This window comes from Rhamphochromis longiceps, linkage group LG10, assembly GCF_057381845.1.
Source record: "Rhamphochromis longiceps isolate RC_006_pf linkage group LG10, R_longiceps_female_GT1.1, whole genome shotgun sequence".
NCBI lineage: Eukaryota > Metazoa > Chordata > Actinopteri > Cichliformes > Cichlidae > Rhamphochromis > Rhamphochromis longiceps.
In genome coordinates, this window is record NC_140566.1 from 13,408,488 (window position 1) to 13,469,330 (window position 60,843).

Consider the following 60,843-nt stretch of genomic DNA (forward strand, 5'->3'; position numbering starts at 1 on the left):
GACTTAGGACACTATTTAAAGCAAAAAGCATGTTACCTGCCCTTTAAAAAGATATGACACATTTATTCCAACAATAGTCTTCAACAGGGAGCTACAAAATCTCTGAACAAATCCATATTCAGGGGGATCATAAGCCAATAACAGCTGATCTAAAAGCTCACAGCATGTGACGACACATTTTGAGCTTGTACATCTCAGACAAACGGGTTTAGTGTAGATTGACAAAAAGCAGGTCAGGTGCAGAAAGGCACGGCAAAGTCACATTTACAAAGTATTTCCAAACAATGAGTGCTTACCTTTGCATGAATTCGAGAGTAAAAGCCATCTCCGGTGGGTATTGGACGTTGCAGACATAAAACATGGAGAAGACGTAGCTCAAGGCCACAATGGGAGAGGTGATGTGGTCATTGACAAGTAACCCATCAACAGCAATCTTGAATTGCTGGTCACCTTAAACACAGATAAAAACCATGTACCATTTACAAAAAAAAAAAAAATCCTATATTTTAAGGCAAGCAAAAATTTCTTTAATAAATATGACACAACAACAGCTTATAACAACAGCTAACAACAGCTTGCTGGGATACAAAAAAAGATTTAACTACAAACCTCTGATTAGGATGCATGGGGTCACTGGGAGTTCGACTTCAGGATCTGCAGAGATCTGTTTTGGTGACAGACATGATACATGAATTAATGTTTCCAGTACACACAAACCTGCTGGCAAATTGACTATCTGCTAGTGTCTTCATCAGACAGAGGTAGCCATTATGCAAAAACATTAATGTAAATAGTTTATAGATAGAGAGTTTATAGAGAATATCAGCAGCACAATTAGGGGAATCTATACTTCCTACTGTGGTTGGTTACTTGGTTCACCACTGGATGCAAATAATTATCTTGCACACAGTTTAAAATCTACAACATCTACCTCTTTTTTGTGGAAGAGTTTATAAGAGTCTTCCTTGAAGTATTTTGAAATGCCACAGATGAGCTGTATTGGACCTTCGCCCATCTTCATCCCTTTGGAGTCAAGGAAGTCATTGATCCCCTTTTCTTTTTTGGAAAGTTCCTGTTCAAGGTTCAAGGTGTTAATTTTGTACAAGTACATAAGACTAACACTCATTTTCGTTTGGAGCTATGGAGAGAATTTTGAAAAAAATAAAAATAAAAATGAATTATTTCATTTTCATTTGCAACCTGTTCTGTTTTGATCTCAAATGTCCTGCTTTTTTGGTTGTCACTTCCTGATTTTTGGTCTCAAATCTATTCCATTTGATTGTTCATCCAAGTTATTCTATTTGATTGGTTGCCAGTTTATCTTTTTTGGTCTCAACTCTCTTTTTGGTTGCAAATCTTTTTCTGATTGATTAATAAAGACAAAATTCTCTCCATATGGAGCAGCACAGCACAATCATAATAATAACAATAACAACACACCTGTGCCAGCTTGTTTTGTACAGAGAAGCCAAGGAGTTTAGATGCATGATCAAACAGGTGAGGAACTTCAAACAGGAACGGCCACTCGTCCTTTACAACGGCAATAGTGGTATCATCATCGTTGAGGATTTCACGCTGAATGGGATATGTTTCAGTCATCAATTTTCGAACAGATGACTCCTAAAGATATGAGGCAGTTAGACAAACAGTCGAACAGTTAGTCAAACTAACCAATTAAAATAATAAAACAGGGTATCAATTTCAATTGACTATGGGCATAGTGATCTACAGACGATCTACAATTTCACAATGTGTCCTAAATTGTACTTGGACCCAGACCTTATCGCATTACTCCTGCTATATACTATTGCTGTGTGAATGGTTGTATGTCTAGATGGTGGACTGTAGGAACCGAATTGCCCTTCGAGGATTAATAAAGCTTTCTGTATCTGTAATGGATGATTGCAGACCCACCTGAAGATCCTGGGTTTGAAAGGCACGTTTCAACTCATCTTGTTTAGACAGCAGGTCTTCTCTACACACGGCCCCCTCAATGATTGGATCCCACGCCACACATCCATACAGATCTGAATTCCTGGGCCTTTTCTTTGTTGAATTTTCACCCCCTGCTTGCCTCTTCAGTGAGCTTTGTGGCCTCTTCATATTTTCAATTCTGTGTTCCAGCTGACGAAAGAGAGTTTCAGAACCATCTTTTGCAAAAGGTTTGTTTCCAAACGGCTCTGTCAGCTTGAAGGAGGCAGGATATTGTCCTACAATCATACTGGCGAGTTCCCTCAGCTTTTGTCTACCAGGTCTTCCTGGGTGTTTATGGAGGTAATCTTCAGCGACGATCCGAACCATCTCTCGTCTGTCTTTCCCCATTATGTACTTTTTTTCACGCAACTCATCCATGACTTTTGAGGGAAATTTGTGCCATGGTACAGAATATGCGTCTTGGGATGGGGAGTCGGCTGTCTCAGGTGGTGTTGAGGGCAGCTGAAACCTCTGTGGTTCAGGTGTTGATGAGGGGCCAGGCCGGGTGAACTGCGGTGGAGTTTGTGAATCTATGGATGACATGACAAACATCTCCATAAATTAAACACATCACAATTGTTGCAAATCAATTAATACATTGGTCCTCAATGTCCAGTTTGGGTCAACCAGGAATACAAATGGACCTAATTATGAAAACCAATTATAGAGTAATTATTGCCATGTACAGCTGATGGCAACTTTTTTTTTGCATTTTTGGAATAAACCTTTGTAGTTTCAGAAAACTTGCATTAAAACAGAGGGGCAAAAACTCACCTGCTTCCAATGCTTTGACAGCTCTGACGAATCTTTTGCACTGAATGAATGGCAGAGTGTCTTTAATGTCCTCCGGGTCCATATGTAGTGCCTTTAACCTGCACACTCTCTGTGACAACTGAGTTACTTGAGTTCAAATCAAATTCTCCAACCACTGTCTTTATGTTCTGGTCATAGAGCTCTGGATAGAACCGTGTTGAGTCTGAGACATGAACCTGGGAACGAAACAAGGTACCACAAGACTGATAAGCCTGAAGCAACTGGTGCCGTTCAGCCAGAGACTTGGTTACATTTATGAAGTTCTTACTTGCTCTAATGCACCTTTTAAAATAAGAATGTTTTGATTCAAAGCGCATTGTCCAAGTATATATGAGTGGGCCAAATTGTAAAGTCAAGTGTGCATAGTGAAGCAGATAGTGGTGTTTTGGTCTAAGTTGAACTCTTGGAAACAGCTCTTGCCTCAATTCCACATACAGTTCAATCAGTCCCTTCATGAAAGCAATCTGCAACTCTGAGAGCCGAGGTGCACAGACAAATTCAACAAGCTCCCTCAGAAGTAGTACAAGTCCCCATACTTCATTATCAGCATCTTCAATTGTGTCATGCACCAAAACAGGCAAGAATTTCAAAAGCCACCTGTTTTGGGCTGCATGTCCTCCAAGCCTGGCTCCTGTAGTGGGAATAGTGTTTAGCTTGTCGCTGCTTTCACCAGGAAATGATTTGATTCTTTCATTAAGAACCTCATAACTGAACCACTTTTGTGTTCTGATTAAGAACTGCAAAAACAATGCCAAATCATAATCTACTACCCCCTCAAACAGATCATGAGCTAAACAAGCTGGTAAGCCTGGCTGACACACATGAAAGTTGGACAGTTTGTTGAAAACACTGTCACATTTAACACCGTGATGAGTGTGTACTTCATTGTTACTTTCCAGAAACCGCACAGTCTCATTATGATCAGCTGGATTTCTATGAGTGAAAACTGTGAGAGGGTTCGACTGAAATTCACTTTTTGTTGCCAAACAGTATCTGCAGAAATATTGAGCTGTGCTGAAATTTTCTGTAAAGCCACCAATCATGTGGGAGCCCAGATTATCGCCCATTATGCACGCAACAGTGCCTTTATATATTTTTCCATTGAAAGATATGCCCCTTTCCTCCAGCTCACACAAGTCTGACACTAGCTTATTGAAAATCTTATCCATTCCAAAGTATTTGCAATCTTTCTCTACACAGAGTAATGCCAACTGTATCTGATCAACAGTTGATCGTTGGTGTGGATGAAAATTTCCAAGTGTGAAGTAGACAGCCAATACTTTATGCTTTGTCTTGGCAGATCCGAGTGGATTAGCCACCTCAAAAGCATCCTGAAAGAGCATTACCTTTAAACTGTCTGGGTCTGAGGAAAACATGGCATTGGATTTGATGGCCCACCCATCAGTGACATCACACAGTTCATCATCTTCAGAATTTGAACTAGGACTGTGCTGATCTAAACCTTGCTGTTTCAGAATTACTTTGAGGGTTTCCAGTATTGGGATGTAATGATAGTGCCTCTTCTGGCCACTGCGATTGCGTCCAAGAAAGACTTCAACAGGTTCAACATAGTCATAGTGTGACTTGTAATATTTCAGCCTCTTGTGTTGCGTAGTTAAATGACCCTTTTCATGTAATGCCTTGTGCATAGGGCTCTGCTCGTATATACTATTCCCAAGAGATGTTACAGTCTCCTTTGGAACACCATACTGCCCCAGTTCACAGGCTAGTGCATCCACAGTATATTCCTGTTGAATATCACTTATAGTTCTCATTTCATTTGCTATTTCTGTTATTGTGGAGGCTGGAACCAAATATTTTGCCTGTAAACCCAAGTAAAACTGAGCAAGACTCTCTGTGAAGTTGTCTTTCACTTGATCACTGCAGAAATTATCACTTTGTTCTGCATCAATGTTAAAACTTTCAGGTTCTTCAGGTGATCCTTCACCTTGGAAAGACCGTTCTGTTAGTTCACATATATGAACTGGGGCTATCTTGGTAACATCCCACCCTTTATGGTATCTGGAAATATGCGTTAAAAATGATGACTTTACATTGAATGTCTTAGAACATCCATCAAAGGGACATGTTACAGTCAAACCCTCATCTATGTGACCACTCAAATGACACTTTAAAGTTTTAAGATCATCATATTCACTGCTGCAAAAATTAAACAAGCACCTTAACTGTACAGACACATTACGGTTCCATGTTTGTGTGCTCCTTCTGTCTACATGAGCTCGTGACATATGCACAGCAAGGCTACTGTATGTGTTAAACTTCCTTCTGCAATCCCTATGGCCACATAAAAAAGATACATTATTATTATTTCTGTGTGTTCGGCAGTGTTTCAAGTAATCAGTCGAAGACCGAGCGTTAAAGCCACAAATATTACAAGTCAACATTTTTAAGAGATTGAATTTGCCAATTGAAGGATAGCCAGAATCAGAACAGAATCAATATGAAAACAATAAATTTATATCAGCACAGTGAAGCACATTCACTTTTCAGGTACCTTCAAATAAGTAATCTGCGTTGGGCTGCATGGGCCACTCTCTTTGGGCTGCAATGTTTTCTGCAATGAAATCTGATTCTACTTAACTATCACCCCTTTTAATTATTACCATGTTCAGTTGCATGCTAACGTAACACAGCGAGCTATAACAATACACACATGTGGCTAATTTACACACACACACACACACACACACACACAAGCGCGCGCATCCAACTTATGGGCTAACGTTAACTTTAGTTGGGCAAACCACGCTTCAAAATAACGCAAAACCCACACATTCAAATGTTACCATGAAACACACACGGCTACCAACTGACTATCGAGACCAAATTTCATGTAAGAGGGAGGGAAAAAATGGTTTTTGACGTACTTACGAAGCGCAGGCGGCTGGCTAATGCTAACGCAGCTAGCAGCAAACGTCCACTCACATACACACCACTACCAACTGCCTATCGAGACCAATTTAATGTACAAGGTGGCACTCAATTCTCATTCTCATTCCACACAACCAACCTGTTTCCAACTTTCCTTGTGACTTGCAGAAATTTAGGTAGGCACTGACCGCACTGAAAGTAATGGCGTCGGAATATTCTGGGTGGGGGAGAAAATTCTGCCTTGCGCAACAGCAAACTTTCCGTATTTCGCAAAACGGAGCGAATCCGTAGCAAATCCACGGTAAAGGGACCCCTAAATTTACGGATTTTTTTAACAGTGTGAATGAACCAACAGCTATAAGTATGGTATACATGATCCTCTATTCTTTCTTCCAAGAACCAAACTTTCAGCGTGTTCTGAAAGCACAACTTTGTATACAGCTCTGCATTTAAAAGCAGCACTTGAAAAACTCTGCTGTGTCACAGTCTGCTGCTTTACGTAGGTCGAATGTTCAGGTCAATTCAGTTTTATCTATATAGCGCTAAATCGCAACAACAGTTGCCTCAAGGCGCTTGTTGTGATCTGGACCCAAATGCAGATGCGTGAAGGCAGAGTAAATTCAACAAAAAGCGAGAATTCAGAAAAAAACAAAAACAACAACACTCCTATATTTATATATATGTGTGTGTGTGTTTTAGGTCAGTCGTGTATATCTATCTATCTATCTATCTATATATATATATATATATATATATATATATTTTAGCTTACTATATAATTCCTGAACACAGACTGGAAGCAGTGCCCATCCAAGAATGTGACCCACTATGTCCACATATATAAAGTGCAAAAGTAAACACACACATTCCAATAACAAAAACTGTTAAGAGGAAATTTAAGTTGTTAAAGTGTGAAACCTTCCAGACGCTGAAGTCAAGCGACATAGTGAGAGACACCAGAGAGAAAGAATCGCAGTTATGTAAAATGAACATGTCATGACAGCCAGTTCTCCACAGTTGTAGACGAGAGGACGGGAACAGGTGCTGGTGAGCAAACATAAGAGTCACATGTAATTTTAGGAGGACTCAGCTGATTATCATCCTAATCAGTCAGCACTGACGCACATTTGAAGTAGGGCAAAGGTCTAAACACTGAGGAGTATCTGCATAAAGAGCCTTTCCAGTAGATATCTTTTAAATACTAAGTTGAATTTGTGATATTGTTAAAAAAAAAAAGCTCTCTGGAATACAATATTAGGCAATTTTCCAGACTATTCAAGCATTTTTCATCATGTGCTTTACATGAACTCTTCCTTCCGTATCTTCTCAACAGTGCTTATATTACATTATAATCCCTGTGTTTGCTTTCTAACCCATCAACTCCTTAACAACATGTGTGATCTGATCTTTGCTCACTGATCGAACCTAGTATTAGAAAATATCATCTAGCCAGTGAGAGCCAGAATAAGCACTATGTTTTAAGAAAAATGCAAGCCAAAGCAAAATCCGAACAGTCTGCAAACCCCTGAGTCATCTCTGCTATGCGGGGCCTTTTGCTGTCTTAGTGGAATATCTGTTTTGTGTACGGTGAAAAACTGTAAGTCAGCATAAATGATAAAAGCTGTTGATGAAGTTGGAAAAACATTATAAACTTGAGGTAACTACAGATATTAAAAATAAGCAGTTTTAGTGTCCCTTTATTCTTTTCCTATTTAATTATCCAGTGAAGCAGAACCAGGACAATCCAAGTCTGAGTTGATTTTGTGAATGAAGCAAAGATGCTGAGCCATAAACCTGTGCCCTACTAACCTTTAAGTGATGACCTTATTTATAGAGTACTGATTTAAAGTTCACAGTATTCAGAGCACAGGGGTGATCAGGTCTGGGGGCTCAGTGTCTTTTTAAGGGGAGGTCACTGCAGACTGGTTGAAGCCAGCCCACTGACTTGTTTACTGGCCCGAGCGTGTGCTTAAATGTTTCTCACAGAGTGTTCCCAGGAAACTGTTTTTAGAGAGCAGGTGGTGAAACCACCTCCACCATCTCCTTAACCTTTTCATGGAATACAGTATAAATGGATTATTACCTCTCAAATGTCCTGTAATGTCGTTTGACATCACAGGACCCAGTCTGAATATGTTTGCTAAACGTAAATATGTTCTCACTTTACTAATCTCCTACGAATGCCTTGTTTAATATAGAACCTTTATAGCTGTAAATATGAGGAGTGGAAAATATGCAGGTGTATGGCTTTACTTTGACCCTGTTTACCAAAACTGCTTCAGAGTTTCTGAGTAAGTCGTCACACTGAAGATGAATTATGACACTGTTTTATGTGTACAGGGTAATATTGCTATAAAGCAGCAGTTTATGGGAAAGAAAGATGTTTACAATAATGTGCAAAAGTCTTGAGCTATGGAAATATAGTGTATAAATATAAGAAATACAAGGCAAAGACTGAATTTATACAATTCTAATAAGGTTGAAAGTCAATATCTGGTATGACTACTTTTATTTTTCAACACAGCCGGGCTTTTCTGCATTTATAATTTCAGCAATTTTGATAGGATTTCCAACACCACTGCCTGAAATGAAGCCCCAAACCATGAAAGAGCATCCACCGAGTTTTACAAGTGGCTGTAGATACTCACTGTTGTACGTCCTTCTTGATCTCCTCCCTACACATACTGACAATGATGTGAACCAAACAATTCCAAATTCAGATTCAGATTTTCAGTCCAGTTCTTGTGTAATTTGGATTACCTCAGCCTACCTGTTTTCCTTCCTTGAGAATGATTTCTTGTCAGCCATCCTCCCACTGAGACCATTTCTGATGAGGTTTTAGTGAAGAACAGGTGGATGATGAAGGGTCAAGTCCCCTGTTTTTTCATTTTAAAAAAAATCATACAGTTCTTTTCTGGTTTCTGTATTTAAGGACAACCTTCACACCGTGGGACAAGTTATTATTTTTTTTAAAACACAGTTTTCTGTCTGTCAAACTGTGTTATCTTTGGCATATTTTGTGGATTCAACAAAATAAATGAGAAGAAATTTTTTTGTGACAGGCTTAGCAAAGATCCTAATGATGCAATTCAAAACTGGCTCTTGGCTAAGTTGTCTTAGGTGTTAATTGCTTTAGCTGGGTGTGTTTTCTAATTCATTAACAGGTCAGTGTTAAGTGGCTTAACAAATAAAAAACATTCTTCTAAAAATGGTTAAAAGACTTGAATGAATATAAGCAAAAAAAGCAGCCTGGAGAACTATGGCTCAGTAGCACCAGGTCTTATCTTAAAGAGTTATCTTATCTTATCTGGCTCCTTGGAAGCAAAATATAAAGAAACGAGGGAGGTTCAAGACTTTTGCACAGTACTAGTATGGTTACAAAATTTAGTAGTGTCGTCTTGGGAACAGAACAACTTCCTGACACATGTTGCAGCAGGTGAATCCTTTGATATTTGGAATATGAGGCTGTGCTTTCTGACTTGATTAAAACTTGGCGACCTGTGACCCAGAATGCAATGGAAACTCATATGTAAGGAGGCATGCACTCACAGAGAGCCAACACCCACCTACAAAGAGTGCACCTCCTCCCCCTGACACTTTCCATTTGGCAGCTGCTCCTCTTGTTGGAAGCAGCTTGTGTCCCTGTTACAAATCAACCCAAATGATTGCATTCAGATTCTCTCTGCACCCAACCACACTGACCCATGGTATGGATTGGCTTGCTGGGATGGAGAGGTGGGGGATTCCTAAAGCTTCTAAACTTCTAGAGCTAATTCTGTTCCCTGGGCACAAACAGTAAGAAATAATGCGGTGGAAATATTACCCAGCCAGACAAAAATCCCAGGCAAACATCTCATGAATCCAGACAAGCCTTCCAGTCTGATTGGCTGCATGTAACCAACCAATAGAAAAATACCCTGTGATGTCAGCAGAGTAATGTGAGCTGGTATCTGGGGAAGAAAAGCTGAAATTTCACACAAATATCAAACTCTGGATTCCAAACCTGAAACAATGTTTTTAAAAAAATCCATGAAACTTTCAGCAGTAACTTCTTTACTGTGTAAACGGACTCCAGATAGACCTGAATGTTTACGTGTACTCAGAGATTTCATGCCAGGCTGCCATGATGACGGCATCAGGAAGAGATCAACAAGAGCTCAGATATCTGGCTCAGGCTCACAGACTGATAAACATGATATTCTCATGACAGGTGTACAACGTGTTTGGCTACAGCGCATGTAGTTACGTGGAAAAGCTTCCTATAAATTTGGGGAGGCTTCTTCCATACTGGAACAGTAGGCACACAGGAGACGAGAAAACGTATAGGATTAACTATCAAAGAGGACTGTATACATTTTTCCTGTTAATTGGATTATAATTTACTTGGAAAACTATTAAGGTAAAAAAACAAACAACAACCTTGCATATCAACATAGCTGTGATTTTTTTTAACTCTGTAAATTTTTATTGGCAGTTAATTGAAAATATCAGTTATATTTGCTTCAAGCTGTGGGTCGCTTTCAGCTAAAACTGAGTGAATGATGATTTGCTGAGTTGTGCTATATGGTTGTTTTTGCAGCAAGTGGTGGTATGCTCACTGGCTCATTTCGAGGAGAGTTTATGGCCCGAGGCATTTCCACAACAGAAGCACCTTGAAAGACTAGCTTGTTTCTTGAGAAAACCTGAAACTTGTCATAATCCTTACTCACAGGTTTGTATGACTTTCAGCATGAACAGCATGAAAATATTTCCAGCACATCCAGCGCACTAAATACACCCAGGTTTGTCACAGTTAGTCATTTTAAACAGATCGAACAAAAGTCGTGTAATATAAGAAAATATCAGCAGTTATGCATGTAGTCTATTTTTACTTTACACGCTTATATCCCATATTTGGTTGTCCAGGCAGCGATGTTCTTTGGTGCTTTGTGTTACACAACCAAAGGTCTTTGGATCGTAAGAGCATATCTTTCCATTCATGTCCTCAGCTGAGGCGCAGCAATGGTTGGCATGAAACCCAAAGATGTGATGCCCTCTGTGGCAGTTAAGTTCTTCGGAGCAGGCACGGCAGCCTGCATTGCCGACCTTGTCACCTTTCCACTGGATACCGCCAAAGTCAGACTGCAGGTTAGACAAACAGTGTTAACCCGATGCCTTTAACCTTATGATAGATGTCATATTAAATCCTCTTTTATTTGCATCATGTCGTGCAGCTTCAGGGAGAGTCTCAGATAGCCGAAGGAGTTGGTGCACTGAAGTATCGGGGCGTGTTTGGCACCATCACCACCATGGTGCGCACAGAGGGGGCCAGGAGTCTGTACAATGGACTGGTGGCAGGCCTGCAGAGACAGATGAGCTTCGCTTCTGTCCGTATCGGCCTTTACGACTCCATGAAGCAATTCTACACCCGAGGCACCGAGAGTGAGTATCAGTGAGCGAGCAACAAGTCTGCTTCTATTGCACTGTTTCTTCGTGACCAACATACGTATGGCACACAGGTGCAGGGATCGTTACTCGGCTCATGGCGGGCTGCACCACCGGGGCAATGGCTGTGGCTTTTGCACAGCCAACAGATGTGGTAAAGGTGCGTTTTCAAGCCCAGGTCCGACTGGCTGACGGCGAGAGGAGATACAACGGCACAATAGATGCCTACAAGACGATTGCCCGAGATGAGGGTGTACGTGGCCTGTGGAGAGGTACCTGCTTTACATTCAAGTCATTCATCTTTATATGAAAATGCCCTCGGCTGTTCTGACAGTTACGATCCTCTTTTGTGTTCCAGGATGCATGCCAAACATCACTCGTAACGCCATCGTAAACTGCGCAGAGCTGGTGACCTACGACATGATCAAAGAACTCATCCTGAAGTACAACCTAATGACAGGTGAGGCCATGAATGAAAGATACAGACAAACATCCCTCAAACGTCTGTCTAATTAACGTGAAAGTTGTGACTAAACTTCTGTCCTCCCACAGACAACCTGCCGTGCCACTTCACGGCCGCCTTCAGCGCAGGCTTCTGCACCACAGTTGTGGCTTCTCCTGTGGATGTAGTTAAAACACGTTTCATGAACTCAGGACACGGCCAGTACAGCAGCGCTCTCAACTGTGCCTTCACAATGCTAAGAAACGAAGGATCCACGGCTTTCTATAAAGGGTAAACACACTCTAACATGACCACGAGGCAAGCAGAGATGCTACAAAAGTCCTTTTGAATAATTCTTCACTTGTCTTTTTTTCCTCTTCTTTAGGTTCATGCCTTCTTTCCTGCGACTCGGCTCCTGGAACATTGTGATGTTTGTCACCTATGAGCAAATTAAAAAAGGCATGAGCAGGACACAGCAGTACTGGGAGTCTCCGTTCTGACCGCAACTAGTCAGACTTGTTTTTTTCAACTCAGGACCGCAAAACACAACAGCCTAACGCACACCACAGTGCAGGGGTGACTACTGACGACTCTTGGTTGGAGACCTGAAAATACAGGAGCATGAAAACACAAGAGTTGACATTAGAAAGAGTTTGAGCAGGAAGACTTCAGGGGCATTGTTGCAATATTTAAAATAATTTAAAGGGTAGACCTTACAGAGGCTTCACGCATTTTAATGGTCAGAAATTCCATTACAAGAAGCTCCTTCTGGTGTAAACTTCTATGTTTAAATGAAATAATCATGTGAATAATGTTAGGCTGTAAAGTTAGTTTTTACTTCCTTTAGGCTTTCCATGAAAGCAGAAGACAGTTTATGTCCAACATTACATACCTTAAAATGACCACAATATGTCTTTCTGGATTGTTTACACTGTTTACCTTTTGTAGTTGTAGTTTAATGTATTTGCCACTAGATGTGAAAAGTATGTATGATTTGTTGCTGGTCGATGAGTCATGTGTATTTTGTGAAATAAAGTACTTTAATTAGTGAAAAATTGTAATTTCGCCCATCCTTTTGTATGCTATTGAATGCCAGTGTTGCTTTGTAACTTTATTCTGAATGTCACTTCACATCCCGACTCCCACTCCTAACCTGTTAGATATACAACACTCCTCACAGGGAGAAATTGGGAATGCGGATTTCCTAAAATCTTCTGGAAAAGCCTCAGAATTTTAGGTAAGCAAATGCTGCTGATCTCTTAAAAATATACCTCCTTTTTTAAAATCGAGCATTTATTAGTGCTTCCACTTAATAATAATACTCCTGAAATGTGCCTCCGGAGTTCAGCCACATTTACAGAGATGTACCTACACATGGTAATACGGACCATATGCATGTCTTCTTCATCAGTATCATGTTGGCCTTCTGCTTCTGTTACGTCCCAGAGTTCATATGTTACTATATAATTCTTTTCACTCATGGATTTTTTTGCATGTATGTATTTCTGATGGGTTGCTTATTTGTTTAACATGGAAGTGACCTTGTTTCTTAAAATATTTCTATGCCTGTGAGGCCCTTTGAACATGATATGTGCTACTGGGCGATACAAATAAAAATGAATTGTTACAACAAACAAATCATGAAACAGGCTGTCATAAAACACCTCCCAGCATTTCTTTTGGCACAGAACCACCAGTTTAAACCTAAAATATGTTTTTTTTTTCATTTATGAATTACATTTCCAACTCCATAATTCTTAGAGTGCTGTATCATTTCCATAGGTCTCTGAAAAAGATCTTACCAGGTACGATATCTGTGCAGTTTCTTTGCACAGGCCATCACTCTGAAGAACACTTGGATCACTGACATATTATCTCACACATAGTACAGATATGGGGGTATGGATAAGTTACTATATAATTGATGGACAACTGGTTGATGTATAAAATATATATACTGGGAATCGACAGTATAAATATACTGTTTATATAGTAACCAGTTATCCATCACCTCTTTTTTCCATAATTTGTCCCAGGATAATCATCAGGAAAAATAAACTGCACTTATTATTGAGATCATCTAAGCTAACAATAGCACAAATGAGCATTTAAACCTTTTAGGATAAATGTGAAAAAAAAAATCACTTCACATTTTATATTTTTATGACAGTTCATGATGAATCTCTGTGATCCAAACACCTGGTTCAGCTGCTGCAGTCCCATAACTGGGTCAGTCAGATATGGAAAGATAGCGCCACCATACCACTACATATGGAGGACTGCTTTTGCTGAATAGAGGTGTTAAATGAGCTTATGGCACACACCAGCTGGAGGCATTACTAGCATAGTGAGTAAAAGAAGCCAGGATCAAGCGTGTAAAGCAGATCCATAAAATAAGCAACACTTGTCTTCCTGATGGGATGTAACTCTCATGTGTCAAATTTACAGATGCAGTTTTAAATAAAAAACATTTGTCTCTGAATGCAGTGTGTTTGTGAAATTTGTTTCTGTCAGATTTTGCAGGAACATCTTGTCGTGTTCACGTTCACAAATACAACGCTTGTGTTTTTGAAAAACACTGTGGAAAATGGTTGGACTCAGGCCTGCAGATGTGCCACCTTCGGCAGCTGTAAAGTTTGTGGGAGCAGGAACTGCAGCCTGCATCGCTGACCTGCTCACCTTTCCCTTAGACACAGCCAAAGTGCGACTGCAGGTATTAAAGTATTCTTGTGTAACAAACACAAAGCCAATTCTTGTAACCTTAGTAGCCTGAACTTTCATTGCACAGATCCAAGGAGAGACCAGAGGCTCTGCTGCTACAGGGAGCGGCTCTACGGTGAAGTATCGAGGGGTGTTCGGCACCATCGCCACCATGGTGCGTACTGAGGGTCTTTACAGTGGGCTGGTGGCAGGACTCCAGAGGCAGATGAGCTTTGCGTCTGTCCGAATTGGTCTCTACGACTCTGTTAAACAGTTCTACACTAAAGGCTCTGACCGTGAGCATCTGTGATTGGATTCTGACAGTTGTTTATTTGGTTGAGGGGAAATTTTGACCAGTCTCAACTGACATCTCTCTCTTCCCTGGTTTAGATGTGGGCATTGGGAGTGGGCTGCTGGCTGGATCTACCACAGGTGCCTTGGCGGTTGCCATTGCTCAGCCCACAGACGTGGTGAAAGTTCGCTTCCAGGCACAGGCCAGATGTCTTGGCCGTGCCAGGCGCTACTGTAGCACAGTGGATGCTTACAAGACAATTGCCAAGGAGGAAGGCATTTGTGGTCTGTGGAAAGGTAGCTCAAGCTTCCAAAATGCGTGTTTTTAAAAGGCTGCTGCTTCATTTCTTATGATGCATCTTTGTTTTCGATGTCACACAGGCACAGCTCCAAACATTGCACGTAACGCTATTGTTAACTGCACAGAACTGGTGACCTATGACTTCATCAAGGATATGCTCCTTAGGTCCACGCAGCTGACAGGTAAAACACAGTGGCTTCACAGCAACATCACGCATGTGTATGATATAGCACTCAGCCCTGGGTTCTGTGCACTCCACAGATAATCTGCCCTGCCATTTTGCATCAGCCTTTGGTGCGGGGTTGTGCACAACAGTGATCGCCTCCCCTGTTGATGTGGTCAAGACAAGATACATGAACTCTGCTCTTGGCCAGTACAGCAGCGTTCTCAACTGTGCTGCTGCCATGATGACCAATGAAGGCCCGCGTGCTTTTTACAAAGGGTAACCCAGTGATTCCACATTCATTTGACAACTCTTAATGTGAATGAAACGAAACCAAAAATGTTTTTGCCTCCATTTCCATTTTCTTAAGGTTTATCCCGTCTTTCTTACGCCTGGGGTCCTGGAACGTGGTCATGTTTGTGACGTACGAGCAGCTGAAACGAGCAATGATGGCAGCGAATCACAGCTGCAAAGCTTATCTGTAATCTCTACTGTCTCTCGATGGGCTCGTGTTCGACCACACTCACATTGTCTTTCATTTTTGTTATCTTCCAGCGTGTTTACAGAAATATTCTGACAGAGTGCAAAGTGCAAATAAAAACAGAAAGACACGATTTGCAAATGTATCAGTATTGCTCTCTCCTGACAGACATGTAGCCACATGAACAGTCCAATCAATCATTCTGATTACACATGTATTTGGAATGTGATTAATCTTTAAAAGACAGAGCTTGCTTGATCAGATACTTCCTCTCAGTAGAAAGCGTCTCGGGGAACTTAAGGTCAAAAGTAATTATGAGGTTTCCTCTCTGGGAAGGATTCTTGGACAGCGGCATTCCTTCTCCGGACAAGACTTTTTGGTATCTAGGGCTGATATGACATGACAAACAAATCAGAGAGCGGAAACTTAATGCAGATAATGCACAAAATAAAAACACAATAATCATTAAGTGTTATAGCAGATGGTTATGCTGGACATTTCTTCCTGTTATAAGGGAGTTTTTCATTCCCACTGTCGCCAAGTATTTGCTCATAGGTGATCATATAATTGTTGGAGTTTTCTCTGCTTTTTTTCTTTTGGGGGGGGGGGGGGGGGGGGGGGGGGGTTGTATTTCCTTACAATACGAAGCACTTTGACGCGACTGTTTTTGCACTCTGGCACTACATAAATGTAAAAACAACCAGACTGGGAAAAACTGTTTTTCAAGACAGTGACTGAAAGCACTTACTGGACAATGTCATTGATAAGAACAGAGAGCAGCCTGCCATCTAGTGTCTGCACGTCCACAGAGAAGCCAGTTAAAGCCTGCGAACAAGGGAATCAGCTTACAGCTTCAAAGAAACCTTTTTGCATGGCCAATAATCAATCCATGACATGACTCACCATCTCCAGAGTAATCTTTGCTTTGTAGATGAGGTCATTGTTATGTCTCACAAACAGAGGATGAGTCTTCTGTCGCACAATAAACACAATATCTGCGGGAATGCTGTTTGGTCCCTGAAGGTAAAACAGCAAAACAAAATAAAAAGATTACCATGCAGCAGTCTTTACAGACAGTTCTTTATACATTCCCTCCCTGGGTAAAGGAAAGAATATACACAAACAAGGCAGTGGTACAGTCAGTACACATCATCATAATAAAAAAACAGAGTAATAAGAAGAATAGCTTTGAGCGCATAATTTCTTTTGGCTAAAATTGCCCAGAGTACAATAAGCAAAATGCCTTTTGCTTATTGTAATTGGGTGTTAAAACCGAACATGCTTACTTTTGGTAGTAAGCGTGTTCCATTTCAGTGAACCTATAAAAGATCTGCAGGAACAACGTACTTGTGTGCAGTCTATGCAAAGTGCCAATTTTAGGAGAACCTTCACAAGTAGTTAGTCATCAGTTATACTTGCAATAGCAGAAAAAGGAGTACAATAAATTATAATTTGTTAAAAATTCCCCTCTCCTTTGTCGCATTCAGCCTTTTTAATGCTTACCTCTACTATCTTTTCACTAATTGCTGCACTGCAGTAATGTATATACCACAATAACAATGGCAACCTGCTAAATTTCCCTTTAAAGCTAACTGCACACTGAAGCCTAGGATTGATTACAGCAAAAAATACATTTCTGGGTTATAGCAGCCATATAGCTCGGAAATGGCATCGGAGCCACGAACCCAACTCAGGCTGTAGGAAATATTTATGTATAAAAGGATAAAAATAATACACTATACCAACTCATGAGCTCACTTTCAAACCCCCCATTTTAAAATGATGTGTAGGCTGGTTAATTACCTGATCTCCCTCTTTGGGGAAAGTAATTCTTGTGCCTTCGTTCCATCCAGGCTTGACATCTATACTCAGAATCTTGTCTTTGATACTGGATGTGCATCCATCGTCATTCATGACCTGTAAAATAAATAAAGCATCGCACAATATATGAGGCAAAATCAGTGCTGTAGTATGTCTTTGTGATGGCGTTTTTTATTTTATTTTTTAATGCTGTTGTTTAGTTAGCTCTAAACCCCATGAGGAGCTTGCAGTCTTATAGATGAGTGAATCCAACAAAAGCCACGGGAGGGAGAAAATATAAACATGTCTTACTCTGCGAGATATCTTGATCTTTTTTGTGCATCCATGGAAGAGATCGTCCAGGCACAAATGAAGGTCTCTCTCTATTGGGGAATCTTGCGTTTTCGCCACTTGTGGCTGCAGGCCACCGAACTGAAGCGGCACATCATTTGTGTAGAAGTCTAGTAAAAAAAAAGAAAAAAAAGAAGGGGGATTAAAGGATTAAAATCGAAAACGCACATTCACTGTCGGGCTTTGATTATGTTTTTTTCTCACCTGCAAATGGGTTGTCACCCCCAAAAAACTGTTTGAATGTCTGGTCAGGATTCCCATGGTAGACGTATTTTGATGACCAAGTTCCATTGCTGGCAAACTCAAGTGGAATACCACCTCTCAGGCCATCCTCTCCAAACTTGTCGTAAGTTGCCTTTTTTCGAGCTTTCACACAGAAAATTGGCTTTGATTCACACACATATGGTACATTCTGCATACAATAAATACAGCCTTTCCTCAGACCAAAATACACTTCACTGTATATAAGCCTGTATTACTATTTTAATATTAACTGGTATTTAAAAAAAGCTTTCTATTTCTGATCCTTATAACAGTTTCCTGCTAAATGTTTTTTTTAAACAAAAAGCTTTAAATACAAATCTGCAGTTATTTCCACTTCTCCTTTTACAAAAATGTTAGTATTGCTTATAATATAACCAATTTTAAACTGAGTTGTAGCTGTGCGTTCATCTATTGCATTGTTTGAAACCGTGAGTGGGAGGGTAGATACAATACATTACGATACTTTGCGTGGTGATATTGTATCGATAGAGAGTCACCAAATATCAATATTTTATAAAGAAATACAAATACTCAGGGAGTACTATGAACAGTAGGACTCATCTTATATTGAGATGATTTTATGTATCTCATTGTCTTTTATCCTGTCTTCCTTCTCTCACCCCAACTGGTCGCAGCAGATGGCCCCGCCCCTCCCTGAGCCTGGTTCTGCCGGAGGTTTCTTCCTTTTAAAAGGGAGTTTTTCCTTCCCACTGTCGCCAAAATGCTTGCTCATAGGGGGTCATGTTATTGTTGGGTTTTTCTCTGTATGTATTATTGTAGGTCTACCTTACAATATAAAGCGCCTTGAGGCGACTGTTGTTGTGATTTGGCCCTGTATAAATTCAATTGAATTGAATTGAATGTAAAATCAGCTCCACTGACAAACCACCCAGGACTGGACACACTTAGCTTGACAAAGTTACATGCTAATTAAGAGCGAGCTTATGGCTCATAAGTAAAAACAGGACAGCAACCTCCTTGCAGCTACAAAATATTTTTTTAAGAATCAGTGACTGCCTGCTCATAGAATTGAATTTTTTCACATTCTGCAACTGACGAAACAGTTGCCCAGAACGTGAGGGTCTCGAACACAAATGGTCAATTTTGATTGGATGGCAGTTGCAGAGGTCACCTGAGAGGAGGCAACTTTTCAGCAAACAATCTCAGTCTGACTTAGACTGACTGCAATCACTCTCTGAGAGAATGTCAAATAACTGACTCAACCGGCTCCCAGGTGGCTATATTCTGGTTTTATTTACATAGAACAGGAAGGTTGCTGGTTGCAACCGAATGCAAAATCACTTATCGCGGGAATGTTGTACACCTTCCTTTGATAATTCAATTGATTTGTGCTGCTTAAAAAAAGAATAATAATAGATCATCACAGTATATCAGTTAAACTTCAGAGATATCAGTCTGTTCAGTTGGGAAACATGAACCCGTCTGAATCCGTTTCGCTTACTTTGGTTCAAATGAAAGTAACGCTGGAGAGGCATCAACGAGACAACCCCACCCAAAAACCTGACTGTTTTTGCTGTTTGTCAGTGAGACATACATGCAGCCCATGCAGGTTGCACAGGTAGTCGAGCTCAGTTCTCTTCACACAGGAGAGACACACACAAGCAGTGAGGACATGTGACACACATGAAAGGGTCTTGAGACACTGGTGAATGTTAGGCTGTCTGCCTGATCCTTCCGCATGACAGATTTGGAGGGTTCCACAGACCTCCTCGTGCTGTTAGGTAGGTGATAAAAGAGTTTGCCAAGAAACAGACACATCTGTTGCCTTCTTGAGGTAATTTTCGAGAGCACTGGAAATGTTCCTCCTGTCCCTTTTTATACAAAGGAACAGACATGGGTACTGATGCTGTGGTGATGCCCCTAACTGCCCAGCTCTTAGCAGCTCCACACTCTTGACACTGCTGACAGATACACCTTCTTACATCGGCTCTTCCTGATTTGCAGTCCTGGAGCAGCTGTGCACTGACTATCTTTGCAACGTGAATAGGCTGCAGGTACCATGTCATTCCACCAGAATTGAAAAGTAAAGTCACAAAAAGCAAAGCTAGAATGAACTGAATCACGAGGGATAAGGAACGACCACTTTCATTTGCACCAAAGCAGCTGAAATGGATTCAGTACGATTAACTGACTTTTCCTTAGACTGTGATCATCGAGTGTCCCCTTATTGTTTTTATCCGTGCGGTTTCCAAAATAAAACACACTTCAGTCTCGATATTCTTCCACTTACGGTCGCTTAAAACATCATAGGCTTCACCCAACTGGGTAAATTTCTGGGAGCTTCCAGGCTCTCTGTTTCTTTTCGGATGAAACTTCAGTGCAAGGCGTCGATATCTAAGAAAGAGAAAGAAATAACTGAGGAATAACAGAACAAGCCTCATTATTAAGCATGTGAGTTTCATATGTATTAAATGACTTACGCCTTTTTGATGTCTGCATCTGTTGCGTTTCTATTTATTTCCAAAGTCTCGTAGTAATCATTACTCATTGTGAAACTAAGTATTTAAAACCACATTTAAACATCAAAGAAATATCCAGCTAAAACACAGAGTGCGGGTGCGTGAATTGGTTTCCACGGAAACGGCTGCTGGGAGACTCTCGCGAGAATTGCAAACACTCGCGGACATTAATTTAAAATGAATGAAAGAATGAAAGAAACAATGAATGAATGAATGGCAACATGAATGAAAGAACAAGAAACAGACTGCAGTCCAGAGAAGACTGCTCGTCTTCAAATAAATAAGAAGAAATTTAGAAGTAATAAACGTTGACGGGAGTTGCTACTTCGCAGTGAAGTAATTATTACTGACCTCTTTCGAAAGCTTTTATAGTGTGTCATTATTTAATGTCTCCGCGTAGTAGTTATTGTCTGCTTTGTAATATAGCCTAGAATCATATGCAGATGACCACGATATTAATGAATAGCTGTGCAACAATCTGATAATCACTCAATGCTAGATCCCAACTAGGTCAGGTAGATAGGGTCACTTGACATTTTGCATAGCGGATTGCTGGAATGTGTATACTCATTGTTTGTTAAATAAAGTTTAAAAAAAAAAAGAAAAAAAAGATTGCTGGCATGTCTCGTGTTTGGGGGCCACCACTGCATTATTTCTTCTGTGGACTTGCAGAACAAACAGTAGGTAATGAGTCAGGCCAGTTACTGTAGCTTCAGCATACCGTGATCTTGTCTATTTGTAAATTTTTGAAGCACCTTGGTTATTTTGTACCTCGACAGTCATTTTGAGATTTTATGTAAATTAACTGTAATATTATTGGACATCAAACCTGTATGTATAAAATCAAAAAGTTAAATGTGATTTGAACACTGAATGTCTCTGACTATAATCACTTTTTCAGTACACAGCTAAACATCTACATTTCTGTAACTTTCATTATCTTGTAGTAATTGCTGCCAGAAATTATACAGAAACAGATCCAACATCTCAGCACTTAAAAAATAAAAATATTGAACTGATTTATCCAAAACACATGTCAGAAACACAGATCAATACCAGCAGCGTTGACAAGTTTACTTTTATTCTTTCATTTGAATCCATTCCAGAAACGTTAAGGACTACAACGCTATACAAACTGAACTCTCGCCTGTAGTTTTACACAAAAATTGCACAATATTTTCAGTATGATCAAAGTGCCACTTCGAGGCAGCACGTGAAACAGCAGTTGCTCGCTGCTGAGTGTCAAAGGTGGTCCAGTTTGGATGCATATTTTATTAGCGACTCATACCCAAAGTGAAGATATTAACAGCCATACAAAAGAAACAGGAATCTGATAGAAATAAATATTACAAGTCATTGTGGATTAAATACATATGTAGAATCATCACTAACAAGAAATCAATGCCAAAAAATAAAAACAAGGAAGTGTTGATAAAACGGCATACCAAACCTAATTAGATAAATCCAAAGCCAAGGAAGCCCTCTACAATTCAACTCCAAAAGGCATATAGCTCCACATCTAATGTCTATTGTCGGATTTATGAGAAAATCTACAAACACTATCTAAGAAAGTTTTAGTCTATGTCAGCTAGTCTTTAGGGAAAAAAATCTATCCAAATAAAAAGTAATAGAAAATGGAAGCCAAGGTAAAAATAATCCATCTCAATAGACGTGTGGGCAGAGGAGGAAGGACGGTAATGTGTTTGATGCAGTCATGTTATGCATTTGTGCTGGTTTCCATGGTGTGTAGGTAGAGACTGCGTGACTGTGCAGGTCGTGTTGGGAGAACTGTAACCCAAGTTTAAAATAAGCTCCTAGCTCACACTTCATGGGTGTGTAGTACACATGTCTACACCCAGCACTCCAAATAATGATTTACTTTGAAGCAATCCTACAACCTTTTCCTCATTTTATCCCAAAATGTTAAAAACAAAATAGTTTGAAGAAAACACCTAAATTAACTTCGGCCAATCAAATACAAAAGCGCTTATTGTGTTAACTGAAAAATGCACACAACACATTCACATTGTGCTTATTAAGCTTAAAGCAATATTTACTTATTTTTTCTTTTTTTAAGGATTCTCACTCTTAGACAAATACATTGATTTGATGACTTTGACACACATCGTCTTTCAGTTTGGTTCAAAATCATCTTTGCCCACAAACTATTCTCATCTTTCTTGTACTACCATCTCTGCTGAAATGACAGAAGGCTTAGTTCAAGCATAAATATGCAATGTTTCAATATGTTTCAATGCATGTGTGTTACAGTGCAAATATTCAATTTAAGTACAACTGAAGTGACTTTCAGAGCAGCCCGATGGGCTACCAGACTTCCATGATGGCGAGGATAACGGATGTAGTGTTCTCTTTCAGGCTGGGGGACAGTGGAGGGTGTAGTGAAGGATATGGGCGCAGAAAAACTGAATGTATTAGATAGAAACATTAGCAGGAACAGCCTCCTTCACTGGTAGGTTGCTCTGGTGGTTTCTCCAGCTTAATGTCAATCACTGAAAGGTTTAGGAGTTAAGAAACAATATTGAAAAGGAACTCTGAAATGCATTGGCATTGATTAAACAAATAAATAAATTAATAGCTCTAGATTTCTGCTCAAGGAAAGACAGTCACACTTTTTTGGCACAATGGTCCAAAATGTCCCATTGGTGTTCAATTAGCCTGAGATGACCGTGATTGTAAATGCCAGAACGTTTTACATTATTTTCATGATCATTAAAGTAGTCAGTGACCACATGTGCTGTACAGGTAGAGGCCATTTTCACACTACAGCAGTGGTATTGCCCAATTCACATGTATTGGTTTATGACACATTCACAATAAATTACAAAGGGACTCTCCTATAATGGAGCACTTGTTGATGGTGGGAAGGAAGAAATAGCTTAACAGAAAGAGATCTCTGGCAAAACCAGGCACCAAAAGGGTTGAGGTTTTTAAGTTTTAAAATAAAGTTCTTAGTTTCAAAAATGAACTTGTTAATTTTTAAAGACCCTCCCCCAACTAAATATTTTTCTATTTGCTGAGTCATTAAGCAAGACAATTTAAAACTAATACTGTTAACATATACTGCATTCTCTCTCTGCATGAGACAGAATGCAAAGCTGGTCTTCCACCAGAAAAGCTTCTAGTTGTTGGGCTGCTGGGGAGTTAAGAGTGCTATCCACCCACTGTACTGTGTATATGGCGTGCCAAAGTTGGAAAGTCTTTCAGCTCTACATGAACTTCTGTGGGTGTTAGCTGAAGTTTTTACCTTTTAATGGCAGGAATAAATTATCATCGTTCAGATATTTTACAAGATCAGATGCTTCAACTCAATGTGACGACTCATACTGGTCTCCATTTAACTGAGGTCAGTATTTCACCACTTATTGCTAGACAGAATATTAAAGTAATCTTAAATATTCTTATGGACACATGATGGCTTATGCTATAGTTACATGGCAAACTTATCAAAGCTGAAGTCAGTAGAAATCATAACAACATCTTTATAACTCAGTCTGAGTTCAGACTTAGGCACGTTTCTAGGAGCATGACTGACTAATGTGAATTCACTGTCTGCTCTGATCTGTATCAGGACAAACTTCAAAACCTTTCAAGTCTGTTTCATACCCTCCAAAAATAGACCATCAGTGCAGAGTGTCTTTGATATTATACTCATTAAAACAGGCATCCAGCTGAATCTCAATAGGTGTCCTCACTGGTAAAACAAATCTAGAACGACATGTGGGTTAAGCAACAATAGTGAGATGTCACAATTCTGCACTTGATTCTCCCTGTGGCCGTGCTTATCCATATGACAGACATAAGAGGGCAAAGAGACCTCTGACTCTGCTCTGTCATGTCAGATGCAGACACTGACATGTACACAAAAGGATACTGTCCTCTCTACTCTTGTCCTGTGTGGTGTCCATGCCAGGGAGGGCAGCTGCCACACGACGGAAAAGCTAGAGGGAAAGAGAACCACATGTATTCTTTCAGACAAGGAATATAGCGAGGGCATGATAAAAAATACAAAATGAAATTGGCACAGCATGTTGTGTATAATCCTAATATTAACTGATCAAGCATAAGGTCCACTTGAAACTCACACAGAGAAAGACACCCAAGAGAGATTTATCAAATTTGATCTCAGTTTAGCAGCTTGTGTCTCTGACACTGTAAACCAATTTCTGTGCTGCATCGGTGATTTGAAAAGAGGATGGAGCTGAGCTTTAGTGACATCTTCCATTGACAAAGCTTGGAGGATTTTAAGCGATGAATGGATCCATTCATAAAATTCAAGAGAAATGTATGATGATGCTCAGCATCCCCTGCCCCCACCAAAGAGCGTTGTGGAAGCAGACTTATGACATGCAGAGTTCACAGCAGCAGTAACACTATTGCTGTGGTGATCAGTGCTGTGCAGGTTGTTGATTTGCAAACTCTGGTCCCCATCTCTAAGACTTTGTGATAAAAGGTTGGCCAATACAAATCATTACAGGGGGGAGAGAGCTTGAAAAACAACCAGTTCTCTTCACTAGTGACCAGTGGAAACTGATGTTTAAAGCACACCTTTTGCACACATGCGTGTGAAATAGAAGCCAATCAGAAGAGAGGACTATGAGAACACATACACATGTAGGTGCACACGCTCTACCTGTTTGACATTGTAGCCTGTCTTTGCACTTGTTTCAATAAACAGAACATTCATCTCTTTCGCTCTCTGTTCTCCCTCCTCTGTGGTTATCTGTCTGTGATGAGCCACCGCGAACAACACACAAACACCCACCAGGACACGCACATACCCCCACAAACATCAACACAGAGACAGGGGAAAAGAAACACAGACACTGTGATTATGTTGAAGAGCATTAACAAGCCGTGCCCTTCCTACTGCGGCTGCCACCACTGCCCAGCACCAAAGGTTTCCCAGTAAACTTCCTGGAAAAACAGGAAGAGAAGTGAAACTTCCAACATCTCAACCATAAATGTTATATTTTCTGTGTTTGACTGAAAAAAAACAGGGTTTTGGAGATCCAAGGCATTGCTAGGCCAAGACGAGTAAAAGGTTTGTAAATAAGCTTTTAGAGGAGCTTGCAGGTAACAGGGAAAAGCCATACACGAGACTGACACCCACACACTCTCATCACCTTTAGCAAGAAAGTGATGAATACTTGTTTTATTTAAAGAAATACGCACAAACAAGAGCAATTTAGACTAAGAAGCCCTTTTCAGACATGCACTCAATTCTGTTAATTAGATGGCATCTAAACGCAGAGGTTACAAACGCACATCACTTCTCCACCTTTGAGTTGCTCAGCTCACTAAAAGACATGATTGTTGTGGATAATCCCCTAAACTATAATAATGTGAGGGGAGGAAAAAATAAAGTTTTGGCATGAGACATCAGCTTTCAGCTTTTGTCCATGGTCTCACTGCCAGAAATACTGCAGAAGCCACAAAGCCACTCCTTTGATACATATGTTAAACAGGCTTTTTTATTCCACACGGGACAAAGTCCAGCATCTACACTGGTCCATAAAAATCACAACCTACAGTGTAGATTTAGTGGTTCACTTAGTGGTCACTTATAAGCTTGGGGCAACCATGGCTCAGGGGGTTGGGAAGCTAATCTGTAACCAGACGGTCGCCTGTTCGATCCCCTGCTCTCTGTCCTGGTCGTTGCGTCCTTGGGCAAGGCACTTTACCCTACCGCCTACTGGTGTTGGCCAGAGGGGCCGATGGCACGACATGGCAGCCTCACTTCTGTCAGTCTGCCCCAGGACAGCTGTGGCTACAACTGTAGCTTGCCTCCACCAGTGTGTGAATGTGAGAGTGAATGAATAGTGTGCCTAGAAAAAGCGCTATATAAATGCAATCCATTATAATTATTATAAAATTGACCTAAGTGTTTATGGTTGCAATTGCATATATACAGAATGTGGCGTAATAACCCCCCAGAATAATTTGGGACACTATATCCTACTTACTATAGTGTGAAATTTGGCGCATAGCACACAATAAAATCATGATTACTGTAGCTTGTTCTGTCAGAGTGGGGATGTTTGAAAGAAGCGTTGATGAGTATTAATGTAAAAGAAAAGCTCCATGCCCAAATACCAGATCAAAAATTTTATGCAATCCATGTCTGAAAAGGGGCAACTTCAGGAACCTAGCCTGACTTTTATTTTCAGTGGGAGACCTTTGGAGGTGAAACCCAGGAGGCAGCATCTACAGCAGGGCGTCAGAGCACGGCTCACACACACACTCTTACCTGCTTTACGTTGTAGCCCGCTTTCGCACTAGTCTCAATAAACATTACATTTAGTTCTTTGGCTTTCCGCTCACCCTCTTCAATAGATACTTGCCTGTGGTAGATAAAACGGTTAAAAGACTCACAGCAAGAGACAATACAAATTCAAAAAAAGGCTTAAAAACAAACAAAAAAAAAACCCAAAACAGGACACTTTCAGGTATAATGCATGAAAGAAAAAAAATCAGTGAGGCCACCAGTAACAATCAATAACTTCACTTCTATGCTCTTCATGGAGTGCCTACTTTAACAAAGGCAGAAGGAGGGAAACACAGATTACCTTTTATCTGCAAGGTCTGTCTTGTTTCCCACCAACATAATGATGACGTCACTTCCTCTTTCTGTTCTCACGTCATCAATCCATTTTGTGGTTTGCTGGAAAGAGTTGACATCTGGAAGACAGATGGAGATAAAAGGCCTCAGGTGAGAAAACACAGTGGTTAGTGACAGCAAGGCAATAAGCAAAGAGAGTTACAAGCTGAAAAATGTGCAACTTTTTTTTTTAAATTAAAAAGAAAAATATGCTTCGGTCATACTAGTGTATTTAAATGGAATCAATGCATTCCTCAGCATCAACGATGTGAATAACCTAGGGCACTCCCAGTGGACAGGTGAGCCACATACTTGTAATGTCGTAAACTACGACTGCAGCTGCAGAGTCTCTGATGTAACTTGGGATGAGGCTACGAAATCGCTCTTGCCCCGCTGTGTCCCACAGCTGCAACCTAATCTGTGGGGCAGGAAGGGAACGGGGATGGAAAAAAAAAAAAAAAAAAAAAAACAAGAAAAAAAAAAAAAAAGAACAAGATGAAAATGAAACAAGAAAAACAAATAGACAAATGGGGTAAGTTTATGGGACAAAAAAAATTAATAAAAGGAAATAAAGTTGGACTAATGGGAAAAGATAAAAAGAGAGAAAGGTGAGCACGTAGTTCATGCAGGCAGTGAATAAGCACCAGAGAGAGCTAGCTTCCTGGGCCTTTGGGAGGGAAGAAAGAAGTAATCACCCTTCACTTGTCATCAGCCCTCCTCACTGGATCAAGTAAGGTGTTTAATTTCAAAACGGTGATGAGAAAGTAGATGAAAGGGTAGGAAGGAGAGGAAGAAAACTCGTGTTGAGGGAGGTATGAACAGAGAAAAGAAGGATTGTCCAGGGGGATACAACACTCCTGATCACAGTAGCAACGTACAAATGCTGTCTCTGTGTGTGTTAGAAAGAGCATAATTCAGTGGCTAAAGAAAAGCAACTGGACAAGAAGAAGAAGAACAAAAACGGAGGTACTGGTTGTGCCAAAAATAAACTTACTGTTCTGTCTTCAAGATACATAGTTTTCGACAGGAAATCAATTCCTATTGTGGCCTGAAAAAAAAAAGAATCAACCAAATATTCACAGTCATTTCCAATGAGTATTGCTGTTGATATTAGGCATCATCAATGATTATTAAAGTTAAAAGTGGAGGTGTTAAGTCTCACTTGGTAGGTGTTGTCGAAGCTGTCGTACATGAACCTGGTGATCAATGAAGTCTTTCCCACTGCACAAACACAAACAAGAAACTCTTAAAGAGTGCAATGACCACACGATCACTTTGATTTTGGAGAAGAATTAGGTACACCTTTTCCCCCGGAAAAAAGAACTGCATTTATAACTGAATCTATTCTACATTTTCCCCCAATTAGAACAAAATTTAAAAACTGAAAATGCTTTTTACACTTTCTGAGCACCCAAAGTCTTCAAACAGATTATTTTATCTGAACAACTGTCTAAAACCTAAACACATCTAATTTACAATAACATAAAGCTAGCCAGCCGCTTTTAACTGGTTCACTAATAATTTCAGCTGTAATCAAAATAATTATTTCGGGGCTAAATAAAAGCTACGCAGATCTCTGAAAGCTTGCAGAAATGAAATGTGTTTAAAGTTATTCAACCCAAAGCAGCTGCTGTGGCCCTTTTCCACAGATGATGACCACTAATAACAGAGTAAACCAAGCAGCTTCATGTCACACAACTCCCACTGCCCTCTTGTCCACTAAGCGTGTAGTGCACAGCTGTTCAAAGTAATTCAGGAGTCAGAGGGTTGAGCAAGGCACAGAGAGAAAAAGGGCTGTAAGCAAAGTTTGCCATTTATGTCTGAACTCCCCCCACCCGTGTATCCAGGGTGCTGATTTGATCCACAATGGAGGGTTTGTGTCCATATGTAATATAAAACTCTGTAATGTTGTTTAACACACAAAACTACGCTTTACAAACTTTGCAGCTGTAAAATGCTTCAATTTTTTTCTAATCTCATAGAAAAACCATTTATGAACACCTTTAACACATCAGGGACAGTCACACAGTAGCTCTGAGTACTCGCACAGTGCTGCCAGTTCTCAGACTGTTTTTGCTGAGCTCGAGTTACATTATCAGTTACAATGTCCATCAAGGGATGGTGACAGGGCTACAGACAACACTGCTGTTTACAAGGCTTAAAGGAGCCACAGCTTATCACACACTGTCCGATAAACGCAGTGTGTCTGTCCCATCTTGGTGGGACTTACAGGTCATATTACAGCAAAAACATTTATTACAGTTTTGTCAATAATGTCATCAAGTTTTGGCTTCCTTAATTCTTTCCTAGTTTCATTTATTACAGCAGCTTCTGAACTCACATCTTTTCCAAAGAGATCTGTATTATTTTATATGCAGTCTATGGCACAGTGCGACTGAAAGACAAGTTTTATATTTTGGGAAAAAGGTGTGCAGGGCCTCTTTCTACATTTGCATTTTTTAATGTTCTTGGGTATTTTTTATAATAAATATTTGTCCAATGTAATGGTTCTGACATTTCTTGTAAGTAATTTCGTCAGTTTAGATGTTTATTATGCATTTAGCTTCCTTTTTTTATGAGTGATTGGGTTTGCTATTCTTCTCACATCACAGCAGGAGAAGCCATGACTTCTTTGTTTCTTTCTTGCTGGAAAAGAATGAATAAATAGTGCAAAATCTCATCTTGACAATAGCCCCTTTTTTGTCTTCCCTATTGTCCTTTGGTGGCTATCTGAGTTCACGTTTGATCCAAGTTTCTCTTTACCGAGAATTCCAACTTCATACTGTTTTAATAAAGCAACATGAAACAGCTAGTTCAAATATGTTGCAAGTAGATTCCAAAGAAAGAGACAACGCTGGACCAATAACCCAAATTCTACTTTAAACCCTAAAATCTGTGGACACCGCGGACGACACAACGAACAGCCACACAGCTTTACCTAAGACATGAAAAACAGCCAACACGAACCCTCTGTGTGGACACTGAAGGAGTGTAAATTAGTAGGGAGATCGCAGGAATGTTGCATGGCAAGATCGGCCAATTTGGAAGTTGCTCCAGGGTCGAAATTATGAATTTATGATCACTCTAGTATTATGAACATCTTCTAAACACAGCAGGGTATGCCTGAAGTTCACCTATCCTTCAATAACGAAGAGATACCAAAAAATAATGCTGGTGCTTCATAATTTAACATCCTGTTAAATGACACTTGGTAATTTCCGATGCCTCCGTTAATGATGTGTTATCACAACCCGTCACACAACTGAAGTAAGAGTCCATTTTTACAGACATGATTCATTTTGAAGGAAATGAATCACCTTTTTAGTCGGGCCAAGGCGAAGAAACTGTTCGTAACAAGTTACTGTGTCGTAATACCATCACTGCCAAGTGTTAACGATACGTGGCTAACGTTAGCTAGCTGGTTGACGTTAATCACCCACCAAACTCTGGTGTTAGCTAAATGTCCAACAGAGCAAAAATGTAAATCCTACATCCCACAACACTGAAAATTACCAACAGACTTACCGCTCTGTTCACCAAGAAAGACCAGTTTAAATTTTCTTAAAGGGTTTCCGAAGTCTCCGGCCGAAGACATGACTGAATCAAACCTTGACGTTACTTTTCGGGAGCTTCCTAGCTAGTTAGCTAATGCTAACTAACCAGTTGTTGTCAGTTATCAAATATCCAGAGGCAGCGAAAATGAACAGCCCTACTCGTGGCTGACTTGAGCAAATTTTGTGCTCAAAGCGTATTCCTTCAAAGTCCAAGTCAATATTAAGCACCTCACTAACTACTGCGGCCAAGTTAGCGTTACTCTTCTACTCTGTCAATTACACCCAACCCAACGAGCCACCTCGGGCCGCTCTTCTTCAGAGACAACTTTATGGATAGATGTGTCTTCTTGGCATGTTCATGTGCTGCCCTCTGCTGGTGGAGCAAAAAAAAAAACCACAATGAAAAACCAGACTGCTCCTTTGGCAGAGCAACGCACTAACACATTTGATTCAGTAGATTTTATTTTTTTTCACAAAGTTGGAAGCATTATGAGAGGAAAAAAACTACCGTGCTAAGGACAGAGAAGAACAGAAGGAAAAGGCACGGTGTGTTTTTTTTAAAGCCCACTAGAGGGGGCACTTTCATCACAGGTAAGATTTCACTACTAAGCAACTTTAATGGGAATCCCAGTAATGTTTAAAGAATTAGACGGTGACTTTTACCGATGGTTAAATTAAATGGAAAGATTTTTTTAACATCCATCCATCCATTCATTCGCTTATCCTGTTCAGGGTTGCGGGGGTGGGAGGTGGGAGTGGGGGCTATCCCAGCTGTCTCAGGGCAAGAGGCCGGGTACACCCTGGACAGGTCGCCAGTCTGTCGCAACCTATCCCCACTAACTGCATGTCTTTGAACTGTGGGAGGGGTCGCACTCATGATGAAATCCCTCAGAAGCAGAAGATTAAGAAAGAAAACAGGCACTAATACATGAATATTTCTATTAAAAACAGTCCCCAGTAGTGAGTAAAATTTCTTTCTTTGTTACTCAGAGTTTTTAGGTAAACTTTATTTCTTTTTTTTTCCAATGTAGAATAAACGTTGTTTAAAGAAACGGTGTAACACTTCTATATAGCATTCGACAGTGTTAATCAGTCCTGTTGGTGCTGAAAGAATAGCATTCTTTTTGTTCAGCCTATTTTTAAACCTCACTGCAATGTGCACATGTTCAGCCTTATATTCGCTCTATTAATGCCAGGTTTTGCTGGCAACCATGTAGCATCAAGCCAACTGGCATTATGAGTCCTTGTGAAGGAAATTAAATCACAGTTGAGGGTAGCAGTTTGTAGCTGTGAAAGTGGATGTCTGACTTGTTAGTTCTATTATGTCAGACACTTTTTAAAAATTGGTATCAGGCTGTGATGTTTACAGGACCCTGTGTAGCTTTTATTGGATTAATCATGACCTTCAGCTCATCAGACAGCTGCTGTCCTGAAGGATGAAGCCCAGAGGCAACATACAAGGTGGTTTACTTACTCCACCCAAGGACAGAAAAGATAAGATAAGATAAGATAAGATAAGATAAGACTTTATTGATCCCACGGCAGGGAAATTTGTGCGTTACCTCAGCTCAGGCACAGATAGCAGAAGAAAAATCAAAAAATCAAAATAAAATACAAACAAATACAAAATAAGTAAAATAATACACTATACACAACGGTAGCATACACAGCATGTGATTATGGATAGAGGGGTGTATGAATGACTGCCTGTCTACCTGTTTAATTCTGTTAGTGTTTTAATAAATTCTATAAATGATCCACTCTCACATACAGCATGTATGAACAGTACACCTCTGCTTTTTTACCTGCAGTCATTTAAATACCAAATCAAGATACTTATAATCTCCCACTGACTGATAACCACTTTTGGTCTCAATATTTTGTCATTCCAGCATCCTTGTTGTTAGGGTAATTTAATTCTTACATAATTCCTATTAAAGATACATGTGCTGTGTAAGGGCATGTATTATTTGTGTGGACATATCCATCCTGATGAGATCAAAGATGAGGTCAAACAGAAAATAAATTAAAATGTCAGAACCCTACAGATGCAAGTGTTTTCTTCAACTATTAATTAACCAGAGGAAACTGACTTCACCCTACTGTTCACTAGCCTGGATTACATTTACATTTTAGGGGTTTTAAGTATAAAAGGCAATGCATTATTAGTGTATGGGTACAGTATGTGAGTTCATGCCTGCTTGAGCCAGCTGTTCTAAGTCACTGAAGAGAAGACACACCTGCGCCCCGCTCTCATTCATGTGCCATGCAGCTCTGAAGTCTCTTTGCAGAGCAGCTGACGGGCTGATGCCAGCCCTTCAGCTGCTCTGGTTGCGACCCACGCCTCATTAAACTTGAGCCATCAACTTGAGCCGGCTGCCTCTCCCCTCCCTCTTTTCTCTCCCCTTAACAGCACTCCTACGCCACATGTCCTTGGTCAGGGAAAGACCCCAAATCTCCCGCCCCTCCCACTGAAGATGCTGAATTAACAAATTCTCCATTGCTCCCGGTCTCCCTCACTCAGTCATTCTCCGTCTCTCACGCATAAGCATACAGAGGGATGCGGCACGTGTGTTTCCACGCGCACAGCAAGACGGATTGCGCTGTAGACCTCTGTAGAGGTTGTGCATTTTGAATGTGCTCACGTCACTGCCTTTTGCTCATTTTTGAAAGATCCATCAGCACCCTGAATTTGAGGAGGTGCTATCAAATTTCCCCCGAAGCTCCTAAAAGTCACCCACCTTATTCTGCAAGAAATGAGCTGTCAGCTTGAAAAGCGTGTAATCCAAAATCAAAGGAGCATGACTAAAAGGAAGCATGGTGCAAAAGAATCGAAGCTGTCACCTCAAGCCATGACTTCATCCTGGTGCGCTGGTCTCATGTCAGGCCACCGCATCATTTACTTCTGCAAAACTCGACTCAGTCTTCTAGATGGGAAAACCTTGCTATGACTCCCATCTTGGGGAAAAAAAGTCTTTATTTTTTTCTTCTTTTTTCTTCTCTTGTTCAGATAAAGAGAGTGTATAGGGGATGTTTGTGCATTAGTGTATGAATCTGACTGTATCCATGTGCGTAATGGATGGAGACCATCAAATTCCCACACCACCTTGATCTAATGTCAATGTCACACCAAAGTACAACACTGTGCTCATCTCTCCCGTGAGGGAGACTGAACGCAAGGGCTCTAATGGAGGAGAGACTGATGAGGAACAGAGAGAAGATGAAAAGGGGAAATCGGAAAAAAGGGGTATGAAGGTTAGGCCAGGGTAAAATAGGTGTGTTGTATTCCCCAATACAGTAAGATAGAGAAAGGGAGGGGATACGTGGGGGATGGGGTGGAGCAGAGCTACAATTCTCCTGTAATCCTCCTCCTGGAATCATGAGGTTAGATGATGGGGGCGGGGGGGGGGGGGGGGGGGGGGGTGTACCAGGAAGAGAGCATGAGAGCATTTGAAGTGAAGGGAAACACACTGGAACAAAGGACTGCAATGAACACAGGGCAGGAGGCACAGTTAGATCACAACTCCGTCTTTTCTGTGCAACATCAGGCAGGAATAGGCACAGCAGTACAGTGGGAGGCATTCTTGCAAGCATAACCGAAGCAGAGATCAGAGTAGCAATCCAAGCACATTTACAAGAGGAGGCAGAGAAGGAGGGAGGGCGAGAAGGAGGGATGAGAGAGAGCAGATCTATGAAAGGAGAAGGAGGGGTGTTGCATGCTCACACAGTGTGACAGAGATAGAGCGATGAACGAGGCTAAGACACACAGAGAGAGAGAGGGAGAGAGGGGAGAGCACAGAGCAGAGATGGGGACCGAACGCTGAGACAGAGGTAGTTGGAAGGACTCAGATCTGCAGAACAAACGTGAGGAAAAGGAGGAAGAGAGTGAAGGTGAAGGAGAGCAGGAGGGAGAGAGGCGGGAGGGAGGGGGGTGCAAGATGATGGAGCCCAGAAATAGGTTTCTCAGGACAGCTTTTCATCCCTGCAAGACATGACTCTTGGTGTTGGACTGTGCTGAATTTAGCCAGGGGGACAACACAGGACAACACAGGACAGCAGGTCTGCAGCACATTGACTGGGTTCAGCCTCACTGGATGCAGCAAAGCAGCTGATTTATTACTGAGGGGATGGGTGGCAGCGTGTTTGAGCGTGTGTCTTGGAGCGCACGTGTGTGTGCATGTGTGTGTATGCAGGTTTTTATGGGTCCTTGTAGCACTCAGAGCTGTGGGAGCGACCATTCCTCCAGTCATGAAATGACATTCAGCAGGCAGGAGCTTTGTGTGCTGGCGTGGATCTGCAGTCCTCAGTAGGAAGTGCGAGAGTGGGGATTCAAAGCTGTCATCGAGTGCAAGTGTGCGTGTGTGTTTACAGTGCCATTTGCTGAGGTGAGCCGAGGAGGATCAGCTATATGTGTTGTGTGTGTGTGTTTAGGTTGGAGTAGCAAGGGTGCAGCAAAGGCAAAGCTTCTACACAATGCAAGGACGATTGCAGGGGAGCACCGATGGCAGTGAGTGCAGCTAAAGTACAAGGAGTGCCCTGGGGGTAAGGTGGAGGACAAAGGCAGGGACAGAAGAAGGAGAGGGGAAGGAGAACAGAGGCAAGTGGAAAACAGAGGGTGATCATGGCTGTCATTCAGTGAGCTATAGCATATGCTGTAGCGCAGAGCGGAGTGGTGCGGCAGGGGGAGGACAAGCATCACTGCACAGGGGAGGGGGAGAAACTACGGGAGAGAGAAGGTGGGGGGAGTGGTGTGTGTGTGGTGGGGAGGCGATCAGCTCAGCACCTCTTCAGCACCTGGAAGAGGAGCAGAGCAGGACAGGCCCAGCAGAAGACATTCATTCATTCACGTGCACAGAGATGAACTGATAAGCGGCTAGGTCAACGTGTAGAGGTCAAAGGGAGCTGAGGTGTGACGGGAGTGGGTGGGTGGTTTGACTGTACTCTCTGCTGGTCCTGAGAGCAAGGCGAAGGAGTTCCCTGGAGGAAAGGGGGGTCAGGTCCCCAAGCCCTGTTTCTTCTGACCGTTCTGCCCCCTCTTCATCGCCATGGGAGAGTGGACGATTTTGGAGAGGCTGCTGGAGGCGGCTGTCCAGCAGCACTCTACTATGATCGGAAGGTAAGACATGGATTTAAGTGGGAAGGTGGTGTTTTCTGGTTTTGTGTCCGCGGTTTTATGTCAACTGATGAGCTGGGATTTTTTTCTTTCTTTCTTTTTTTTTTGCACATTACATGCTGTTTTGTATGGATCTGTGGATGGCATCTGTACAGAGACTACCCTTCTCAAGGCTTGTCCCAGTGCTCTCCTCTGTTCCACTATCCTTCACAGTCCTCCCTGCCTTCCCCGTCCTTTCTTCCTCCCTGCTCTCCTCACTCTTATCCTCCACACCCACTATTAGTTAAGGCATAACCTAATTGCACATAGTCAGCAGCAGGCATTACGGTTAAATCAGAGAGGTTCCTATGTTTTTACTAGCTAATAGCCAAGCTATTGATAGACTATGCTTGATGCTGCTGGCCACAGACCAATATGACAGAAGGAGGAGAGGGGACTAGGAGTGAGAGGAGGGGAGAGCAGAGGTGCGGAAGATGAAAGGATGGTGAGCAAGCAGGTGTGGAGGAAGAATCATGGGGGGAGTTAATGACTCTGAACTCTGAGTGATTTTATTTCCTAAAAAAAACAAAAAAGTTAATCCAATTAGTTTTGACCAGCAGACATTGTTATACTTTGCGTGAGAGTGTTTCGTGGCGGAGAGTTGAACAGACGAGCTTTTAGTTTGATTAGCAGTGGAGACATGCCACGGAGACTTGCTGTAAAATTGGTGTGAAATACGTGCCCCACATGCGTGCCCCACATCATCTCTGTGTGATTAATTGATTGCAAAAGTGGAATTTTCCACCCAGTGAACACAATCCAAATGTCCCACTTGGATGCTCATTTGGCAAAGTGAAGAGTCAACATGCTTCAGCCTGTGAAATCTGGATGTATATGTCGGCCATTTAAAAACTGCTTTGCTTTGGTAAAAACAAAAAGTAACAGTGAAGACTGTGATCGCCCTGCTGTGTTCATTAACTCAAACTCAACAAGGACATGGCCTAAACGTCTTTTTGCTTCAGTGGTCTTTTGTGTGAGTGTGTGTGTTTCTTGCCCCGTGTAAGTTAAAGGACTGCAAAATGGCTCATGTGTTCATTGTCTGTGAATAAGCCAACATCCTCCAGTGGCACTGGAACTGCGTCAAAGTAACAGAGATGATGTGAGCTACACATTTATACCAAAATTTCAGCTGATCGGCAATTTGAAGCTAAGACAGAGATCCTCCTTCCAACCAAATAATTTCAGTCAACTAATTTCTGTATTTTAAAAGTGCATTAACCAACGAATTCATCTGGTCCAGTCCTCATATGGAACAATAACCTGGACGCTGACTTGATTTAAAGATGCATTAAGCAATCTCACAGTCTTGTGAGTCCCTCCCATTGATGGCTTGGGAGTACTGTTGTAGCACTGAGAATCAATATCCCACTTGGAAGCCCTACACAGCTTTCAGCTAGTTGTTTTGGTTTCTTTAAGTGGAAAAACCAAAACAATGCTGGTTCGAATGAATGTGGGCAGTCGCTCCCGGTACCGAAGCTAACTGTCCTGTGTAAAAAAACGCAGAAGAAACTGGTAAGCAAAGTTGGAGATTTAGCAAATGAAAAAAAACAAAACAATTATGAGTTGGAAGAGCAAACAAGGGCTAAAACGCCAGTGAATATTGGAATTACATTCAACAGGTGGCCAGATAAAGGAGACCGAAGGGATGTCCGTGTTGCTCTGTTTCTGCTGGATATGTGAGTAGGCAACTGTTTGCTAACATGTTAGCCATAACACCTTGATAAGCTAGATGCTAACTGTTGTGAACTTGTTTTGGAGTCTTTCCGCCCCCTAGTGGTCAAAAATTACTTAATGCAGCTTTAAAATAACAGTTCTGGAAGCTGAATCAGTAAAATCCTGTGAGCACAGGGTACAAAGAACGCTGAAAATTAATCTCTGGATGATTCACGCCACCTACAGATTTTCAGAGGCACAGAAGCAACTCTCAATTTGTCTGCTACCTCTTTCAGAAGTCATAAAGACTATTCTCACGATGCACTTGGTTTTTTCTTATATGCATAGTTTGAGCTATTTGTTGATCATGCACTTCACTGGCTGAACACTAATAAAGGGTATCCTGAATACCAAAGATGTGTTTAGTAAATCGAGTGGTACAGTTTAGAACAGGGCACTTTTTTGTGTGAGATGTGATAGCGTTTACTATATTTATTTTCTATTATGTGTCAAACTGTCCAAAGACACGTGACATTGGATAGTTAAATGATAGTAAAAAAAAAAGCGCATCTCCATCATATAGTAGTATGAAATCCACAGTGAAATGCTTTGTAAATGATCCCCGTGTGTTTGGCTTTCCTCAGAGTGTTTGTCCTACAAGGCTCTTTAGTTGACCCTAGAGCATTAGCTGTAACATTATCTGCTTCCCAGTGGCGGGGTTTCCTCCATTTTTCTTCCATCTGCTATGTAAGCCAAGAAACCTTTGTTTTTGAGTCTCTCTGTACATTATTTGTTAGCATTTTTTGTTTTAGGCCCCCGAACAGCTTCTTATTTTCTCTACGCCGCTTTCGATTTTGTCCCTTTAGTTAGCATGTGTGCAGGATATCTGAAGATGTACAGGAAAACTCACAAGTACCTTGGACAGAGAGGCCGTGGACTAGCTTGTAGCAAGTTATTTTTAAGTGGTGATATTACTTTTCAACTATAGAAAGGAAAAGAAAACATTAGACATTCCTAGGTTATCTCAGCAGTAAGACAAAAAACAACAACAACAAAAAATGCCTTGACTCCTAAACCTAAGCATGTGTCTGCATGGTCAGGAAATCAGTGACACATAATAATTAAAAGACAGGAATCATGTTTCTGGATGTACCAGCAAGTTGGAGAATTGTTCACCACTGGCACAGTTTTGTGCTGTCAAGGTGCCTCCTAGATTGTTAACGCCAAACCCCACACTAAATTATGTGTGGAGTCAAAATTGTTGCACTGACCTCTATGGGTTGAAAGGTTCAAGTCTGTTGCACCACTGACCACAGCCAACAACCATTGTTGGCTGTGGTCCATTGCACTCGTGAACACAACCGTGATGTAGTGTTGCACTGTTGTGCGTCGTGAAGTCCTGCACTTCACAGGGTGTGGCATGCAGCGACTGGTAGATGGCATCACAAGTAGGATGTTCAGCCTGTGTGTCGTTACTTTGACAACGTTTGCATGTGTTCGCTTGCAGTTTTAATGGATGCGGTTCCAAAGCACAGAACAGTGACGTTTCGACATAAAAGGTCTCCCCTGCATCCAAACTTTGGAACATGGTTGCATGTCAGTCATCTTTTTTTGAGTGCCGACACGAGGATGCAAATCCACTGTGAGACACCGACAGCATTTTCAGATGTTTAGACTGTCTTTTTGAGCTACAATTAAGCTGTTTCTTAATTGTAGGTTTAAGCTAACCTATGCCCTGGCATAGGATAGATAATTAGCTCAGGATTACAGAAGAGTGTTTGAAATAGAAACGGACCAACTACACTGTGGCATAGGTTAGCTTAATTATGGTCTTTGATCGAGACAGACAAATTGAGAGTTGCTTCTGTGCCTCTGACTAACCACAGGTGCCTTGCGTATTATGACTCATTCAGTTATTAATGTTGTGTATTGTGAAATCTTCACAAGCTTGACTTCTAACTGCACAATGTACAATGTGTGCATGGATAACCGATGACTGTACTCATGATAACATGGAAATGAAAATCATTGTCAAGGCTGCAGTAATCCACCTCTATCCCAAACCAGTTTTACAGTTATGATAACCCTGAAATCTTTTGCATTAGATAGTATAGTCAGTCTGAGTCTGTTAATTGTAACAAATTAATGACATTTCTGATAAGAATGGAGGTCAGCACACAGACCTGTATATCTATTTTCTGTACCTAATAAAGATTTAACAAAATCTGCACTGAATACGTGATGTTTGTTAGCACTATCCTCTCCAACTTAAACATTCAGGCTCCAAAATTAGGAAAACGAAATTGTTATTTTATTCTTATGCCAATGGCACAGCTCTACTTGTGTACATTTGTGTAAAACATGACACTAGCAGCCTTGATAATTTTCTATGCATATTAACTGACTTCTGGTTACAATTAAAACAATAATTTCATTTTTTGTACATCTACAGCCTTCACAATAAAAATTTTACAGCAGTAATTTACTTTTTGTTTTGTCCTATTCGTAATTCTTGCTGATATACAATCTCATACAAATTAAGTATTTAAGTGGGTGCGATAGACAAATAAATTACATGTCCATATAATACTGCAAACTGAATGTGGAGGCCATGCATCTAACACCTAGGCGCGTCATTTTTCCCAGTCCTTAATCTGTATACAAAAATCACATCATTACAATATATTTTAAAGCACACAACTACAGGCAATAAACTGTTTAATATTCACATACAGTAATACAGTTTGTGTGTGTGTGTGTATGTGTGTGTTTCACATGTGGTGCTCAAACCATTTGCAGATCGCAGGTGTGAATGTTTGTGATGTCTACCGTGACAAAAATGCGTCCGACCGTGTGAAGATCAAGCCTTTGGGTGCGAGATATATAACTTGCCTCTCCTTGACTGCATTGCTGTAGTGAGGTCAGCGCAAAAGATGAGCTGGAAAAAAAAGAGGCAGAGATAATGGAGCACTAGAGTGATCTGAGGAAGATAAAATAATAAAGGTAACCGGATGGATAGAGAGGAGATGATGGGCGCTGTAGAGGCAGAACAAAAAAGCTGCAACGGATGGATGAGGGTGGGGGTGAGACAGAGGGAGGAAGAAAAGTTTTCCCTCTGCAGAGGTTTATCGCTCGGAATCTGTGTCAGAGATCCTTCAACTGAAGTTGCTGGCTGACCCGGCACACAATGTTGACAGCAGTGTTCATGAAGCAGCTCTTTTAAATGTTCAGGTTGATTCTGAGATAAAGTAAATGCAAATGTCACTGTCTATGCTGTTAAAGCCACAAAAGTACATTTCCATAGATTACATTCTGTAAACTGCATTTCAATCAGATTAAGAATTAGTTTACAAAGTGCTGTTTGCTGTTATTCATTTATGCACTTTTAGATTTCTGCATCTATTTACCCTTTATTTGTTTTTTATTCTGTGATGAAGCTCTAAATGATCCATTATTCATCATCTATCACTCCCCACTTAAGCAGTATAAACCATAAAATCTTAATAAATGCTTCGTGCCTCTTGTTGCACGTTGCAACTGATGTCAAGTCATTCATTAAAAATGTATGCAGAGTTGACCAGCCTTTTAATGCAACAAAGTGGTGTATGAAATACACCTTGTTGCTCTGCAGTGCTGTTTATATGGCTGGAAGAACCTGCACTTAGACAGGCAGCCCGGAATGGTTTGACGTGACCGAACATATCTGGGTTCTTGTTTGTTGGCTTTAAAAGCAAGATGCACTCTTTGCCCCGAAGTTGTTCACTCCTGCAGTTTTCATGGTCATGTTCTTTTCCTAAATGGGTCAGGATATCCACAAGAAGGCGGTACCCTACTTTGAGAAGGGCACCCTAGTTCTCCCAAAATAATCAGAGATGCAGGAATGCTCTGCGTGAATTGAGGACATCATCCCTTCTGACAGAATATACTTCATGTATCATTGATAACCATCTTCCTGGATAAGATTTATTCCACCCGAGAAGGTTTTGTTGCAAAGCAAAACAACGGCGTCCATATTGCAGCATTAGAAAGGATTAGTAATCCATCATCGTTCGCCAAGGAACAGGACTGTCGTTCAAATTAAAGCATTTTCCTGCACATCTATAGTTGTCATTAGTTTATTTGTGCAGCAGTCCCTGATGTTGAATGAAATTGATTGCACGGTTTGCCACTAGCGCTGAGCTCAGCTTTCACTCAGCGCGGGCTATTATTCATTTCAGCAACACATCAGCGGTGTGTGTAAGAGTTTTATCGGGCATGTAATGTTTCCCCTATGCATAGCCTAAATGTATATTTAATGACTTCCCACATGTAGTGATATTTTCTGATTCGATTCAGACAGGTTTTGTTAAACTTTTATGAATTGTGAGCCTGTTATTAAACACCCAAACTCCCTTAAAGAAAGCATTTTGAAGATGTTGTTTTTTAAGGTAAAAATGTAGTCCAGGAAAAATGTGCACCAGAGACCGAAGTAATGACTAATGTAAATGCTTATTTCTTTTTCTTTAACATAAACAAGGGCTGGTTTAAAAGATGTGAAGTGAGGCATGCATGTATGTGGGCTGCACTGAGATTTTTAAACTATTTGCAGTGTTCTAATTATTCATTGCTTAAAATAAAGACAAACTTTAACTTCCTCTTGGGTAAATCCTGGTGGCAAAGATGTCTAACTAGAAATGTTTGACACCGACAACCTAACAAATCTATGATACTATGATACAATATGTAAAGCTCCAATCTAAAATAAAAAGAATAAATCAGTAAAAAGTAATAAGCAGCCTATTCTACAGGTGGACAGATCAATCCCAATATCGATATTATCTATGCCAACCCTGGTATTGGTATTAGATCTATGCTAGCATGATAGGATCAATGCCTTATTTCTATCCTAAGTTCAGTAGCCCATTGAATTGTGTTATCTATTGTATTCACAGCCTATGGCACGTTTAAACAACAGAAGGTGAAAAGCTGAAAGGCGCGTTTCGTTGTGTTAACTAATTATTGTGGAAATTAAAATTCACAGTTAATTAGTAGTCATTAAAATGTGTTCAGCATTTGTCAAAATGATGATGATTCAATTCATAAATCACGACACCACTGCTCTCCCCTCCATATGCTGTCTTTATAGGTTCAAAGTATCGGTATCAGTATTGGTATCAGCAGTATCGGTCCTGTATTGATCTGGCATCAGCTCGATACCAAAGTTTGCAGTATCATACACCACTAGCCTAATCACAAACTTAGCCATCAGCTAGTGAAGGTTTAAAATATGGACAGAGTTAGGACGTGGGCATGGCTGAGTGGGAGAGACATGAAATAAGCGTTCACCTTGCACAGGTGGACGGTGCTATCATGTTATATTGTGGGAAGTCAATTTACAGGAGCCAACCACATTACTAGAGTCTGACTGTCTTTAATGGCACATTGCAGGTTTAGGAAAGAAAACACGCAGTTTGAGGGTCATTAATAACAAATACATTTCCCTCAGTTGAAATAAGAAATTAATACACACATTAGAAGGAAGTTAGGGACATTCATTAATGTGCAGATTGAATCATATTTTACTGTGATACATAATGACAGTACTTACAATAGTAAGCCACTTGATTTGGAAAGTAACCATCATGTTAGTGTGCTCTAACTTTCAGAAAGGACAACTGATTAGAATTTAAATAATCTGCCAGAAAAGCCACGAGGCAGGAAGCTGTTTCACACCCCAACATATGCAAACACAAATATTATAGACAGGTTATTGTATGCAACTCTAAGCCAATGTTTAAATGAACAAAAGCTCGCACGTTGTGATGAACAAAGCATCTGAATTCACAAAGTGTTTATATGGTCTTTCAGTAACTTCTAGTAATTAGCTTGTGATTAGAAGCTTTTACAGCTGTAAACTCCCACTAATATAGATCTGTGTTTGCTGGTTTTATAACTAGCAAGTTATATATCATAAGTGCTTTTCCAACCTTTTTCCATGAGGCTAAAACTCCATTAATACTTTTTACAGAGAAACTTGCTACATACAATTTTACTAAAAGCCTTACAATTAAATCTTTGCAACCCAACACACAATTTAACCAGCGCTGACAAGTAGCAAAGGTTCTGTTTACTGACCTTATGTAGAGGCTACATTTTAGCAGCGGAGATATTTTTATAAAAAAAATAACCATTCCAGACATTTACTAAGATTTTATGTGTTTTTTTGCAATTAAACAGTCAGATGAAAAGCCCCTACATAAAAATTAAGGTTAAATATGCTACTTTAGGAAAACTTGTGAGTGCTGTTTGAAATATTAGGGACAAAAACTTCTAACAATTTGTTACTTTTCAGCACCAGATTTTTATGCTTAAGAAGATATCCTCTGAAGACAAACATACAGTGCAACCACATGAGGCAGCTGATTTTTGTCTGCTGCAAGACTTAAAGGTTCTGGCACTAAAACATATTAGAGAGACAGAGCAGAGCTGATGCATTCTGGGAACTGTCAAAATTAAAAAGGGGTCTTATGCAACGTCCTGAACAAATACCATTTAAAGTATGAGTCCAATTTCCCAGTCTTGCTATTTTGGGTAGGTCTGAAAAGGTCAGGCTCGGTGACGCGGTGATGTTTCCTGTTTTTATCAAGGATAGCTTTGACTACTTGTTATCTAGTTTGGGAGAAACTTGTGTGAAACTTCAGAGCTGCGTAAACTTAGCTGCGCTAACCTGTAATCATCTCTTTTCTCGTCAATATCAAGCATTTCATTAATAAATATATAAAAAAATATCTCCTGTAACTCCTTCATCCTCAGTAACCAGACTTCCATTACAGTGATGCTGAGTCATTTGCCCTGTCAGTCGCCCTTGTGTATTTATTTACCAAAAATGTCAATATTTTTCAATTCAATATCCATTTAATTCAATTTTATTTATACATCACCAAATAAAAACATTAAAATCGCCTCAAGGGGCTTTATACTGTAAGGTAGACCCTACAATAATACATAAAGAGTAAAAACAATCATATGACCCCCTATGAGCAAGCACTTTGGCGGCAGTGGGAAGGAAAAACTCCCTTTTAACAGGAAGAAACCTCCAGCAGAACCAGGCTCAGGGAGGGGCGGCCATCTGTACAAAAATGTATTACAGGAATAAAATGGGAGACCTGATGTGTGTAAAATCCCATCATTACGCCAAATACTGTACTGTAGGCCAAGATGTCATATAAATGGAATCTTCTGAAATTGTATATTGATGTGATCAGCAAAACGTGCTGGTTCGGGATACACAAAGAAATGCTGATGCCATTTATTTGGTTTTCAAGTTATTTTAGATAGAAACACTTATGCATAATGTTTGCCTCGCTAGCTTGAGTCGAGATGAAAGAGTAATTTTAGATGACATAAAGACAAACGGGATAGAGGAAAGCTGCATCTGGCGTGCTCTGCATTATCATCGCGCATGGTTAGGCCAAGCGATGAGTTAACAGAAACGTTGTGTGTAGGAATTTCTTCCCCCAGCTTTCTTTGAGTGGCGTGAAGTAGTTTGGCATAAAATAAAAATACTCATCATAAACCGTTCTAAGGCATCTTTCTCAAGTGCAGCTGTAATGGTTTTGCTGTGAAGATTGAGATCTCGCTGTTGTCTGTTAGCTGAGGTATAATTGGCACAGATACCTGTAGAGTGTCCCCCAATTAACTTTCCCGTTTCCTCCGTTATTCCTGCAAAACAGCTGGAGGCCATTTCCCTCCGAGATGTTGAATGAGCAAGTGATATAATTACATTTCTGCCCATGTTGACTCTGAGTCGTGGCACAGTGGAAACTAGCAGGATGAAAAAGCTGTTGTGGTTTGAGTCTGACGTCGCTAAACTCGGGCAGATTTTTTAAAACCGTTTCTGTTTCACACTCTAAGTAACGTATTTCAAGACAGCAGGGGTAAGAGAACCACCGCAGCTCAAGTTTAGCTTAAATTACCGTATTCGTCACGCTGACTCGTAGTTGCACTTCAGGCATTCGTGCACATCTGCCGGATATGTGGGCAAGACCTTAAACTATTAAAACACTTTAAGAGAGGAGCAGTGATGAGAGGCGGGTGGATAGAAATGTCTGCACTCTGATAATTAAGCTGTCTAATTTCAAGGCCCGGTAAGGTCTTTATTCATTATGTGCTGCCATCAGCAATCATTGGAGCTTATTATTGAGAGCGTATGGGTGGCAGGAATATTTTTATCCAGGTTTCTTCACAGCTAACTGCACTTATCCAGCGCTTCAGAGGCCAGTCTGTGCACCTTCATATATTAACAGTTACTTTCTTATATTCACAATCTATGTATGAAAGCAAGTGTAGGTTTTCTGGTGCATTTGTGCTTGTGGGCCTCTGTTCTCCCTGGAGGCTGGCGACAGCAGCTGCTGCATGAATGAACGTGTGTGTGTGTGTGTGTGTGTGTGTGTGTGTGTGTGTGTGTATGTGTGTGTGTGTGTGTGTTAAAGCCTCTGGGAAAGACAGAGCTTGCATGTCCAGCCGACACACCAGCTGATGAGCAGCTAACATTACACTGCACACACAATCTTACAGGTCAATCAGCTGCCTGAGGATCACTTTGAAGGTTAACGCAACAAAATACCACCTCATTATCTTTACTTCCTCCTATTTCTGTCCCTCTAGACATAAACGTTAACATGCCCATGAGCTGCTGTTTGTCTCTGCGCTTTATGAAAATGTCAGCTGTCAGTGATGAAGCCCAAGAAAGCAGATATTAAAAAAGAAGATCCAGACGTGAACACGATCCACAGACGCAGAAGGATTGACTTCTAAATCTTATCAAATCTCCTGGACAGTGGTAGGGATTTAGAAGGTCTCTAAAAATGTAATGATTAGTCTTAGCTTTAACCGGGTCCTCCGGGAAGCAGGATGCTAAATTAGGTGACAAGTGGGGACTGATGTGGGAGACAATTTAGCAGCCATTTAAGAAACTTTTGGTGACAGGAACCATGCTGTGATATGTCGTAATGCCTGAATCTTTTTCATGCCCACTTATATGAATCAACTCTTCAAGTATTTTAATATTCTGCCCCATGGGTTTGAGACACTAAAACTTCTGACATCTTTTTCATTATTCATGATTGTTATTGAATATTCTGCAGGTTCAGGCCTTCGTGCTGTCCTAATCTTCTCCTAGTTACCGTATTGGCTAGTTATGCTGCAGGACTTAAAGCACTGATGTTTGCAGACAACGTTCGGGCGCTGCTTTCTGCTAATGCAGCAATCTGCCCCATGCTGATTATTCCGTTATCCAGCAGTAGAGCAAACACATAAACCACCACACACAAACAAACACACACAGCACTCAATACAGGGAACACCTTGGGATTTTTTTTTAATGACAAAAAAAGCAGAAGCAATGACTGGATTCTTAAATGACTGCAATGCTGCGCTACTTTAAAATTGAACAAACTCTGAGGAGGACAAGAAAACTGCAACCACAAAGTCCTTATCCCTCTATATTTATGTAAAAAAAAAAAGCCCAGTTTTTCGTTTAGATGGTGGTGACTACAGACAAATACATACTGACCTATGTCGATGTAATGAAAGACTGGTATAGAGCACTATTTAAAATTTTTGTCAACAGATTTGGATTTGGTCCATCACTAAAAAAGCTGTCACAATGATGAACACATGACAGCATAGTGGAAAGTTTGTCGAGATGAACTGATATTACATGTTGCAGTACATCTATGTGGATGCACTCATCGGAAATCACGATGCATGACATTTTAAGAAGAAGAAAAAGCTTCAATCCTCTTACCTTCAGTCTGAGGACAGTCTGAACTAAGAATATTTCAGTTCAACATTAAAAAACATGTCGCCCATGAGTCTGTGGCATTACACACAGATGTTTACAGCAGGAAGATTCAGTGGCATTAAGTTGTAATTATGACATAGTAATTATCACTGGGCAGAGAAGCAGCCAATGTCTTTTATTACCTTGATTAGAAAATCAAGGTGGAGTGCAGAAAAGCTGCTCTTGAGCCTCTTGCATGGTTTTAAATCAACATCCAGCACTGCAGATTCTCACACTGACACTGACCTAGAGTTAGTCATATATCCTCTATCTTTTAAACAAATATTTGCATACAGACGAGCTGTGTCGACCACAGATCTTCGTCCCTGTGAGCAGAATGCGTCAAATCTTCCTGTGGTGCAGAGAACCATCAATATCATTCATTCAGCCATATCGACTGCTGTCGAACCACTAGTGAGCCCGTACACATCAGGCTAACCGCAAAGGAGCAGATGTTGACAGATGTCTTAATGTGAATGACACACAGGACCAGATTTGAACTTCTGAAAGTCCAAAGATGCGGGGGAGCTTTATTCTGCTGGATTTTTAACCATGATGGAAGTCAGTGTAGCGTGCACGCTGGCAGCTGCTCTGAGCACAGGCGACTGTGAGTCTTTGCCATTTTGCACAAGTCATACACATGGCTGACTCTTCCTCTTTGTGTCTGTGTCCTCGTGCCTGTCTTCTTCGCACAAAAAAACACACACAGGCATGCATTCGCAGGTGGAGCAGCGATAGTCCTGCAGCAAGGCACTGCTCTATTTTAAGTCTGTTTCATGCTAACGCATGTTCCCCTGGTGTACCTCTTACCTTCACCCGTCTTTCCCTTGGCTTCAGCAAATTGCCTCCTCTTTCACATCATTCAAACAAATGTATTTTTTTTTGACTTGTCGGATATTTCTAACAACTGTAGGCTATTTTTCCCCCCCATACTGGGTGTCTATACAGCCATCCTCTGCAGGTTGCTGTGGTTACTGGTCACTGAAGGTCGGTAGGCATTTTGAGCCCTCATTAAAAGATAAAGTATGGAGTCTCATTTTATAGCAAACAAGTTAGGATGCACGTGCATATTTAAAATACAACAAAATCCCATTACTTTGGCTATTGTCCTACGTAGCTGCCTTTCACTTCAGGGCCAGCTCCCATCTATCTCTATCCCTTTACTTCCCGTCTGTGGCCCCCTCTTGTGCTTGGATACAAGAGTGTGCTAAGCAACTGGCTCTTCCACACAGGGAGCATTCACATCCACGGCTGTGGCATAAATACCAGGGAACTCAATGATGTGCAGGCTTTCCTCGCTCATTAGAAAGAGCTGACACTGCAGCCCTAAAGCCAGAGTCCTCCTCCGCAGTGCCCATACTGGATCGACACCATGAAAATAACAGAACAGCTGTACTGCTCTCTAGATCCACCGGTCCCTGGACACAGCTTTCTATAACTGCAGCAAAGCACTAATGATGCTCAATGGGAAGTCCATGCAGTTTTTAGCAAATGCCACCTCCTCGGGAGAGCAGCTCCCTATAGTTGAGGCAACTCGTTCTTTTCTATGTGAGCTCTTTAAATAGCTACACATCTTAAAAGCTTTGCAACTGTGACGGTTGTTGCCCCTTAATACGGTGCATGCTTCTTTCCTCACTTGGGAGTCAACAATGAAACAGAAGGAGGTTATTTATACAGCAATATACTATTCAGTTGCTTTGCAACAGAGATATTTTGGTATGTTCGATAAAAGCTAATTAACACTAGGGGAAATATGCTAACATGCGAGACTGATTCTTAAATCAGTGGGTGTCTATTATAGCTGTTGCCATTCAGTTCCATTTCAGTCCAGCTGTGAAAATGAGTGTGAAATCATCTTTATCTTATGATTAGTGACCTGAGGTGCGCATGCTATCTAGAGCACAGCTCCATCATCCCAGGGTATTGTTTATCACGGCAGCTGCTTACAAGCACACAAATACGCGTGCACACGCACACACATGCAAAGTGAATGTAGTGTCACTGTCCCTTTAATTTTCAGAAACGCATATTCAAAAAAATCAAAACCACTATTGTCGACAGCACCTATTCACCATTAACTTTATACCGACTCACTCGTACGGTCATGCCCACATATAATGTTCCTTTGTGGATTTGCTCCTCATTAACTGATGCTGTCTTTCTCCTGTTTCACCACCTTCCCTTCCTGCCCTCTCTCCTTCTGTCTCTGCAGGATCCTGCTGACAGTGGTGGTGATTTTCCGTATCTTAATAGTTGGCATAGTGGGGGAGAAGGTGTATGAGGACGAGCAAATCATGTTCATTTGTAACACCATGCAGCCCGGCTGCAACCAGGCTTGTTATGACAAGGCATTCCCGATCTCGCACATCCGCTACTGGGTTTTTCAGATAATCCTGGTGTGCACGCCAAGCCTGTGCTTCATCACCTATTCTGTCCATCAGTCAGCCAAAGCACGTGATCGAAGCTACTCTCTGCTGCATCCTTACATGGATCACCATGGTCATGGCCACCATGGTCGCCACCATGACCACCACTCTCGTAAGCTCCATGCCCGAAACATCAACGGCATCCTGGTGCACCCCGACAGTAGTAAGGAGGATCATGACTGCTTGGAGGTCAAGGAGATCCCTAACGGACCCCGGGGACTCCCTCCAACTCACAAGAGCTCTAAAGTGCGACGGCAAGAAGGCATCTCCCGTTTCTACGTCATCCAGGTTGTGTTCCGCAATGCGCTCGAGATCGGCTTCTTGGCGGGCCAGTATTTCCTGTACGGCTTCAACGTGCCGGGGATGTTTGAGTGCGATCGCTACCCATGCGTGAAGGAGGTGGAGTGTTACGTGTCCCGTCCCACAGAAAAGACTGTGTTTTTGGTCTTTATGTTTGCAGTTAGTGGCATATGTGTGCTACTTAACCTGGCAGAGCTCAACCACCTTGGCTGGAGGAAGATAAAAACGGCCATCAGAGGGGTGCAGGCCCGGAGAAAGTCCATCTGTGAAGTGCGCAAGAAGGATGTTTCACACATGTCCCAAGCCCCAAACCTGGGCAGGACCCAGTCTAGTGAGTCAGCCTACGTCTGACAGAGGCTTCTCTGCCTGGGGGCTCAAAGACCTTTTAAATATTGGAGAAGAGCTTTTCCCTGGCCGCAGACCACCCATCAGTAGGCACAAAACTGACAACTGCATTATTATTCAGGGGCACAGATGGACTCTGTGTAGTGATGATGAACCATTACTTCACCAAGTAGAGTTTTTGACACTTTGAAACTAAAAAGGTAACTGTGTTGCTGTAACATTGAGAGCTCTGCTCTGCCTAGGTGACACTAGGTGCCTTCACAGAACCCAACTGACAAAACTGAGCAATTACAAATAATATTAATAGACTGTAGGTTTAAAGGTTGTGTGAGGTTGAATTATCTGAAGTTCTTCATTATTTGCCTTTGCTGTAGCTTAGAAATCCTCTCATTTTCCAATTATGTGTGCATATGCAAGAGCTTAAGCGCGTGCATGCATACGCATGTGTGTGGGGAAAAAAAGCCAATCTCTGACTCAAGTCAGGATAATTGAATGCTAAACTAATCTGAGCTACTGAGAGAAAAATAATGTCCACACTGTTAAGACCACACAGTGGACAAACAAGCACCTTTTGAACAACACAAAATGATCAGCACTAAAATGTTTAGTAAACTGGAACACATCATTTATTGTATCAGACTCTTTTCCTAAAATTTCTCACAAATCTCCATATTCTTCACCGCATTAGGTGCCAAACAGACTGCAGACTCACATCACCTGAGAGCTTCTGCTCAAAATAGGACACAGGGTGCACTGAAGATGAGGTAGATTACTTTCCAACACTGTGTCAATGCACCACAATGCTCCCAGTGCCTGCAAGGCACTGTTTACGTTCACACACAAAAAAGAAAAAAAAAATCAAGTAAAGTGTGCCAGTGTTTGCACTTTGGCTTGTAAAATGTTATTGCTGTTGAAAGCTTATGAATGGAATTAAACACTTTAAACAGGAAAAGTATTGTAGTCACAAATATTTTAACATGTAACCTCAAGCTTTTTTTCACAAGCTGATTTGGTGCCATATTTCAAAGTTACTGTACATAGATGAAATGTTATAATTACACTTAGTGTTTTCACTATGCGGTAGAGATAGGCTGTACTTGGGTGGGAGAATAGGGGCTTGGTTGGTTATGAAAATTAATCATAGATTGCCAGCTTTAATGAGATGTATTAATAATGTGCTCTTTGTAATGCCTTTACCCTCTGATGGAGACTGTATGTTCCAAGAAGTGACTTCCCTCTATGGACTCTGAAAAAGGCATGTAACTGAAGCATTATTAGAATGGATAGATTATGAGATGTAACTTTAAAAAAGAGACTGTTTAATTTATTTGCATCCTGCTCCTGTGAAATGTAATACTCAGCATGCATGAAGATGAAAACTATAAAGAGATATGAGCATAGAATCTCGTTATGGGAATAATGAAAGCAAATACCTGAAAGGCGCCACAACTGCAGCAATAACAATAATAATGATAATATATAGTATGTGACAAAAAATATGTGAATAAATCATTATGCAGTGATTTTGGCTGTGCTTTGTTTAACAAAGATGTGATAATTACTATGCACTGTTGCCTTTCTACTTACGTTGTGTGGTGTTAGCTGATAACAGTCATGCAGGTACACCATGCAAAAAGGAATTTCACTGGAACACTACATCAGCATATGTTTATTGCTATTACTACTGCTAATGCGGTGCAGTGTAGGTTCAAGCGTAAAGAATGGTGAGTTTCAAAAGTCTTCATTTAAAATACATGGACGAAAGTAGGGGGCCGGTGTTCTGACAAAACACCCTACCTATCAAGTTGTCCTAGATGTTGTTACTGCGCATGCGCACAACTCAAAACGCCCATGTTTTTGGTGTTAATAGTACACACCTATTATTTGATCCTACCCGGATCTTGTGCGTGTGAAAAATGGTTAGTATTATATGTTTTACTTCTTTATTACAGTTGATACTTGTTTTCTGTAAGCTGTTGTCAATTTGTTAACTTTTCAAGCTAAGTTGCGTTTTGTTTTGTTTTTTTCAAAAATACTGCAATTTGGAGTCTCAATTGAAGTCATATTTCAAGTCTTGATTTATTACTTCTAAGTTTCTGTAAACTGGCATACAGCGTAAACCTTGTCAATTAATTTTAGTCCTCCTGCAGTTGGTCGACACCACGCTCCGCTGTTAGCACGTTTTGATAAGTGTGATTTGGCTATCAGAAAGTCATACCTATAGATATGTACGATGGAGGCATAAACCACCTAAGGTAGTATATTCTAATGAGGTAACACGCATTGATAGACATGACTATAAAGTTACGCTACGGTAGGATGTTTTGACAAAGTAGGATGTTTTGTCAGAACACCGGCTACACGTTACACCTACAGGAGCTGCTCGGTCATGGAAACCAGTGCCACGAAGCTCCCGGTGCACAATTTTTGTGCTTACGTTAATGCCACAGGAGGTTTCTCTGCAGTTACTGAGTCAGCAGAGCATTGGCGACTTTTATGGACTATACACTTCAGCAGTCTCCGACCCCAAACTATATGTGGTCTCCCACTTTTTGGGTAAGTTACTATGGTTACTATACACTTTGCAATAATACCACTTACAGCTTATCATGAAATATCCAGAAGGGTTTAAATTTGATTTCTTGTGACTAAATGTTTAAACATCACCTTTCTTGCTAGCTGTTGTCATAAATGCTAGTTAGTTAAATGTGTTATTCCTATTTTATAAATGTTCAGCGACATTTAGAATGTGATTTGACTAATGAAAATGTAATTAGGGGTTTTATATGAGGATTTTCTGTCTTTTAGACTAGTTGACTAGTCCATTTCTTTTTTCTGTTTAAATAAGTAGAAAATCAACCGCCAGAAACATTGCCAGTATCATTGGTGGCATCCTATTACAGTATTACAAGTTCTTCAGAATGACCCAAGTGTTGGTAAAGACTAACTGCACGGCTTGGTGCTTGATTTTTATACACCCACAGCAAGGGACTGAAAACACCAGAATTTAAAGGTTAGGAGGTGTGGGCCTATACTTCCGTCCATAAAGTGTACTGTAAGTGAAACTAAACAAAAACTGCATTAGCAGTGTAGTTAAAGCAAAACAGAAACTTACATGCGTGTAGAATAAGTAGCTGTCTGTGGTGGTTGAAGCTGACTTTCCAGAGGGAGCTGCTTCTATATTCATTGCTGTTCCTGCTGCTGGCTGGATGTCTGAAATAAAAATCTTAAATAACATAATATGACTTGTTGTGCTACCAAATGTCTAAAACATAAAGCTATTATTATTTGTTATGTATTTGAAATTAGATAAAAACACAAAACTAAAACCCCATTTAAATATCTTTTATCAAATACATTGTAAGAAGCTGCCAAAAAATAATCTTGTTAGCATCAATTCCTGTGATACAGCCTTCAGACTTCCTTTAAAAGTAAACCCGCCTTTACTTTTAAACATATATATATATCATTAGCATTATTTATATGTTGAAACCACAGATATGAAAAGATTTTATTGACATATAGCCCTGTAACCTCGTAATGAGGCTACATCTGCTAGCATAATCAGCGTTACACTGACGCTAACATTAGCATGACTGTCACAGCAGCTGCACATTTAGCAACTTCTTTATCAATAGTTCAACTAAACTTCCACACATAAAATTACCCAAAATAGTGGTTCGCTACAAAAAGACAGAGATCATAGGATATTGTGTCAATAATAAGTTACTACTAATAAAGTAAAGGTTTAGAAGAACTAATTTGGTAAGCTAGTAAGTTCCATTTCTAGCTGCACACATGACATTGCGATACAACATTAAATGTTCTGTAGCTTCATGCTGTGTGGATTACATAGGTGCTGTAAATCCATCATGTTGTGCTTTCAGCTGCATAGACTCAAAACCTGCTTTAACATTCATTATTCAGCACGGAGAAATGATACATGTTTGAGAGATACATCAGTGCACTCTCTGGGTTTCTGTTGATAAATAATACATATTTAATCTGTTCACTTGCACAATATAAGACTCCCGAGTGAAGCAAATTTACCACATTACAAAGTGAGAACTTCCCATTGTGGTTTTTCTCTTTTACTCTCACTGATTTCACATTTTGATGCTAAAAAAATATCATTTTAAGATTTTTCTCATAGTCCTGCTTTTGTGTGCTAGGATTGTTGTGAGTCATCAATAAGGTACTAAATAGGATGTGATAATTTCAATAATGACCATGGTTACTGAGGGAGAGAAAAGAGAGGTGGTGGTGCTGGGAAGGAGGGGGGAAGTAAACCTTTTAGTGTTATTAAAGCTTAAGCAGTGCAGACGGCATGTGGCTACATCCTGGGAAATACCACAAGAGAGTCAAGGGGGAAGGAGAGGAGTGGTAATAAAGCTGATTGTCTGATAGGATGTAAAGTAATGAAACTTGGTGGTTATTCATTCACTTAAAGGTCAAAGTGTGTCTTTATTGACATGTGGATAGCTGTGATTGACTCTCCGTTGTGACCAATATACCTCTGCATCAACAAGCACCCAACATTCACAGGCACACGCATATGCACAGACCATAATAAATATCTAAACAAAGGCCTTGCTGAGGATGTAACCAGACTGGTTGCTGTGGTGACATGAGGGCAGTAACGATGTTAAACACCACAGAGACTGCAGCAGTGAAGGGCAGAAACAGCACTGCACCGCATCTCCTGCAGTCGCCACACAGTAGCACGTCAATACTTAAGACTCATGATGAAAAGTTAGAAACACATTGCGCTGTGTTTCATTCTGCAGCATTGCAGCAGCAGCAGCACACAAGCATAAGATAAATAACAGGTCAGGCACCTGAGCTATTTCTAATTAAAGTGATATGTAAAGAACTTAAACTTACCATGTGAACCTCTAAGAATCTGTGTTTAATTTATGATACTATCTACTTAATAGAAGCTAAGAATATTACAATATTTTGTATTTCATGTTCTCTTAATACTGCTGTAAAATAAAGCTGTCTCAATGCCCACATACTGTACCAGCACATTTATACTATAGCACTGCAGTCCATTTAGTAGAGCACAGCCACATACACTCAAGGAGTTCACCAACTGTCTCCCATGAATTAAAGCATGAATTAACAGCACTGGTTGCACTTTAAGTTAACTTAGAAAGTTATTTCATATTTAGTTTATAATTAACTGTTAACAAAACAATGAACTGAGAATTACTAATTTGATTGATCATTTGTTTATAAACTACTGAATATTATAAATGCACATATTCCTTAAATAAAAAACTCATTATAAAATGTAAATACAATGAAATACTGTACAGTGCATTTGCACTTGGATGATTAATATGAAGGTGAAATTGCTAATATTGTAACCAGTGTATAAATACACATGAGTAGTGGCAACGGCATCAAAACAAGGCAGCATCTGAAGAAAATTAACACTCAGTCAGACAATGTACAACAATATGGCCCAGACAACAAATCCATAAAATTACAACGTGAAAATCCACAGTACCAAAAATCCTCAACAACTTAAAAATATAAAAACATACAGCATTAAAGATAACAAATGTGAGTGAATATTCACCCACTGTTTACTTTTGTGTGGACTAGCTGTTTGATTATGTTTAATTTAGGTGAAATTACAGCATTAACAGTGCACCTTAAAAGCACTGACGCTTAAAGCCGTCTGGTCTGTAAAAATAGGAAGCGGAGGGAGGGACGGGGGAGGCGTCTTTATAAGAAGCATCGATACGTAACGAGCCGGGAGTGAAATTTGTCTTGTTACTGCTGTTCTGATGTGTCATCACGCTGATGCCACAGGACACCTTGTGAGAAGCTCAGATGCCAGCAGCAATGTCATAACACAGTGTGAAAAATAATACGAGAGCCAATTAGAGTGTAATTATTGTTGTTTCTTATCAGCTGGGACAAATAAAATATTAAAATATAATAACCAGTTCAATTAAACTCTATAAGGAAATTAGTTTTTAATACACAGGCTAAAAACAGAGTAACAATGGTTAAACCTTAACAATCTTTAGTAAACATTGTTAATGTATCTCCTATCAGATGTTTCTTATTCGAGTCACCACAGCAGCTCATTTGCTTCTATATATATATATATATATATATATATATATATATATATATATATATATATATATATATATGTTTTTAATATATTCACTGTCCATTCTCTGACCATGTACAACTATTCAACTGTGCCTCTTTAACTTCCAACTTTCCAATTTAAATCACAATTTATTAAAGTTTAATTAGCTGAAGCTGAAGCTTACACACTGACTTTATTAAACCTATCCTACTGACAGTAACTTATTTTTCTTAGCTTAAGTTAAATAAACAAAACAACCCCCAACAGGGTGTACCCCGCCTCTCACCCTATGTAGCTGGAATAGCCTCCATCCCCCCTGGATAAGGAAAAGCAGAAGAGAATGGATGAATAGATGGAAAACATCAGTAGAACATAATAAATATTAATACAGTTGAATGAAAAATGAACAAACCAACACTGCCTGGCAATAAAAAAATAAAATTGAGTGCGACCAGTTTGCGGCGGTGATCGAGGTGCATTCCACACGTTAACGCACTTTTCAGCATCTTCACCCTGATCCACTGGGAGAAGCTGAGCTCCTTGACTTCAGTCACTCACTCTGCAGACTGCTGCCCTGCAGTATTATGACTCAGATGATGTATTTCTTATGCTTTCTAGACACGCCACCACTCATCAGTTTCACTTGTACTCATATCTGTTTCGGATTAGGCTAGCTTTTTGTGTTGTCCAGCTTGAAAGTGAGGTGTTCGTCGCATATACTTCATCATTCTTTTGATTATCAGTATAATGGTTACATTAGACCTCTCGGCACATGGCTTTTTAGTGGCTACACGAGGCACCATCTGTGTCACTTCTTTATTTGTCTTTGTTTATTTCAGCAAAACCAGATCTGACTTATGTGGGTATCTTACCTCCTCTTGGCTGTAGATTTTACTGTAAGCACATCATCAGATTATTGCTGTGCTTTTGTGACCACACAGATCTCTGTGTGAGTCTCTCAGTGCGACCCCTGGAGAATCCAATCAAGTGTAGCAATGTTTCTGGTCATGTCAGCCTTTAATTGACCTTACCACCACTGTAAATGGATATATATTCAGAAAATAGACGTATTTTTTCCTCCTCTGTGCAATCATACCAATCCTTTCACAGAAATCCATCAGCGTCTTCCCATCAAATGCCCTTCTGCTCTGTGACCCACTCTCCACAGCTGATCCGCTGTTATAGTGGTGATAAGGCAGCAGTAAGATGGGAAATCATTTCATTATGCCTCTCCTGTGTTCCTTTGATATTTCCCTCACTGCCCACTCACTAATTCATAAAGATGAAATTAGAGTTGGCTTATTCTTCTCTGGAGCCTGTTCCTTGTCTAGTCTCCTGTCTTGGATCATCAATTTGTGTCAGTCTCTATTCTGCTCTCTGCAAGTGACTCGGTCGCCTTTTGAGATATCCCTGCTTGGCACAGTGTCTCTCCTCATCCTCTCTCTCTGTCTCCATCTGGTCCGTCTCCACCTGACTCATTCTTATTTTTTCTCCCCCCCCCCCACATCTTTATTCTGACCTCAGCTTTATCTTTGCCCTTCTCTGTCTTTACTCCTGAAAACCTGCTCTGGCTGTTTCACCTGGAGCTCACAGAGAATCCATATTAATTCCATTTGCTTTCACTCCATGTTCCTTTTCCTGTTTGTTTATATCTGTCAAAGCAGCTGAGCTTCAAATCCAGTCCGTGCCCATCATCTCCCCTCTCCTAAACCGTCTTAGACTCTGTCTTCTTCCCTGTTCTTTAGCCAGAAAGGATTTTCTGATCCCATTTTAGAAAGACTGCTGACAAAAACTGGGAACAGTTTGCTGTTTTTCTTTTCTGCTTTTAAGTCATATGTCACTGCCCAATATATATATATATATATATATATATATATATATATATATATATATATATATATATATATATATATATATATATATATATATATATATATATATATATATATATATATATATATACTGTCTGACTAATATATTTAAAGCTGCAAAGGTTTTCATTTTCAGCCTTCTCAGCCTTCAGTCACCACTGTTCTGATATCTTAGTGGATTAACTCATCTTTGAGAAAGACAGATTTGGGGTACGTCTCAAAAGTACCCTCAATAACACAACTCTTGCAATCTGCTGAAACTCTGCAGCTTTTCTGGTAATTTTGATAAGTGGAAGCATTTTTTTCCCTTTTACACAGACCATGCTGTGTTCATGACAAGGGAGAGTTGTGCTTTCTTCATTTTCCAGATTTATGCTTTGATGGCCTCTTTAGGGTGTTGTAAAAAGGAAATAAAGCCTGAATACTGCGATAATATTTAAGATCTGCATTTAAGATCTGGCTGTCTCAGCTTTTTCTCTATATATATATTCACTCAGCACCATGTTATGTTTAGTTGGCTTTGTCCTGGTTATTTTAGGGTTCGCCTGCACAACCCCACTCACACCTAACATTTGATCACCCATCCAGCTGCTACACACTAAACTGTTTTTTTCTTTATTTGCTGAATAAAATGGTACATTTTTGATCAGTCTGTGTCTCTCCCATTATTTGTTATGGCTGTTGAGTCCGACCATGACGAATGTTGCATGAAGAATGTTTCATGTGCAGACACACATGCAGTACATCTGTTCCCCACAAATGTGCAAAGATGCCATTTGTCATTGAATCTTTCACTGGGACCCAAATTAGCCACTGTAGCAATAAATTCAGGAAACATGGACAGCACGGGTGTTATGTGTTCTCCTTTTGGCAACACTGGCCTGGTGCCTACAAAAAATGATACATTTTATTTGTAGTTAACATGAATTGCGGCTATTCATCTGCCATTTGATGCCACTCTTATTTTGCTGATCATGCATGGCTTTAAGATTGGCTTCAAGCAACCCGCAGCAGAAACCTGGAAATATAAATTTAGTGAGAAAATGCTTTTAGCTAGTTAAAGTTTAATAGTTATTGAAATTATGCCAGGCAATATGATAGGCAATCCCAGTGTGATCACATTATCAGTATGGCATTCTTTCTCACGTGGTCCTTTCTCATGAGAGGTTAGAGATTTTTTCAATACAAAAGATTAAGGATCCTAAAACACGACACAGTGTCAGACAGGTAGAGCAAAACAGAACAAAGGACACTCTTTAATCTGGCACAGTAATAGTTAAACAATTTCAAAAGCATATATTTCAAAGACTGAGATGTCATAAGAAACAAATGCAAGAAACGAAAGCAGAAAACTGTCAAAAACCAAAGGGGCTAAAGACAAGAATCAGACTGACATGAAACAAATGCATAACAAACTAATTAACTGATTAAAAGAATATTAACCAGGGCATGTAAAACAATCATAACATTGTAACAAATAGAGGCAGGAAATAAAAAGCAAAAGATTCACAAGGAAAGTAATCTGAGTTTAACTGAGACGTGAGAAGCACACAAAGACAAACAGATGGCATGAAGGACCCACAGGAGACACAGGGGCAAGTTAACCACTAAGAACCACGACAAGTCGACACGACACTATCATCTTTTGTTCTTGAAATGCATAAACAATACATATTTACCACATACTAAATTAATAAAACTTTGCTAGTACTTTGTTGGATCCCGTTCATTCTTGCCTCTTTTAGATGCCTTTGTTCTTTGTGGAATAGATTTCACAAATTTAACAAGGTGCTGGCAAAATTTCTCAGATTTTGATTCGTATTGACATGATAGTATTGCAACACTGCCACCAGCAGCCTGGACAGGAGGAATTCATGCTTTCATGTTGTTTACATCAAATTGTGACCCTACCCTCTGAATGTCAGAGCAGAAATCATGGCTCATAAGCCCATGCAACGTTTTTCAGTCTTTTGTTGTCAAATTTTGGTGAGTTCGTGCAAATTTTAGCCTCAATTTCCTGTTCTTAGTTCTTGGCCTTCTGTTTCTACAATCACAGTGTTCTGCATTCAGAGACTCTCTTCTGCAAAACTTTGTTCTAACAAGGCCTTATTTGACTCACTGTTGCCTTCATATCAACTTAAAGCAGCCTGGCTTTTCTCCTCTGACCTCTGACGTTAACAAGGCATTTTTTCTCAGAGAACTGCTGCTCGCTAGATATTTTCTTATTTTGGACTAATCTGGCATAAACAACATGCCACCTTCAAAGTCACTTAAATCACCTCTGATGCTCAGCTTGAACATCAGCAAGTCGTCTCTATGCCCACAAGCTGCCATGTGACTGGCTGATTAGATAGTTGAGCAGATAATTCAACTGCTCAACTGCTAATGAGCAGTCGAATTAATAAAAAGACCAGTGAGTGTAGAGCTGCTGATGTCGTTGTTCTTGGAGATTTTTTTGTTGTTTGATTTTTTGCATACTGTGTGTGCATGTGTGATGACATGATTTAGAAGTGCACAGCCAAAAATGAACATGCTGCTTCATGATGTCAGCTGCAACTGCCAAACAGGATAAGTGTACATCACAAAGACATTGTCCTCACACACAGGGT

General features: G+C 40.4%; 6 protein-coding genes across 9 annotated transcripts in view; 3 read left to right on the forward strand and 3 right to left on the reverse strand.

The window, feature by feature from the left end:
* Positions 1–2,830, reverse strand: part of LOC146660413 (uncharacterized) — a 4,674-nt gene extending 1,844 nt beyond the window's left edge. The window contains exons 1-6 of one of the 2 annotated variants that reach the window (XM_085420264.1): positions 2,749–2,830; positions 1,915–2,504; positions 1,441–1,620; positions 932–1,072; positions 610–664; positions 297–450 (exon numbers count right to left, since the gene is read on the reverse strand). In XM_085420264.1, coding sequence (XP_085276390.1) covers positions 297–450; positions 610–664; positions 932–1,072; positions 1,441–1,620; positions 1,915–2,504; positions 2,749–2,830 — 1,202 coding nt within the window. Of the gene's footprint in view, positions 1–296; positions 451–609; positions 665–931; positions 1,073–1,440; positions 1,621–1,914; positions 2,505–2,748 lie in introns of those variants that run through there. The other variant, XM_085420265.1, reaches the window with a different exon arrangement.
* Positions 2,831–9,860: 7,030 nt separating this feature from the next.
* Positions 9,861–12,600, forward strand: LOC146660414 (dicarboxylate carrier UCP2-like). Its single transcript, XM_085420266.1, has 8 exons — positions 9,861–10,078; positions 10,259–10,390; positions 10,668–10,806; positions 10,893–11,100; positions 11,178–11,375; positions 11,462–11,563; positions 11,656–11,836; positions 11,931–12,600. The coding sequence occupies exons 3-8, from the start codon at positions 10,681–10,683 to the stop codon at positions 12,043–12,045; spliced, it is 930 nt and encodes a 309-aa protein (XP_085276392.1). The 5' UTR covers positions 9,861–10,078; positions 10,259–10,390; positions 10,668–10,680; the 3' UTR covers positions 12,046–12,600.
* A 933-nt stretch (positions 12,601–13,533) lies between these two features.
* Positions 13,534–15,503, forward strand: LOC146660415 (dicarboxylate carrier UCP2-like). The gene is made up of 6 exons (XM_085420268.1): positions 13,534–14,258; positions 14,334–14,541; positions 14,636–14,833; positions 14,918–15,019; positions 15,099–15,279; positions 15,371–15,503. The coding sequence occupies exons 1-6, from the start codon at positions 14,133–14,135 to the stop codon at positions 15,483–15,485; spliced, it is 930 nt and encodes a 309-aa protein (XP_085276394.1). The 5' UTR covers positions 13,534–14,132; the 3' UTR covers positions 15,486–15,503.
* A 111-nt stretch (positions 15,504–15,614) lies between these two features.
* dnajb13 (DnaJ heat shock protein family (Hsp40) member B13) lies at positions 15,615–20,487 on the reverse strand. Its single transcript, XM_085420267.1, has 8 exons — positions 20,338–20,487; positions 20,148–20,251; positions 17,837–17,998; positions 17,594–17,742; positions 17,285–17,398; positions 16,385–16,498; positions 16,230–16,306; positions 15,615–15,870 (listed from the first exon to the last, which is right to left on the reverse strand). The coding sequence occupies exons 1-8, from the start codon at positions 20,403–20,405 to the stop codon at positions 15,711–15,713; spliced, it is 948 nt and encodes a 315-aa protein (XP_085276393.1). The 5' UTR covers positions 20,406–20,487; the 3' UTR covers positions 15,615–15,710.
* A 949-nt stretch (positions 20,488–21,436) lies between these two features.
* rab6a (RAB6A, member RAS oncogene family) lies at positions 21,437–30,869 on the reverse strand. Of its 2 annotated transcripts, none has more exons than XM_085420270.1 (8): positions 30,521–30,869; positions 28,158–28,216; positions 27,990–28,043; positions 27,308–27,413; positions 26,964–27,075; positions 25,028–25,121; positions 24,269–24,335; positions 21,437–22,886 (listed from the first exon to the last, which is right to left on the reverse strand). In XM_085420270.1, exons 1-8 carry the CDS (start codon positions 30,588–30,590, stop codon positions 22,822–22,824), a joined length of 627 nt encoding a protein of 208 aa, XP_085276396.1. In that variant the 5' UTR covers positions 30,591–30,869; the 3' UTR covers positions 21,437–22,821. The 2 variants fall into 2 exon arrangements, with proteins under 2 accessions (XP_085276396.1, XP_085276395.1); XM_085420269.1 differs by lacking the exon at positions 25,028–25,121 and adding an exon at positions 26,645–26,738.
* A 3,228-nt stretch (positions 30,870–34,097) lies between these two features.
* Positions 34,098–51,757, forward strand: LOC146660418 (gap junction delta-2 protein-like). Of its 2 annotated transcripts, XM_085420272.1 has the most exons (3): positions 34,098–35,665; positions 37,321–37,377; positions 49,390–51,757. In XM_085420272.1, exons 1-3 carry the CDS (start codon positions 35,595–35,597, stop codon positions 50,252–50,254), a joined length of 993 nt encoding a protein of 330 aa, XP_085276398.1. In that variant the 5' UTR covers positions 34,098–35,594; the 3' UTR covers positions 50,255–51,757. The 2 variants fall into 2 exon arrangements, with proteins under 2 accessions (XP_085276398.1, XP_085276399.1); XM_085420273.1 differs by lacking the exon at positions 37,321–37,377 and having other exon boundaries at positions 34,102–35,665.
* The last annotated feature ends 9,086 nt before the right edge of the window (positions 51,758–60,843 follow it).

Bases quoted from the DNA above. Each gene is read 5' to 3' on its own strand.
- LOC146660414 (XM_085420266.1), top strand. From the start codon at position 10,681: ATGGTTGGCATGAAACCCAAAGATGTGATGCCCTCTGTGGCAGTTAAG. The intron at 11,101-11,177 runs GTGAGTATCAGT...TATGGCACACAG, and splicing joins CTACACCCGAGGCACCGAGA to GTGCAGGGATCGTTACTCGG. The intron at 11,376-11,461 runs GTACCTGCTTTA...TTTGTGTTCCAG, and splicing joins TGTACGTGGCCTGTGGAGAG to GATGCATGCCAAACATCACT.
- LOC146660415 (XM_085420268.1), top strand. From the start codon at position 14,133: ATGGTTGGACTCAGGCCTGCAGATGTGCCACCTTCGGCAGCTGTAAAG. The intron at 14,542-14,635 runs GTGAGCATCTGT...TCCCTGGTTTAG, and splicing joins CTACACTAAAGGCTCTGACC to ATGTGGGCATTGGGAGTGGG. The intron at 15,020-15,098 runs GTAAAACACAGT...TGCACTCCACAG, and splicing joins TAGGTCCACGCAGCTGACAG to ATAATCTGCCCTGCCATTTT.
- dnajb13 (XM_085420267.1), bottom strand. From the start codon at position 20,405: ATGAGTAATGATTACTACGAGACTTTGGAAATAAATAGAAACGCAACA. The intron at 20,252-20,337 runs GTAAGTCATTTA...TCTCTTTCTTAG, and splicing joins GATGCAGACATCAAAAAGGC to ATATCGACGCCTTGCACTGA. The intron at 17,999-20,147 runs GTAAGTGGAAGA...TCTGTGTGAAAG, and splicing joins CTATGATGTTTTAAGCGACC to CTCGAAAAAAGGCAACTTAC.
- rab6a (XM_085420270.1), bottom strand. From the start codon at position 30,590: ATGTCTTCGGCCGGAGACTTCGGAAACCCTTTAAGAAAATTTAAACTG. The intron at 28,044-28,157 runs GTGAGACTTAAC...TTTTTTTTTCAG, and splicing joins GCTTCGACAACACCTACCAA to GCCACAATAGGAATTGATTT. The intron at 25,122-26,963 runs GTAATCTGTGTT...GGCTCATCACAG, and splicing joins ACAGACCTTGCAGATAAAAG to ACAGATAACCACAGAGGAGG.
- LOC146660418 (XM_085420272.1), top strand. From the start codon at position 35,595: ATGGGAGAGTGGACGATTTTGGAGAGGCTGCTGGAGGCGGCTGTCCAG. The intron at 35,666-37,320 runs GTAAGACATGGA...TACATTCAACAG, and splicing joins CACTCTACTATGATCGGAAG to GTGGCCAGATAAAGGAGACC. The intron at 37,378-49,389 runs GTGAGTAGGCAA...CTGTCTCTGCAG, and splicing joins GCTCTGTTTCTGCTGGATAT to GATCCTGCTGACAGTGGTGG.